This window comes from Coregonus clupeaformis, unplaced genomic scaffold (genome assembly GCF_020615455.1).
Source record: "Coregonus clupeaformis isolate EN_2021a unplaced genomic scaffold, ASM2061545v1 scaf2764, whole genome shotgun sequence".
Lineage (NCBI taxonomy): Eukaryota > Metazoa > Chordata > Actinopteri > Salmoniformes > Salmonidae > Coregonus > Coregonus clupeaformis.
In genome coordinates, this window is record NW_025536218.1 from 1 (window position 1) to 65,568 (window position 65,568).

The 65,568-nt window shown below is 41.7% G+C and overlaps 4 protein-coding genes, 1 long non-coding RNA gene and 1 other non-coding gene across 9 annotated transcripts; 3 read left to right on the plus strand and 3 right to left on the minus strand.

Annotated features, from left to right (window-relative positions):
- Positions 1-11,423: 11,423 nt before the first annotated feature.
- LOC121558539 (ladderlectin-like) lies at positions 11,424-43,812 on the plus strand. 4 transcript variants are annotated; one of them, XM_041871904.2, is made up of 6 exons: positions 11,424-11,501; positions 12,161-12,230; positions 12,383-12,471; positions 12,656-12,805; positions 14,789-14,900; positions 15,016-15,124. In XM_041871904.2, exons 2-6 carry the CDS (start codon positions 12,173-12,175, stop codon positions 15,087-15,089), a joined length of 483 nt encoding a protein of 160 aa, XP_041727838.1. In that variant the 5' UTR covers positions 11,424-11,501; positions 12,161-12,172; the 3' UTR covers positions 15,090-15,124. The 4 variants fall into 4 exon arrangements, with proteins under 4 accessions (XP_041727838.1, XP_041727840.1, XP_045075744.1 ...); XM_041871906.1 differs by lacking the exons at positions 12,161-12,230; positions 12,383-12,471; positions 12,656-12,805; positions 14,789-14,900; positions 15,016-15,124 and adding exons at positions 42,521-42,599; positions 43,191-43,319; positions 43,489-43,577; positions 43,687-43,812 and having other exon boundaries at positions 11,428-11,501; XM_045219809.1 differs by lacking the exons at positions 12,161-12,230; positions 12,383-12,471; positions 12,656-12,805; positions 14,789-14,900; positions 15,016-15,124 and adding exons at positions 42,521-42,599; positions 43,194-43,319; positions 43,489-43,577; positions 43,687-43,812 and having other exon boundaries at positions 11,428-11,501.
- LOC123489122 lies at positions 24,869-34,119 on the minus strand. Its single transcript, XR_006660443.1, has 4 exons — positions 34,100-34,119; positions 33,942-34,030; positions 30,735-30,736; positions 24,869-24,883 (listed from the first exon to the last, which is right to left on the minus strand). It is a non-coding gene; the product is annotated as an uncharacterized LOC123489122 (long non-coding RNA).
- LOC121558552 (saxiphilin-like) lies at positions 32,139-33,551 on the minus strand. The gene is made up of 4 exons (XM_041871928.1): positions 33,495-33,551; positions 32,593-32,724; positions 32,365-32,453; positions 32,139-32,275 (listed from the first exon to the last, which is right to left on the minus strand). Exons 1-4 carry the CDS (start codon positions 33,544-33,546, stop codon positions 32,264-32,266), a joined length of 285 nt encoding a protein of 94 aa, XP_041727862.1. The 5' UTR covers positions 33,547-33,551; the 3' UTR covers positions 32,139-32,263.
- Positions 43,813-53,903: 10,091 nt separating the features above from the next.
- Positions 53,904-55,282, plus strand: LOC121558553 (equistatin-like). The gene is made up of 4 exons (XM_041871929.1): positions 53,904-53,965; positions 54,692-54,823; positions 54,957-55,045; positions 55,146-55,282. The coding sequence occupies exons 1-4, from the start codon at positions 53,914-53,916 to the stop codon at positions 55,155-55,157; spliced, it is 285 nt and encodes a 94-aa protein (XP_041727863.1). The 5' UTR covers positions 53,904-53,913; the 3' UTR covers positions 55,158-55,282.
- Positions 55,283-55,615: 333 nt separating this feature from the next.
- On the plus strand, positions 55,616-55,685 carry trnag-ucc. Its single transcript has one exon. It is a non-coding gene; the product is annotated as a tRNA-Gly (tRNA).
- A 4,538-nt stretch (positions 55,686-60,223) lies between these two features.
- Positions 60,224-63,104, minus strand: LOC123489121 (ladderlectin-like). The gene is made up of 5 exons (XM_045219808.1): positions 63,050-63,104; positions 62,814-62,911; positions 62,481-62,630; positions 60,553-60,664; positions 60,224-60,442 (listed from the first exon to the last, which is right to left on the minus strand). Exons 1-5 carry the CDS (start codon positions 63,102-63,104, stop codon positions 60,372-60,374), a joined length of 486 nt encoding a protein of 161 aa, XP_045075743.1. The 3' UTR covers positions 60,224-60,371.
- Positions 63,105-65,568: the final 2,464 nt, after the last annotated feature.

The following is a 65,568-nucleotide window of genomic DNA, read 5'->3' on the forward strand; positions in this document are numbered from 1 at the left end:
TCCCATTCTTCTGGTATATAAGCAGCTTGTTTTATCTGTGTTTGTTCAGCATTTGTAGTGGCCCCGTTGTTCTGTGTTCTGGTTAACGTAACTGCCTTCTTCTGGTTAACGTAACTGTGTAGCAGTTATTGTAACTTTGTACATGTTTAGGTTGATGTCTACACTGTCTTAGAACATTTCTGCAGTGCAGCATAATATCCTGTTTATCCTAGCTTGTGTATTATATGGTGTAACTAGCCCAGTATTTAGACCTTTTTGAGTAATATAAGTCTAAGGGAATTGAGACAGCTTGTGGAGATGAGGCATGGTCCAATGATGATACCGCTAGCAGAATGTTTTACATCCATAATCCGTTAGGACTGTTCTGATTGGTCGCCATTGGCACCGGCAGCAGGGAAGAAGGTACTATGAAATCCCCCCGTATTTGTTTTGTTGTAGCAGAGGTGACTGACTGACATACTAATAATATTGTAGTTGTGATTTGTAGATCTGTCTCGACTAGCTTTTAAAAGCCGGCTGCAACTTCTCCATTCAGATTCATTTGTAGAAGAAGACTTGTGTCCCTCCGGTTGGACCAAATATGGATCACGCTGCTTCATGTTTGTCAAGACTGCAAGGACCTGGCCTGAAGCAGAGGTATCATGCTTACATCTACTGTTAATTTAAAGGGGAAGTTCAATTGAAATCAACCCTTTGACATTACATTAAAGGTGATTTTTAGTGTTTTTTAATCCGGCAACACATGCTTCATGTAAAATACTGAACTTCCTTTAAGATATTGTTTAGTTGGAATGTTCTAGAAGTTTGGAATATTTATTGGAACCCACAGGACATGGCTTAAGACAGCAACTAATATCTTTAAGAGCATGTTTAAAAGGGAATTAGTTCTGACGGTCAATATTTGAGAGTCCAAAAGACAAATTCTCAGACTGGCCAGCTGACTAACACTTACATTATGAAATGGCTTTGTCCCCGTCTACTGCTTTCTCTAGCGGCACTGTGTGTCCCTTGGTGAAAACGTATGTGCCCAGCACTGTAGAGTACCTTGAGCAAACCTGGCATCTGTACACAGCTCTGAGGAGGAGCAATTTCTACAGACGTTGGTCAAGACTGGCGGCTTCCTCCTACCTGGATTGGAGGATTTGATGCTGATAAGGCAAAGGTGGGACATGTTCCCAGGTGACAGGAAGCCTAGCCGTTATGAGCGTTGGGCCAATGAAGGAAAGGTTGCTGGTTTGAATCCCAGAGCGCACTGTGGAAAAGTATGACGTGCCCTTGAGCAATGCACTTAACCCTAATTGCTCCTGTAAGTCGCTCTAGATGAGAGTATCTGCTAATTGACTAAAATGTAAATGTCGCTGTCATACTTCAGTAGAAGGCTTTTTATACTAATGTAAAACGGTAATAGTTAATTATAAATTGTCTCAAAGTAACCTGTTCCAGACAGTCTGCCTGTTCTTGTATGGTGTTTCTAGCTTCAACAGTTGTAGACAAGTGATGCTCATTGAAATGCGTTGGGATGGTTGTAAATGTGATCAGGAAGTAGGCTCCATGTTTCTCTTTACACAAGCAACCGCTCCAGTCTGAGTTATAAAGTTTTGGTGGTGGCGTTTACTGTTTCAGGAGGTAGAGGAAAGGCTATACATTTTGGATTTATTCTGGAACCTCCCTTTTCCCCCCTCAGGACAGGCTATGGTTCTGGAGCGACGGCTCTGACTTTGATCACCAGAACTGGGCCAAAGGACGGCCCAATAACGCTGGTGCCAGAGAGGGGTGTATTCAGATGAACTTTGGAGGTACAGTAAGCCCAGTGTCATTCACTGATCCAGCCTTGAAATTAAACTTCACTCATAGTATATTTACCAAATGCATCTCCGACAAGCATGCAGACGTTCCTCCTGTTGTGTTTCCTCTTAAGGTGAACGCCGCTGGAACAATGCAATATGTGGAAGGCGCTTTGCTCTCTGTGTGCTCCCTGAGACTCTTGCCACTCGGTCAATCTATAAACTAAAAGCAACAATGCTATTCCATATGTGTCCGCATCCTTAACACTTTACGGTAACGTCAAATTCTTTGATTTGTTGCAGTTAAATGAAGTCTTAGTTACTACATAATGTTGAGGTGTTTTGTTTGGCAGCCAATAAAACATGTGTACACATTATTTTGTTTCATGAGTTATTGAACATGAATGATCCTGCTATAATTGGCTCTGTCTTATGAGAGGTTTATTGAAGGTACAGGCTTTGATCTGGGACTTGAATGTATTACTCAAATTCCAACACTATTACTACTGAAACACAGCATCATTACATTTTAGTAATTGTGGTGACTCTTAGCCAGAGTGACTTACAGTAGTTAATACCTGTTCTTACTGGTCCCCCTGTGGGAAACGAACCCACAACCCTGGTGTTGCAAGTGCCATGCTGATTAACTGAGCCACCAAGAAAACACTGTCATAACCAGGTCACCTGGCATAACGGTCATACATTTACACCAGTTGTGAAATAGCTCAATATTTTTATGTTTTCAGTTTCTAAACACATTTATCCAAATGTTTAACCTGCCAAGAAGATTTGTTTTAAGGTTTGTTTTATGTCTAATGAATTCTTTAGGCATGTTACTTTGAATAACTTGCAGAAAATCCATGGTAACAGTTGCATTGGGGGGGAGAAACCCTCACGCTGCTCTTAAGCTTTACGAATCGGCCTCAAGGGGGAGGAAGACCAGTGGTACCGACTATAACAATGTGCATTTTATAAGTATTCTAATAGTGTGAACAGGACTGGAAAACCACAATGCGGACATGGACCTATCCATAACGTTTTCATAAATCATTAGGTACTGTACAAGGGAAAAACGTCAGTCTGAAGTGGCGGCATGAATTCATGTTCACATTTACAACACAACATGCATGGGCATTTCAAGACCTTTCGGGAATAATGTCTGGAGGCTGAAAATCCTATAACATTCTCTTTTGCTCAGTATTTATATCAACTCCCGAGTCGCCACTTTCTCTATCCCACAATCTAAAAGTTTTGATGTTTTTGGCCATTAATGTACTGCGACTGGATAATGGTCCTGCGACTGGACGTGGTCCTCTGTAGCTCAGCTGGTAGAGCGTGGCGCTTTGTAACGCCAGGGTAGTGGGTTCGATCCCCGGACCACCCATACGTAAAAAATGTATGGCGCACATGACTAAGTCGCTTTGGATAAAAGCCTCTGCTAAATGACTTATTTATAACCCCTGTCGTTACTCCCGATTTGAACTTTAATGTTCAGTAATTCTTTGAAAACAAGAGGTTTTACCTACATAGCACAGCCAACATGGGCATTTAATCATATAGATAACATGGGTGGTGGAGCAGGTAATGTCATTAATTTGGAACCGTTTTCCTGTAATGTGGGTGGCAGAAATATTCCCACTTTCATATTGTTGCACTGTGCGTAACTCCTCCGCATTTATAACTACCGCTCAGATGAGGGAGTAAAAGAGCCTGGCTGGTTTTCCTTGTGGCTGACAGTTTGAATGGACCGTTTTGTCGCATAAATTGCGTCCTCTCCTATATTCAACAAGTGGTGGGTTCTTTAAATTCAGCTGGCAGAGCAGGGTCCGATAAAACATGCCAATGGTTCTTGACAGCATCTCCCCACTTTGCGCGAGTTGAAAGTATATGTGGTGGTGAACATTTAGTGTTCTTCAGCTCCACTGGGTCTTTTTGGTAGCAGTTATCTCGGTTTTCCTCAATTACAAATCAAGAGCTTCACCCGCATATTGTGGAGAGTAGTGTCTTAGAAACCTATTGCGCATCTCCGATGCTTTTTCTAGGTAGTTATGAAATGCACGTTATATTTGGCAGCTTATTTTCCCTCGACTCTCCAACCCCAGTCGATGCATTGAACGGATGTGGGTGGAGCAACGTCTACATGGGGTGCAGGTTGTGAACACACAAAGCTCTGACAAAGGCCTTGAGGCCGATACGTAAAGCTTAAAGAGCAGTGATACTATCAAGAGCAGTGATACTACCAAGAGCAGTGATACTATCAAGAGCAGTGTGCAGGTTTCTTCTTTTTTTAACTACTTGGACTAAGAAAATGCACTTTATTACACTGTCAAGAAGCCTTATGACCGTCATAATCATCTATGCCAGACAGACCTTTCCTGTACAAGCCCTTATATCAGTTAAAGAAGCTGTCATGTCCTGCTCCTGCATTCATCCCAGTTATCAGCAGCAGAGCATTAGGGTAGGTACATGTCTGACATCAATTTGTGTGCAATTACAATTTAACATGGTCAATTTCAGAATGTTATACAACAAACATACTGTTGACAAGTAGGCTATGGTGCAATGGAATGTTTTGTCCTTGTGTGGTGGGTTTTGACTCGTATGTCACAACAGGTGTAAAACGTGTCATGACAGTGTTATAACCATATCATGACAGGTTATGACAAGTTGTCAGCTGTTATGACACAGTTATGACAGTCTCACACAACGTTATGACTATGGGTAAAGTGTTACCCCTCGGGTATTTGAGTACATGGACACTGTTCGACCTAGCAAGCTTGATATGTTGGAGCTCAATGAAGACTTAATGAAACAATACTTCCGATGCCTGTTTGTAATCCAGAAAATGCCCTGCATGAAAGATGTGCGGGTTAGCAAAAGGTCGCTCGGAACAAACCTTACATTCGTAAAGCATATTGCGGGACGTTCCAATACGCAGGTTATAGGACCGACCATCAGCCATTTTGTTTAGGCTACACCTTGTTCAGTCATGGTACCTCCATTAGCTAGCTTTTAGCTAACAACTTGGGGCGCATTCAGCAGGACGCGACGTTTGGAACTTTCAGATAGAAAATGCTATGAGGTACAAACATGCCTTTCTGACATGTTGAATACGGAATAACGGATCTATTCGTTGAATTTCTATCTGCAATGCTGGAGAATGTTTTGCAACTGAACGTAGCATTGGTAACATTATCAGTAGTCAACTGAACGTAGCCATGGTAACATTACCAGTACCGTAAAAGTACCGTAAACCTCATTATAATCTCACAGTGTAAATTCAGTACAAAAAAAGGTTTATGGTAAGATTTGCACTTTGCTTTTGCACTATGGCTGTTAAAAACATAACTTGTATTATCCAGGCTTCTAATATTCATCAATAAAAGAGACATTCCTAGCATCACACCCTGTAAGGCTGCCGGTCCAGTCCAGCCAGCACGGAACGTTGAAATGGAACAGGAATGTCTGTCATTCTAATTCTACAACGTCTCCATTCTACTAATGCTATAATTCTACAGATGGGTGATGGATCAGTAGGCAGGTTTCCATTGACCCAGGTTTATTCCACTAAAGCAATGTCACAACAAAAAATATAGCGCCATCTGTAATGGAAACGGCAGCTATAGGATAAATGTTCTCTAGACGGACAGTTTGTTTATTCGACACTCTAGGTAAATGTTATTTTTTTTAGGTGTGATGTCATTACGTGCTGCTGTTTCTGTCAACACAAGACAGTTCAACAGAATCTCACTGTAGCAGGTCCTTCAACGTCCTTCAAATTGCATGCAGAGACAACAAAAAAAACGATGTTCTCATCTGACTGAGTAAGTACATTTACATTTACGTCATTTAGCAGACGCTCTTATCCAGAGCCACTTACAATTTGGTGCATTCACCTTATAGCCAGTGGGACAACCACTTTACAATTATTATTTTTATTTTTTGGGGGGTAGAAAGTAGCAAACGGTTAGAATTTCCAAAATATTGCACTATCCCTTTAAGGCGGAAGTATCACCGTTTCCAATCCAAGTGCCATTTCTCAATGGTCTGATGACATGAAAATAGAGCTCTTCAGTCATAGTACACGGACATCTTTGTCGAAAAAATTAGTTCTCTGCCAGGAAGCTGACACTTGGCCACAAGTGGATCTTCAAGCAAGACAATAACCCATAGCACTTGACCACATGACAGACGTGCCGCTCTGTTCTGGGCCAACTGCATCTTAACTAGGTCTTTCTTTGCAGCACTTGACCACATGACGACAATAATCAAGATAAGACAAAACTAGAGCCTGCAGGACTTGCTTTGTGGAGTGTGGGCTTCAAAAAGCAGAACATCTCTTTATTACGGACAGATCTCTCCCCATCTTTACAACCACTGAATCTATATGTTTTGAAAATGACAGTTTACAATCTAAGGTAAGACCAAATAATTTAGTCTCCTCAACTTGTTCAACAGCCACACCCTTCATGACCGGATTCAGCTGAGGTCTAGAGCTTAGGGAAAGGTCAATGTCTTAAGGGCTGGAGGGGGAGATATGTAGTAGGACCAGGGTTGTGTTCTTAGGAGAGGGGGGAGGGTAGAAGAGGAGAGGAGGAGATGAGAGGAGAGGAGGAGAGGTTATGGGTCAATGTCTTAAGGCTGAAGTATTGAAGGAGAGATATGCAGTAGGACCAGCAGCACTCCTTTTTGAGGAGATGAGAGGAGAAAAGGGGGGAGAGGGTGAATAGCTAGCATGCCTTTCTTTGTGAAGGTGAAGCCTCTCTCTCACCACACCCAGTCGTAAACATGACTTTCAGTATTTCTGGAAGAACAGGACAATAGAATAGATGGATGGAGTCTAAAGTGAGGTGGGATGAGAAAAGAAGATAGGAGACAAATGTGAGGAGGAGAAGAGGAGAGGGGAGAGAGGAGAGAGGGGAGAAAAGAGGAGAGGGGAGAAAAGAGAGAGAGGAGAGGGGAGAAAAGAGAGGAGAGGAGAGAGAGGGGAGAAGAGAGAGGAGAGGGGAGATAAGAAGGCGAAGAGAGTGGAAAGAAGGGAGAGGGGAGAGAAGAGAGAGAGGAGAGGGGAGATAAGAGAGGAGAGGTGAGAGAGGGGAGAAGAGAGAGGAGAGGGGAGATAAGAAGGCGAAGAGAGTGGAAAGAAGAGAGAGGGGAGAGGGGAGAGAAGAGAGAGAGGAGAGGGGAGAGAAGAGAGAGAGGGGAGAGAAGAGAGAGAGGGGAGGTGAGAAGAGAGGGGGGATAGAGAGGAGAGGGGTGAGAAGAGAGAGACGAGAGGGGAGAGAAGAGGGGAGAGAAGGGAGAGAGGAGAAGGGAGAGAAGAGAGAGTATAAAAGAGGGAGAGGAGGGGGGGAGAAGAGAAAGAGACGAGGGGAGAGAAGAGAGAGACGAGAGGGGAGAGAAGAGAGAGACGAGAGTGGAGAGAAGAGAGAGACGAGAGAAGAGAGAGATGAGAGAAGAGAGAGACGAGAGGGGAGAGAAGAGAGAGACGAGAGAAGAGAGAGATGAGAGAAGAGAGAGACGAGAGGGGAGAGAAGAGAGAGGAGAGGGGAGAGAAGAGAGAGAGTATAAAAGAGACAGTTGAGAGGGGAGAGGAGAGACAGGAGAGGGGGGAGAAGAGAGAAGAGAGAGGGGAGAGAAGAGAGAGACGAGAGGGGAGAGAAGAGAGAGGAGAAAAGAGAGGGGAGAAGAGAGAGGGGGAGGGAGAGAGGGAGAGGGAGAGGGGAGAGAGAGAGGGAGAGGGGAGAGGAGAGAGGAGAGAGAGGGGAAGGGATAAGAGAACGAAGAGAGGGGAAAGAAGAGAGAGGGGATAGAAGCGAGAGGGGAGAGAAGAGAGATAGGAGAGGGGAGAGAAGAGAGAGACGAGATGGGAGAGAAGAGAGAGGGGAGAAAAGAGAGAGGGGAGAAAAGAGAGAGGGGAGAAAAGAGAGAGGAGAGGGGAGAGGGGAGAGAAGAGAGAGACGAGAGGGGAGAGAAGAGAGGAGAGGGGAGATAAGAGAACGAAGAGAGGGGAAAGAAGAGAGAGGGGAGAGAAGGGAGAGAAGAGAGATAGGAGAGGGGAGAGAAGAGAGAGAGGGGAGAGGAGAGAGAGAGAGGAGAGGGAAGTGAAGAGAGAGAGAGGAGGGGAGAGAAGAGAGGGGAGAAAAGAGAGAGGAGAGGGGAGAGAAGAGAGAGAGGAGAGAGAGGGGAGAGGGGAGAGAGGGGAGAGAAGAGAGAGGGGAGAAAAGAGAGGGGAGAAAATAGAGAGGAGAGGGGAGAGAAGAGAGAGAGGAGAGAAGAGAGAGAGAGGAGGGGAGAGAAGTTTCTTTATTTCTGGAAGAACACAAATGATTCCCTAAGCTCTAGACCTCAGCTGAATCTGGTCATGAAGGGTGTGGCTGTTCAACAAGTTGAGGAGACTAAATTATTTGGTCTTACCTTAGATTGTAAACTGTCATTTTCAAAACATATAGATTCAGTCGTTGTAAAGATGGGGAGAGGTCTGTCCGTAATAAAGAGATGTTCTGCTTTTTGTAGCCCACACTCCACAAAGCAAGTCCTGCAGGCTCTAGTTTTGTCTTATCTTGATTATTGTCGTCATGTGGTCAAGTGCTGCAAAGAAAGACCTAGTTAAGATGCAGTTGGCCCAGAACAGAGCGGCACGTCTGTCATGTGGTCAGTTGCTATGGGTTATTGACTTGCTTGAAGATCCACTTGTGGCCAAGTGTCAACTTCCTGGCAGAGAACTAATTTTTTCGACAAAGATGTCCGTGTACTATGACTAAAGAGCTCTATTTTCATGTCATCAGACCATAGCACCGCCTATAGTTTGAGAAATGGCACTTGGATTGGAAACGGTGATACTTCCGCCTTAAAGGGATAGTGCAATATTTTGGAAATTCAAACCGTTTGCTACTTTCTACCCCCCTTTACCCCCCCACCCCCCCCATAAAAAATGTGTAAAGTGGTTGTCCCACTGGCTATGAGGTGAATGCACCAAATTGTAAGTCGCTCTGGATAAGAGCGTCTGCTAAATAATGTAAATATACTTACTCAGTCAGATGAGAACATCGTTTTTTTTGTTGTCTCTGAATGCAATTTGAAGGACGTTGAAGGACCTGCTACAGTGAGATTCTGTTGAACTGTCTTGTGTTGACAGAAACAGCAGCACGTAATGACATCACACCTAAAAAAAAAAAAACATTTACCTAGAGTGTTGAATAAACAAACTGTCCGTCTAGAGAACATTTATCCTTTAGCTGCCGTTTCCATTACAGATGGCGCTATGTTTTTTTGTTGTGACGTTGCTTTAGTGGAATAAACCTGGGTCAATGGAAACCTGCCTACTGATCCATCACCCATCTGTAGAATTATAGCATTAGTAGAATGGAGACGTTGTAGAATTAGGAATGACAGACATTCTGTTCCATTTCAACGTCCCGTGCTGGCTGGACTGGACCGGCAGCCTTACAGGGTGTGATGCTAGGAATGTCTCTTTTATTGATGAATATTAGAAGCCTGGATAATACAAGTTATGTTTTTAGGAGCCAAAGTGCAAAAGCAAAGTGCAAAGTGAATAACTTACCATAAACCTTTTTTTAAGACAATTTTCTAATGAATTTACACTGTGAGATTATAATGAGGTTTACGGTACTCTTTGCACTTGAAAATGCTTCAGCGCTATGAAAACGTTGCCCTTATTATGTAAACAGCTGCACAAACTTTAGCTAACATTAGCCACTGCTAGCTAAAAATGCCAATGACCAAATCACCTTTAACATCAAACCAAATAATTCCTCTCCTCTACACCCCTTCTGTCACATCTCCTCTCCTCTCCTCTCTTCTCCTCCTCCTCTCCACTCTCCTCCCCTCTCTTCTCCTCCTCCTCTCCTCTCTTCTCCTCTTCCTCCCCTCTCTTCTCCTCCTCCTCTCCTCTCTTCTCCTCCTCCTCTCCTCTCCTTGCTCTTTCATTCCAACATCTTAAACAACGGTCTTAAGGGTGCTGTCCGCTAAAAGGAAATGATTTTACTCTGAAAGGCCAAGAGGCTGAGCTTTTTCTCTGATAGAGGCCAAGAGGCCGAAACCTAAGTTTTAATAAAATATATCATATGCATCATAAATAAGTAAGGCATCATTCACATACACCTGCAACTAGATAAATTAAAAACCAATTAAATCCCTAACTTCTCTGTACCGGCATCCACCAAATACTGTGTTCTTCCCCACAATTACAGCACTTGACCTTACATTGCTTCCACATTCACTGTAATCATGCTCCCCTCCACACTTGGCACATCTTCTCTTCCCTTTTACGCTGAGCAACTACATGTCCCATTCTTTGGCATTTAAAACACTGGCAGTTTATATGGATCAAATTCTCCTAACATTGAATTTAAGGAATCCCTATCTGTAACTTTCTCAAACCTCAGAATCACTGATAGGCTTTCACTTCTTTGACCCCCTTTCCTACTGATCAACCTGTTAGCCTCAATCACTCTCCCCCTCCCTTCACATTTTCTTTAATATTATCTGTGGACATAGATATTGGGACCCCAGGGATGACTCCCCTCAATCTAGCAGAAGCACCAGGGACATGGCTTTTAATCTTCTTCCCATTAAGCTTTTCCATTTTCAGAATCTTCTCTTGCTGAGCCTGGCTACCACACAATATTAACAATCTACCATTTCCAATGAACCCAGCTAATTTCACTTCACCTACCTCTTCTCTACGGCATTAGTGGGTCAGAGAGGGTGTAAGTGAGGCTCTGTGGTCTCATCCAACACCATCACCACTTTCCACTCCAACACTTCACTACTCTTGCTTCTACCTTGACCCTCTTTGTGCTTTCTATACTAGACGCTTCACTGCTTTCTGTATCATGACTCTCTTCTTCCTGTGTCTTTCTGTATCATGATTCTCTTCTTCCTGTGTCTTTCTGTATCATGATCTCTCTTCTTCCTGTGTCTTTCTGTATCATGATCTCTCTTCTTCCTGTGTCTTTCTGTATCATGATCTCTCTTCTTCCTGTGTCTTTCTGTATCATGATCTCTCTTCTTCCTGTGTCTTTCTGTATCATTATCTCTCTTCTTCCTGTGTCTTTCTGTATCAACATCTCTCTTCTTCCTGTGTCTTTCCACTACCGACCATTCAGGTCCTTGACCCTCATCCTCCCGCTCCATACCATCAGAACTGACAGCCATATTGTTCTCATTCCATCACAGCTGTTGCTTCACCAACATTTTATCCACTTCCTCCATTTTGTCCACACTACTCGCCGCCATTTCAGACCTCCAACCCTTCGGGGATCCAGAGGGAGGGGTCTGACTGGACGGGTCCTTAAATAGGAGAGGAGGGAGAGGTAGAACTCAACTCACAGGCAGGATTTCAGAAAGTGAGATTTCAACATCTGTTCATCTAATACTGTATGTGTCTGCATCCCAAATATCACTCTATTCCCTATGTAGTGCTCTACTTTTGACCAGAGCCCATAGTGAATATGTGGCCCTGACAAATGTAGGGAACTTGTTTTGAAGGATCGTGCAATTCCACAAACTCCCAATTACCCTCTGACACGCCCTCTCCTGCTAACTCACCACACCTGAACTCACTCTGCCAATCACCAATTCCTCTCCCATTCTTCTGGTATATAAGCAACTCACAGGCAGGACAGAGAGAGACCCAGTGAAGACCTTTGAAGATCTCTGAAGAAGTGAAGCTACAACTGAAGATTTGTGAAGGTGAGATTTTAACATCTGTGCATTTAAAACTGTATCTGTCTGCATCCCAAATAGCACCCTTTTCCTTTTGTAGTGTGCTTCTTTTGACCAGAGCCCATATTACCTTTGTGGCCGTGGGCTATTCCCTATGTAGTGTACTGGGGACCCTGGTCAAAGGTAGTGCACTACATAGGGAATAAGGTAACATTTGGAACGCATACATATTCCTGTATACTAGGTTAATCTATTGTATGTGGTGGAAGATGATACCTGAGTTTTGGCAGAAGACTAATGTTCCTTATCACAGTGTTTCCAAATCTCGGCCCAAAATGTGCAACCCTTGGCGTCCCCAGGAACGAATTTGGAAAATGCTGCCTTAGCAGTACATCTGATAAGTGGAATGGCTGAGGGTACTTGAGGAAAGGTTAGGGAAACATTGAACTGCATTTCAGTCATTTAGCAGACACTCTTATCCAGAGCGACTTACAGTTAGTGAGTGCATACATTTTTCATACTGGCCCCCCGTGGGAATCGAACCCACAACCCTGGCGTTGCAAGTGCCATGTTCTACCAACTGAGCTACAGGAGGCCCTACACTCTGAAGCATTCACTGAATTGGTCTTGACTGATTCTCACTCTCTTTGTCTGTTTGTGTGTGTCTCTCTCTCTCCCTCTCTCAGGAGACTATCACCATGGCCATGTTGACCGTTCTTCTGCTTCTCAGTGCTGCCTTTGCTCTGGGAGACGCAAGTAATAGTCCACTTTACATGATTCATTCTGTATTTGTTTTTTTGTAGCAGAGGTGACTGCTTGACATACTAATAATATTGTAGTTGTGATTTGTAGAGCCGTCTCGACTAGCCTTTAAAGCCGGCTGCAACTTCTCTTTACATTTTCATCAGGAAACCGCTTGTGTCCCCGCGGTTGGACCCAATATGGATCACGCTGCTTCATGTTTGTCAAGACTGCAAGGACCTGGCCTGAAGCAGAGGCATCATGCTTACTATCTACTGTGAAATAAGCAAAATAATGTTCAATTGAAATCAACTATTTTCTTTGACATTACCTTAGAAGTTATATTTTCTATACTGGCAACACATGCCTCATGTAAAATACTGAACTTCCCTTTTAATCATTATGAAATGCGTTTGTCCCTTTTCTACTGCTTTCTCTAGGAGATTTGTATTTCCCTTGAAGCAAACCTGGCGTCTGTGCATAGCTCTGAGGAGGCTCAATTTCTACAGGGGGTGGTGTTTTCCATGACTGGCAGTTTCACTGCTACCTGGCTTGGAGGATTTGATACTATTCCGGGACTGGTGGGAAAGGTACCCAGTTATCATACTTAAGTCAGAGCGATTTAATGCCTTAATAGAAAATGACTCAAGTGACTGTCACCCAGTAACATTCTGCTGTTTTCATGTTATTCAGAACCTTGGTGAATGCAACTATGGTGCTGCCAACAATTTACACTTTTTTTTGCAGACATTTACTTTTACCGCCATATTCAACGGGTGTTGCGCCTTTGTATGTATATTCAACTGTCGCAGCAGTCTATTGAAATGGTTACATGCGTAGTGGAGTCTCTTGTTAAAACATGTAGCTAATTTTAAACAATGAACCATAATCCCAACTCATGATGTTACTACCATGCATGAATCTGCAGGTAGCTAACCAACCAGGTTCACTGCTTGCTAGGTAGCTAACAGTACACTTCAATTTAAATGAAAACGACTTTGTCAAAATCAGTAACGTGTCATATCTGAAAATGTAGCTAGCTACATAATCTAACCGTGATACATTGATTGACACTTCACCCTATCACGGATGCCATGGTTGCCCTTAGTTTAAAGATGTAATCTGGAGCCAGGTGTTTTCTCATCTCCTTAGCTATCATACTCTAATTCCACTCATTTTAAAACTTTGTCCTCCAGAAAGTGGAGAGCAACACTTATGTAGTTGAACTACGCGATATAAAAAAGTCTCATTAGACAGGATTACCTACACATACTGACCAGCTCAAATAGATAGAAGCGTGCTATATGGTGTATATATATGTGGTCCTCTGTAGCTCAGCTGGTAGAGCACGGCGCTTGTAACGCCAAGGTAGTGGGTTCGATCCCCGGGACCACCCATACACAAAAATGTATGCACGCAAGACTGTAAGTCGCTTTGGATAAAAGCGTCTGCTAAATGGCATATTATTATATGGCAGACCAATCCGAACTCCTCTCAGCATCTCCAGCTCACTCCTTATCTCAGCCAATTATGGCTGGCAGGAATGTTGCTGTCTTTTTCTTTGGCTAAACCAACTAGGGTATTTTATTTGCATTTACAGATGGCATTCAAGTTTGTTATTAAGGCACATCTAAGTTTGTGTTCCAGAAGGTATTTCTGCCCAAAACCACTTTGATTTAAAAAAATTGTTTACGTTCAAATAACTCTCCTGTGAAGTAGTGACCAGCGATATGCGCCTAGTTTCCTGAAACGAGTCATGTGAGATCTATGGTTAAGGGTCCAAAAAGTAGCTTATTTGTGACATCACAGGGTAGGATTAAAAGTGACCAAAACAGTTTCTAGCCGGAGTATTTTCTTGCGCCCCATGTCTCCGTATCTGTTTGCAAATCATGGTTTGAACTTTTTATATCTTTGGGTTACGTTTGAGCTTTATACATATTTTTGTAAAAAACTTAGATGCGTTTTCACATGTTGAGCTGGAGATAATGAGAACTATGCAGTGGTGAATTTTAAATTTACTGAAGTAGCAAACGATCATTTAAATAAAGTGTTCCTGGACAACCAGGGGCACACTCCATGTACCATCTATAAATGCAGTATTTGTGTTTAGTGATGGCAGCAGTTTTGGCGTCCATTCGGCTGTGACATTTTTGAATTAGATTTGACCAACATTGCATAACTGTTAGGTCAATCCATTGTTTTGGTAAAAGTGCTCTACTGCAGTAAGTTTGGTTGGGAGTTATTGATTGATGCCACTGCAGTGACCATTAACACATGCTGGGTTATAGTGGGGTAGTATTGCTAGGAAAATCAGTATTCACTAACACACTGGGTCTAGTGTCTAGAACCAAAAACGGTTCTTCGGCTGTCCCCATAGGAGAAACCTTTTGAATAACACTTTTCCACCGAGGGAAAGCCTCTAAGCCGTGTTCTACCTGGATCCATAAAGGGTTCTGCTATGGGGACAGCCACGGAGCCCTTTTGGAAACCCATTTTCTAAGGGCGTAGATGGATCAGTATCCATTAACATAGTGGGAATTCTTTCATTCTGAGACCTCACTACTTCCCCACAGGACAGGCTATGGATCTGGAGTGATGGGTCCAAGTTTGATTACCAAAACTGGAATCAAGAAGAGCCCAATAACAATGGTGGCAGAGAGCAATGTATTGTGATGAACTTTGGAGGTACAGTAAGCTCACTATCACGTTCAACTTTATTCATAGTCCATTTAACAAATCTCACACTATATTCTGTTGTGTTTACATCGGTGTTAATTTCTGTCCCGTGTTTCCTCTGAAGGTGAACAAGGCTGGAACGATCTAGAATGTGGAAACGTATTGCCCTCTGTGTGTGTCGTAGAAACATTTGACTAAGAGATAATCTACTCAAATAAATATCTCTCAAGACACAGGAGCCTGTGAATTCAAGAATTAGACTTTATTGCATAATAAAGCCTGAATTTTTTCTCCATGGAGGAACTGTCCCTCTGGCTAAGAGATCTCTTATATAGACACAATGGAAAAAAACATGCATACAGTCCTAACTTTTTTTTAGTTCTGCACTCTGCACCACCCCTCTTTTTCAACGTCCAGCTGTTACACATTATCCACTCCAAAATGTCATAAATGCTTTTTTCCATATGAAGCCTCTCATTCTATCATTCTATTGGCTGCGTGGCTTAGGCCCCTTCTTAAAACACGAATGTACTGCACACTGTTTAAGAGCCTCTGTGAAAAAACACATGCATTCATTTAAAACATAGCATATACTTAATGTCTATATTTCTTATTTAAGCATGTTTCTGAATTATAAAATATCAAACATGTTTATTACATTTTACCTCTGGCATCTCCCTACATGTGCCATAATGATACATAAAATAATCCTATATATCCCCCCTATGGGACATTCCAATATTGTCCCAAATAATACAAAGAATAATTTTAAAATATATGTAAGCATGTGCATTTACTTATTCTTAGCCTTGCCATATTTAGTTTCACTTCACACGCATATATTTAAACCAATATATCTTCTCATTACTTGACCATCCTGATGAGGACCCATAGCCCAGTCAGGTATTGGATACAAGTCTGGAAGGTTTTCCTCTACATTAACCCCCACATTTTCCTGTTGGGCTTTGTAACCATGGCAGGCCCATCCACCCCCAGGGACAACTCCATACAGACATTCAGGATTCCCAAATAGACAGTCCATTGGTCCTCCTTTAACATTACAAGATTTCCATATTTATTAACATACTGTCCTGGAGCTCCCTGAACTGGGTGTATTTCTTTGGCTGAAATAGTAACAATTGTCTGTACAGTCATTTGTTTTACTGTGGTTTGAATCAAAAGTGATTTTAACAGAGGTAATATACAACAAAACACTACTCCCATTACTACAAGTGATATTCCTATCATTATTGCCATTTTTGTAAACATTGCACCCCATTTTCCCAAAGTTAATTCCATCCAGTCCCAAACATGAACATCATACCCAGCATTATCCTTAACCTCTTTTCGTAGTCCCTTGAGTTTAGTCATTGCTTCAGTGAAAGAACCATCCGGGCAGTATTATTGGGGATAAAAGTACAACATTCATCTCCAAACATAACACAAACTCACCTTTCTCCGCTAATAGCCAGTTTAGAGCCTGCCTATTCTGCCATGCCATTCTACTGGTAGCCTGTACTTGCCTCCTAAAGCTGATAATGCAGAGTCTGTGTAATTAATAAACCTTTGTTGATTATAATAAATATAATTGATCCATTCAAGGTTTTTGTTGGTTGTAATCCAGACAAATATTGATTCAAATCCTGCTTTAATTTCATCTCTTGCCTTATATTCATTTGGAATTCCTCTGGGTTGACCTATTGCATCCAAATATACACTGGGGTCATGTTCATATGATCTTTTTACCCTTTTATTATTATTCTGTGCATCCCTATTTGTTGTTTGGTCTACCTCCCACTCTGATATAACCACCTCCTGAAGCGTTTGTACTCTAGCACATACTCCCTTCCATCCTTTAGCCAAAGTAGCTCTAATCTTTTGTCCTCCACATACCCAAAAGAAATCTGCCACTGCCACCGATTGATCCTCATAAGGAGAAATCAATGGCATTGCCAGTGTTTGCTTCTCACATTCCCCAGGGTCACCCGGCCCTCCATTTGTAGCTATTACCCCAGTACTTGATCCTGCTGCCTGATAAATTGCTCTGTGGGGGGTATCTGCATTCCAGGACGTATCATTATTTAGGTGCCATGTGGTCTCACACTTTCCCTTACATTTTCCCAAATCGTGCTCCCCATCTGTTTTATTGTAGCATTCATAATTTAGATTATAGTCTATACGGTATTTTTCCGGTGCTTCCATTTTCTGGGCTCTATTCTGATATCTAATTTTTACACCACTCTCCCCATCCTGTTTGATTATAGAATCTGTAATGATAGGGATTTCCCAAAAATGATAAACATTCTGCAGGACAGTAGGGCCTTTCTCCTCTTTTAAGATGACAGTAGCTTCGTTGAAGTTAGCACAGTCCTTGTAACTGTGTGGACTTGGTATTATATCAATTCTTTTAATGGAGAAGGAGCACATACTAAACAATTTGTTTTTCATTAATTATTTTAGCTGAATATTGTGCCCATTTGCACCAATCATTTTGCATGGCTCCCTCCCATAGCCTTTCTATTTTTTGTGATGCTATTATTACTTTCGATATTACTGTAGGGGCTGAGGTAGATTGTCTATTTTCCTGACTTCCCCAGTTTGTTAAAGAATCCCATACATTTTGAAAAAACCCATTTGTTCCTATTTTTTCTAATCCTGTCTTTGTTGGTTCAACTGCTATAGTACTTAGTGGTCCTTGGGTAGTGGTCATAGTTACCTTAACTATTTCATGTTCTTCCTCCTGTCCAGATTGGTGTTTGGAAATAGGATCAATATCCATTGTTGTTATACTATTTCCTTCTAACCCTTTAACACTATCTATTTCCAATATGTACTTTGCATTATTTTCTTGAGTCAATTCCTTAAAGGTAATTTCCCAACTAGTGTCTCCTTTGTTAACTTCTATTTGACAGCCATATTCATCCCAGATTGCTTCTCCTCTTGTTTGATGTTTAGCCCACCCACAAAGTGATTTCTCCGGCAGAGGTTTTATCCTACGTATTGAAAAGGATCTTTGAGTTTCTTCAACTGTCAGTACTTGCGCTGGAATAGAAATACTAGTTCGAGCTATCCCCAATGGTACATGCTTTTTTATTCTATTCTTCAATCTAACTTTAGGGGCTGATGGAATCATGAGATGTCTAGCTTGTTTTATATCCATTATTTTTCCATGTCTATTTGCTTTTGGCTCAACTTCTACACAATGTTTTTTTTTTACATTTTATTCTAAACATTACAAATCCCTCAATCTGACACTTCCCCAATCGAGGCCATCCTGTATACGACACTTGTTCTTTGTTTACAACAGCAATTCTTCCTGGCTCAGTAAGACTATCTCTAGAATATTGTATAGTAGTAGGCAGACCCACCACCATCTCTCCTAGGTTAACTGCTATTACCGTTAGAGCAATTCCACAGTTCTTAAATTGTCGGAGATCATGTGAGGGCAGAGAAGTCAATTGTGGGAAAGTCTCTTTCCTTAACAGCAGAGGAGTCTCTTCCCTCAATGGTAGAAAGATCACTTCTTCCTCCTTCTCCTGTTGTCCCTCCACTCCCTGTGTGTCTGCTTGTGTTTGGGGGATCTGCCATGGCAGGCATCCTATCAGCAGTATTCCCCACATCATCAGGCCCCACCTCCCGACTCTCCGGATTTTCAGGTGGAAGTGCCTGTTGTCCTTCAACGTTGGCACTTGGACTCGTGCATGCTTCTTCTTCTTGGACTCCATCTGGTGCCTCGACATCCTCCTCTTCCCCATGGCTCGCCGATGGCAGACTGGTTCTCTTCGGGACCCTGATGCAGTGGTTTAGATGGTACCACGTCGTACTTCCTTCCACCTGTACTGCTGTGGGCGTCGCTCTGATCACCGTATATGGTCCTTTCAACTCCTGGGCTCGTTCCACTTCCTACGAAACACTTGGATGTAGACTTGATCTCCTGGAATCACCGGTCCTGGCTCCTCTGGTCCAGGTTCCGGTTCTCGCCCTTTTTCCTGGAGATAGATCACTTTATGTATAGCAGTTAGTTGTCTTTCATATGCTTTAAGTTCCATCTCTAATTGCTCCAATGAGGGTCCTTTGTAGGGCCCTCTTAGACCTGGCACTGGCATTTCATGCGGGGTTAGATGCGTATTTCTGTTAGTTTACATGCGATAACTCATCAATGCTAGTGGTAGTGCATCCACCCAATTGAGTTTTGCACTAGCACAGATTTTATTCAGTTTAGCCTTGAGGGTGCCATTAATTCTCTCAACCATCCCCTGAGATTGCGGATGATACACACACCCTAATCTTTGCTTAATCCTTAGCTGCTGTAATACTTGCTTCACTGTTTTCTGAATAAACGCTGATCCATTGTCTGAACTGATTTCCGTTGGTATTCGAATCTGGGTATTACTTCTCTGGTTAGAAATTTGATTACTGTTCCTGATCCTAGATCTGCTGAGGGTACCGGCTTACCCATCTACTGAATCTATGATCACTAGCATGTACCTTTTCCCACTTCACCTTTTTTATCATATCTACATAGTCCATGACTAAATGTCGAAATGGTCCTTCAGGAACCGGTATGTGCCCTATAGGTGTTGTTATCCCTTTCTTTACATTGTTTTGTGCACACACCCTTACATCTTGCAAATGCCTCATCTATTGTTGCCTGTAGGTATGGAGACCAGTATCCTTGTTTTTTTAATTTTCCTTACTATTTCCCCTTGCGCAATGGTCAAAACTATGCGCGATCAGTTATCAGTAAGTTGAGCAACACAATGGGTGCTACTATGGTACCTTCATGTGACTCCATAATCCCTTCAAGCATCTTTGGTGGGCCCCCTCTTGTACCACATAGTCTGTTCATAAGGTCCTGCTCTTTACTGCATCCTTATTGTATCATCTGGCTGTGGCATGGATTCAATAATGACCATGCTGTTAACACTGGGACGGTGCATCTAGATGCCTTTCTTGCAGCTTCATCAGCTGCATTGTTTCCTTTAGTTATAAATCCTTTTCCTTTTCTATGCGCCTGACATTTCACTATCGCCAATTTAGTGGGATACATTAACGCCATCATTAATTCCACAATCTGCTCGTGGTGTTGTATGGTTATACCTAGAGTACTTCTCCTGTCTTATCCAGTGTCCTGTGTGAATTTAAGTATGCTCTCTCTAATTCTCTCGTTCTCTCTTTCTTTCTGAGAACCTGAGCCCTGGGACCATACGTCGGGACTATCGGGCATGCTGACACCTTGCTGTCCCCAGTCCGCCTGGCCTTGCTGCTGTTCCAGTTTCAACTGTTCTGCCTCTTTGGGACACGAAACCCCCTACCTGTCCCAGACCTGCTGTTTTCAACTCTTAATGATCGGATATGAATTGCCAACTGAGAGACCTGAGCCTAGGACCATACGTCGGGACTGCCGACCGTGGTGACTCCTTGCTGTCCCCAGTCCGCCTGGCCTTGCTGCTATTCCAGTTTCAACTGTTCTGCCTGCGGTTATGGAACCCCCTACCTGTCCCAGACCTGCTGTTTTTAAACTCTTAATGATCGGCTATGAAAAGCCAACTGAGATTTATTCCTGATTATTATTTGACCATGCTTGTCACTTATGAACATTTTTGAACATCTTGGCATGGTTCTGTTATAATCTCCACCCGGCACAGCCAGAAGAGGATGGCCACCCCTCATAGCCTGGTTCCTCTCAGGTTTCTTCCTAGGTTTGGCCTTTCTAGGGAGTTTTTCCTAGCCACCGTGCTTCTACACCTGCATTACTAGCTGTTTGGGGTTTTAGGCTGGGTTTCTGTACAGCACTTCGAGATATCAGCTGATGTATGAAGGGCTATATAAAATAAAATTGATTGATTGATTGAGTGTACCATCGCTTTGCCTTTCCAACCACCCTTGCTTCCAGACTGCCCCAAATAGATGACACACCCCATGTGCATATGCTGAATCAGTATAGATATTAACAGTTTTTCGTTTGCCTAGGATGCAAGCTGCAGTGAGTGCTTTTAGTTCAGCCAACTGAGCTGAGCATGGCTGTGGACAGTACTCTGCTATCACCTCTTTGAAACTTTCTCCTTGTTTTTTCACTACTGCATAGCCTGCATGATTTCCCACATGATCTTTATAACAGGATCCATCAACAAAATACTCTTCTATGCACTCTTCCCCTAGGCTGGACAACGGGGTTGACTCTAAGTCTGGCCTTAGTTCGAGTAAATGTCAATGAATCTGCTACACAGTCATGTGCTTGCCCCTCAAACTCTAAGGGATTCTTTCAGCTTGGTTTACTGTACTGCATCGTTTAATGGAAACATCTGGATAGGTCAATAGAGTCAAGTATTCCAAAGTTCTAGCATTGGTAAGGACAAACTTCCCTTTGTTCTATTAGTTCCACTATTTTATGGTGTGTATATATTATTACCGGGTATCCCATAGTAATTGTGGACGCTTTGTCATATGCATATTGTAATGCAGCTAGACCTTGATAACAGGGGATATCCCTGGGCAACAGAATCTAGTTTAGAACTATAATACGCAAGGTTGTTTCGTCTTCCACTGCATGTCTCTTGCATAAGTACCGCTGTTGCATACCTATCACATCTATTTGCCCACACAACAAGAATGGTTTTGTGTAATCTGGGGCTGCTAGAGGCGGAGCTGACTGTATTTCCTTCTTTATTGTTTCGAAACGCAGTCGATGCGTCAATGTTCCATTCCCAGGCTTGCGCAAGGTCTAGTTGTCCTGCTTCTTTTCATGATTTCTCGTAGAGGAGCAGTCAACTGCATACTCCTCTATCCAGTCTGAGCTGAATCCAGTCATCCCTAAGAACGTCATCATCTGAGCAACTGTTTGAGGTATTGGTGCCTTGCTGATTCCTTCAATTGTCCTGGTGCTATTGCCTTTGTTCCATGTGCAATTGTTCTTCCTAGATATTCAACTTGGGATTTGCAATACTGAAGTTTCTTTTTTGACACCTTGTGTCCTCCTTCTGCCAGTCGCTTAAAACCTTTATAGAATCAGCATGGCATTGTTCTAAGGAGGTAGCGCAGATCAACAGGTCATCCACGACTGGATCAATGTTCCTTCAAGTATTAGATCTTCCTAGATCTACTCTTAACACCCGATTGAACAAATGAGGAGAATGCTTAAATCCCTGTGGAGTTCGAGTATACGTAAATTGTCTACCTTTGTAGGTAAATGCAAACAAGTGTCTGCATTCTTCTGCCATGGGCACACTAAAAAATGCTCCACATAAGTCAATCACTGTGAAGTACTTTGCTTCTGGGGGAACATTGGTGAGTAGCGTATGAGGGTATGTTTTTCTCCATTTCCTGTTTTAGTTTGTCCTCCAATTCTGTCACCTCCCCTAGCTGTGTTAGCTGTTGGGATGTAACTTCCACTGCCCTGGGGTCCCCAGTCATTATTGTAGTATGGTGTATTTTGATTAAGGCTTTATCTTTCGAGTGATAAATCAGTGGATTTTCTGTTTTGTTCCACTGAATTGTTTTCTGTCGCATCATCATGGTGCCCAAATCCTTAGCCTCCATTCCCCTGTTCACCAGCAAGGTAATGTGTGGGGCGGCTTTAGAAACATTATACCATTTTGCCACAAAGTCTGAGCCATCCATGTCCGTCACCTCCATTGCTGCTCCTTGATTTCCTATAATTATGTACTGAGACATTATAGGTACTGATTTCCCATTTGTATTTAACAACCACAGTTGCTCTAAAAGATCATCACGATAGGGATCATATTGCATGGTGCAGTGAAATTCTGACTTTCCGCTTCTGGTATCTGAGCCTGAATAAACCTACCCCATTTCTTTACTACTCTATCTACTTCTGTCTCAATATCCCCTAACCAATAGACATTTGCTGTATCCTGTTTCATTACCATTTGTAAGTTCAACCCTGCCCTTTCTATAATTACTCCTTCAGAGGAACATCGAATTTGTATACCCATTTTGCACCTAGGCATCTCTTCCCAATAGATTGACAGGGGTGTGTTCTGATACAAGTATAGGGAGGGTTGCGGATTTGTCATCCGCTGTCAGGTGAACTGGAGCTGTCATTGGAATTAACTGCGTTTGTCCCGAGAATCCTATAGTTTTGGCATATTTGCCAGACACATGGGGAGGTGAGAGGCATAATTTGGACTTACACAAGTGTAAGTGGCTCCAGTATCAACCATCATTGGTGTGCCTCTGTTCTCTATTTGAACCTGCAGCATAGGTTCTTGATCAGCTTGTGTAGTTAGTACTGTAAACTGACCCTCCCCGGTAGGATTCTCTGGGCACCCCTAGTACACCCTGATTAGGCCCAGCCCATGGATTCACAGGACCTTGGATTTGTTGCTGATTTTGTTGCCAGCCGTCAGGTTGCTTCCAATTATTTTGGTTTTTGTTCCCCTGTTGTTGCCAGGGTTTTGTGGGGCAGTTTCCGCCTGATATGCCCTTGCTGCTGGCATCCCCAGCAAATTCCAGGTTGCCCTTTGTGGGCCCTGATTTCCCTCCTTTTGGATTATTTTGCTGAAATTTTTGTTGTTTATTGTTATTATTCCATTGCCGGGGTTGTTGTGCATACACATTCACTACTGGTACTGTGGGTTGTACTTGGGCCTGTGGCGCGGGAGGCAGATATGGCCCTCCTGGAGTAACTGCAGCCATCATTCCTGTTTCATTCGCAGGTGCTGCTACTGGGGCCTGGATTTTCTTCTTCCCTCTGTTTGTCAGTTCTTCCAATTGGAGTTGAATCAGTTTCCTCTGAATGTCTCTCCCCTGCTCCATAAGTCTCTGTTCATCCTTTCTGTGTTTTTTCTACTGCATGTATCACATGGTCACATAATTCTTTGTGTGTCTTTTGAGAGTTAGTCCCACCACATCCTCCAGCCTGCTCTTACTGATTGGGGCATGGCCTCTATTATGGAGTTTCGGAATAGTTGTCATTAGTGGGTCCCCTTCTGGATCTCGCCCGCTTCCAGTCTCCATCAAGTTTCATCTGTTCATGTAGATAGGCAGCTGGATTCTCAGTTTCTCCCAGCGCCCCTTTTCAGTGACTTGGGGTCAATTCTCGCCGGGTATTCCAGTCTTAGTGCTTGCCAGACTCGGGCGGTGTGAATCAAAGTCCATCCCATCTCCTTGTGGGTCACTCACTTTCTACTCAGGTCACTGTTCCCCAGTATATCCTCCATCTTTGCCTTTCCAACCACCCCGCCAACAGTGCCTTCAGATCCCCCACAGCCAGCAGTTTCCCCATGGTCTGTTCCTCAAAAATCCTAATCCATTTTCCCGCCCCATCATGCAAATCTGGCAGACGGGCAACCAATCCTTCCAGGTCGTGATCCCCACGGAGCATAGTGAGCCTGTGTACCTTTATCAGAATTGGATATTGTCCCTTATATTTTTCAGGCCTTCTCAATGTTCTCCTATTGCGCAATCTTTCTTCTCTTACGCCTTGATTGCAATCTCCCCATATGTCAGCTGCTGCTCCCTCCTCTCTAGCTCTCTACCGATGCTGTTTTTACCTCACTTTGCTCCCTTTTCTTTTCTTCCTTTTTCTCTCAACATTCGCCTCATCCTGTCCATTTCTCTCTCTATTTGTTCGCTTTGTTGCTTCAATTTCTGCCATTTCTTCATCTGAGAGTTCTCATCATCTCTCTTCGTCATTTTCATTCTTCCCAATGCTTCCCTCAGCTCTCCATAGCAGTCCAATCTATTTGACTTGGATTTCTACCCTTCGCTGATTCCTTCTGTTTCCTTTGAGTTTTTTTCCATCCTTTGGGAGGATGTAAACAAAGGTCTTTCTTCTTCCATTTCTATTTCTCCTTTTATTGATACTACCCGGACACCTGGGGGATATTGTTCACCAACATATGGTGGGGGTCCAAGCAGACCAATCTGCTTTCTTTTTGTTTGTTTTCTCATCATCTTTTCTCAACATGTTTCTGGCTTCTCGATGTTCCTTAGCAATCCTTCTCCTTCCATTTTGAACATGTTGAGTACTTCTTTTTCTCTTTCTTTTTGACGCTTCTCTTCTTTCCTGTGTTTTTTGTTTTGTGGTTCTTTATCAGTGTTTCCATTTCCTCACACACCGAGACATCAAATGTTCCTCCTTCTGGCCACTTGGTGCCCATTTTCCTGGTGCGTTTCCCCATTTTTCAGATTTTTTTCGCTATTTCTTCCTTGCCTAAGGGATACCTGGCACTCAGTGATCTCTACCGCGTTTATTCATATTTATGGCCTATATTTTTTAACTTTCCTTTTTAATCTATTTTAGTATTCCTCCTATTTATTTATTCTTATATTAGTATTTGTTTTTATTGTTAGACTATTTGTGCTTCTTTGATTATTGTTTGGTTAGAACTTATTTATTATTAATGGGCATTTGACAGTCTCCTTTATCATAATAATATTTCCTGATGTCCACTTTTGTGTGGACACCTCATAAATCTTTCTCTTCCTAGTGTTTTTCCTTAGCTTTTAAATCACTCAGCTATATTCTTAATGTAATAATAAAATGACTTATCCTGATGTCCACTTTTCCTTTGTGTGGACAACTTATTAATCCTTCCCTTCCTAGTGTTTTTCCTTAGCTTTAAATCACTCAGCTATATTCTTTATGTAATAATACAATGACTTATCCTGATGTCCACTTTTCTTTTGTGTGGACAACTTATAAATCCTTCCCTTCCTAGTGTTTTTCCTTAGCTTTAAATCACTCAGCTATATTCTTTATGTAATAATAAAATGACCTATCCTAATGTCCACTTTTCTTTTGTGTGGACAACTTATAAATCCTTCCCTTCCTAGTACAGAGATTTTCACACTCACTTGCACTCTCACTCTTTTACTCTTTCACTCTTGGTGTGAGACCGGGTGCGTCCTTCCTACCAGGTTACACTCAAGTAACGGTCCAGGAAAGGTGCGCCAACCTTTCTCCACCCAACACAGAGATTTTCACACTCACTTTCACTCTCACTCTTTCACTCTCGGTGTGAGACCGGGTGCGTCCTTCCTACCAGGTTACACTCAAGCTAACGGTCCAGGAAAGGTGCGCCAACCTTCTCCACCCAACACAGAGATTTTCACACTCACTTTCACTCTCACTCTTTCACTCTTTCACTCTCAGTGTGAGACCGGGTGCGTCATTCCTACCAGGTTACACTCAAGTAACGGTCCAGGAAAGGTGCGCCAACCTTTCTCCACCCAACACAGAGATTTTCACACTCACTTTCACTCTCACTCTTTCACTCTTTCACTCTCGGTGTGAGACCGGGTGCGTCCTTCCTACCAGGTCACACTCAAGTAACGGTCCAGGAAAGGTGCGCCAACCTTTCTCCACCCAACACAGAGATTTTCAAACGACCTCAAACACAGCTTCTCTCCTCAACACAGAACATGAGCTGTTATCTGCAGGATTTTTTATTATTCTCATTCATATAGATGAGCAGCCACTTGTGCCCAAATGAATCAGACAGTTGAATGACTCACTGCCACCAAAGTAAACCACTCACTCACATAAGATGAGCAGACCTACTCTTAGTTAACACTTTATCAAAATGTTTAAGCCCTTGTGACTATTTAACCCGCTCACCCACTCAGGATGACCGGTGTTACTCCAATTTATGGTGTCACCTATGCCGGAGACCTAACTTTTTACCTGATTGACCCTACCTAATTTTGGCATCACCACAACACAGGATGATGCCCTTACCTGCCCGTTCAGTCCTCTGGAATTTTTAGCTCTCCAAAGCGTTATCCACAGGATTTATATATATTTAGCCCCCCTAGGTATTACACTTCCTCAACACACCTGGACTTCTACTACGCTTTCCTAAGCGACCTGTCAATTCTGCCCTATTTTTTCTGTTACACTTTCTCAACACAGAGAAAGGAGCGGTATTACACAGGATTTCTGCCTTCCTAAGCAGCCTATAAACGATATCGCTAACGTTCATAGCGGTATTCGAAGGACCAACATGTTATTGTCTGATCACTCAACCAGATGGACAGCCGCCCGTGTCGAAATGATCCAGACAGAGCGATCAGCAAAATGAATCAAATGAATCGACCGAATCGAACAGACGCATCAGATGAGCAACCGAGTGACCCCAACGATTGAACGCACGAAGTTGAGCAGTCGAATCAAACAGATCAATCAGACTGTCCAACTTAGCAACCCGAATGAGACAGATTAATCATCCAACCTGACCACAATCTATCAAATCTCAATGGATTAAACAGAATTTGTAGCAGGATGAACAATTGAATCAGATGTTTTGAAAAGAAAACGGTTCAGATGAACAACCGAAAGTGTCATTGACAAGTAGGACGCGTCAAACCGTCAGGTTTAGTCAAACAGAGTGCATTCATACTGACCAAAATGATCAACTCAACCGAGACAGATAACCCACCCCACTCAACCACAATGACTGACCTACCCCAACCCAGGCAAACCTATTTATACTTATTTTCTACTTATTGCAACCCTCGAGGCTTTTTTATCATTTAGCATGTATTTTAAATTCAAAAGCTCCCAGTGTCTAATTTTCTGGTTCTTATATTTGGAGAGACCTACTAGGTTTTTTCTGCAGATGTTGCCGAAGCCCCAGATCGAACCACACAAACGTTATACTATATGAGTAAGAACTTGGCTTACCTCTTAAAAAGCGGCGCTTTGTTTGTATGGTCCGTCCAAGCCGCTTTCACAACCGCAGATGTACACCGTCTCTGATCCCTATTTTTAAACTTCTGGACAAGCTCGCCAATTATGTCGTAGAAACATTTGACTAAGAGAGAATCTACTCAAATAAATATCTCTCAAGACACAGGAGCCTGTGAATTCAAGAATTAGACTTTATTGCATAATAAAGCCTGAGTTTTTTTCTCCATGGAGGAACTGTCTCCCTCTGGCTAAGAGATCTCTTATGTAGACACATATGGAAAAAACATGCATACAGTCCTAACTTTTTTTTAGTTCTGCACTCTGCACCACCCCTCTTTTTCAACGTCCAGCTGTTACACATAATCCACTCCAAAATGTCATAAATGCTTTTTTCCATATGAAACCTCTCATTCTATCATTCTATTGGCTGCGTGGCTTAGGCCCCTTCTTAAAACACTAATGTACTGCACACTGTTTAAGAGCCTCTGTGAAAAAACACATGCATTCATTTAAAACATAGCATATACTTAATGTCTATATTTCTTATTTAAGCATGTTTCTGAATTATACAATATCAAACATGTTTATTACATTTTACCTTTGGCGTCTCCCTACATGTGCCATAATGATACATAAAATAATCCTATAGCCAGTATTTAGACCTTTTTGAATAATTTAAGTGTAAGGGAATTGAGACAGCTTGTGAGATGAGGCATGGTCCAATGATGGTACCGGCTAGCAGAATGTGTCTTACGTCTATAATCCGGTAGACTGTTCTGATTGGTCGCCATTTACACCGCGGAGCAGTGAACAAGAAACTATGAAATCTGGAATTTACATTTCACCCCCTCCCCCAAATCAGTCTAAAACGGATGTCATGTTGTGATCAGTTTGTGTGCACGTCTGTCGCCCTAGCTAATCTGCTCGCAAAATGGGCACCGTACTGCCCCAGACTGGAAGTGGAGGAAACATGTATGAAGCCAGAGGTTGTGGTTGAACTAGATTTAATGATTTATTGATCACTGGTTAGATCAGTTTGCGTCGCTATCAGAACCATGTAGCGGACTATGGATGTAGCTTCAGAGGTGGGACATATGCTGCTAGGAGGTAATTCATTGAACCATTCGTCATCTCGCAAACTGTTGCTATGGAATGCCCTTAAACCTTGCTTCATTAGTTACTTAAAAGGTATAATGTTGGGCTGGCGTAGCTACTTGAGATACTGCTGTTATTAGTTATGGCACTGGTCAATCATGTATGTTAATGTGGTGTATTCCCTCCATGAACACAACAGCTATCGGGGCCTTACCTGCCGGCCGTTTGTACTGTGCCTTTATTTTTAGTTGGATAATTATAAAACAAAACAGTATTGAAGTTTGTCTTCAACCATAGTTCCTGCATTCTGACAAATGCGTCGTAGTGACAATAACATAGCTGCAGGGAATTCCTCAATTTGTGAACTAGGCCTAAATTACTTCTGTATGAGTGGAGAGAAATACCCCCCCCCCAGAAATTATCCTCACTGCATAGGGAATAGGGTGCCATTTTGGAAAGCAGACATATTCCTGTGGTGATCTACTGTATGGGGATGACAATATCTGGTATTCCTTAGCCCTTCATTAGTTGAATCTGCTCTGATTAGGTAGTACTGGAATAAATCTGATAAGTGGAATGGCATAGCAAAAATCCAGAAAATCACATTGTATGATTTTTAAGTAATTTAATTAGCATTTTATTGCATGACATAAGTATTTGATACATCAGAAAAGCAGAACTTAATATTTGGTACAGAAACCTTTGTTTGCAATTACAGAGATCATACGTTTCCTGTAGGTCTTGACCAGGTTTGCACACACTGCAGCAGGGATTTTGGCCCACTCCTCCATACAGACCTTCTCCAGATCCTTCAGGTTTCGGGGGCTGTCCAGCTGGTGATAACAATGACAGACCTCTACATGCTTTGTAAGTAGGAAAACCTGTAAAATCGGCAGTGTATCAAATACTTGTTCTCCCCCACTGTCAGTTCTTTATTACTTTCCAACCCCACCATCCCTCCCTAATTGGAGTAAACTAGTGAACAACAATGCTTAGGCTTCTACTTCATGCTTATACATACTATATACATTTTATGGACACAGTCAATAATTATATTTTGTTTGTTTTTACTCCTGAACTTCCTCAGATCATTTTCATGATGTCCAACTGGTATGCTGCATGTAAGACATAACTCCACCATTCCTACCGATAATATCATTTATGAAGATTATTCCTTTTTTAAATATTTTCTCAAAAAATAACTTTTTTTTATCTGTTAGTATATTTGAGTTTAACCACAATATTTGTTCTGTCATTTCTGGAGGATTAAATAGAAATTGTAACCAACTTTCTATGGCTTGTTTTAGAAATAGTGATATTTGGGAGATGATTTCCTTTTCAAATACCTTAAAGTGAGGGGTTGTAATCTGAATAAAGGGAAAAAGTCCCTTCCTGAACATTGGGTGAGACAATCTTACTAGTTCGGATTTAAGTATCATTTTTGTATGACTGAAGCTTTTAGTGATAGGTCTAATGCTTTAATATTTAATAATTTCTGTCCTCAGAATTCATATTCATTATATAAATAGGCCCATTTAATTTTGCCTGGCTTGCCGTTCCAAATAAAATGGAATATTTTTTTCTCATATAATTTAAAAAACTGTTCGCTAGGCGTAGGCAAGACCATAAGCAAATAGGTAAACTGGGATAATACTAAAGAGTTAATAGACAGGTATTTACCTTTCCATGGTAACAAGATCTTATCTATTTTTGCTAACTTTCTATTAAAATGTATTGCAGTGAGATCATTTATTTCCTTTGGGATATGTATTCCGAGTATATCCACATCACCATCAGACCATGTTATTGGTAAACTACATGGTAATGTAAAATTTTAATTTTTTAGTGATCCAATACGTAATATTGTACATTTGTCATAATTTGGTTGTAATCCAGAGAGGTTAGAAAATGTATCTAGATCCTCTATGAGGCTGTGGAGGGATTCAAGTTGTGGATTTAAAAGAAAACATGAATCATCAGCGTACAATGACACCTTTGTTTTTAAGCCCTGGATTTCTAATCCCTTGATATTATTGTTGGATCTCGATGGCAATAATAAATATATATGCAGATAGTGGACAACCTTGTTTCACTCCTCTTGACAGTTTAAAACGTTCGGAGAAATAGCCATTATTTACTATTTTACACCTAGGGTTACTATACATGATTTTAACCCAATTCATAAGAGATTCTCCAAAATTCAAATGCTCCAGGAATTTATATTTACATTTTAGTCATTTAGCAGACGCTCTTATCCAGAGCGACTTACAGTTAGTGCATACATTATTTTTTTATACCCCCCGTGGGAATCGAACCCACAACCCTGGCGTTGCAAACACCATGCTCTACCAACTGAGCTACATCCCTGCCGGCCATTCCCTCAACTACCCTGGACAACGCTGGGCCAATTGTGCGCCACCCCATGGGTCTCCCGGTCGCTGCCGGTTACGACAGAGCCTGGATTCGAACCAGGATCTCTAGTGACACAGCTAGCACTGCGATGCAGTGCCTTAGACCACTGCGCCACTCGGGAGACACAAATATATATAAACCCCAGTTGTACTTTATCAAATGCCTTTTCGAAGTCTGCTAAAATCATAACTTGGTGTCAGTGATTCAACCTCGTGAAATATAAGATTATTTCACAGAAAATTTTCCTTGAGTTTTGGAGTTTAGAGTGAGGAAAAGTAGCTAACACCGCACTGCTCTCTTGTGTGTCATGAGCAGAGCAGCCCAAGTGGCGAAGTTGATATGGAAACTCAGAGCCATGCAGAACGCATGCAGAGTGAGCTATGCACAGGGACCGAGTGACAGACGGCGCGGCGCAGTTAATGGACTTACTAATGGAGGAAGTTATTTGGGGTTTCAGCAAAAGCAATCGGGCCTGGGTAGAGTAGGACCTGAACATCGACGGCATGTGTAGGGCTTAAAATTCATTCACGTGCAGGGCTCTAATGTGGGGTCCTCTCTGAAAAACTGTACTAATCTTATCAATCAAGTTAGGAACTTAAACAAAATAAGACGTTTCATTTTAGCAGATGCTCTTTTCTAGAGCGACTTACAGTTAGTGAGTGCATACATTTTCATACTGGCTCCCGTGGAATCGAACCCACAACCCTGGCATTGGAAACGCCATGCTCTACAACTGAGCTACGACATCGTAGTACGTTTTCTAGTGTAAGAAGGTACTTAGTGTCACATTTTACTAGTGCAAGAATTGTGTCAAAGCACAAAAAATACTATAATCTGGGCCATAGGGCTCTGGTCAAAAGTAGTGTACTATGTAGGGAATAGAACCATTTGGCTTCCATCCTATCTTGTAAGGCTTCTTGTAAGATGGTACTTATTTGTACCGTCGTAGCGAAAATATGTTGTCTTATAAAGTTAATGTAAAGGGTTCATTTAAAAGACTGATATTCCTTCCTCCATTTCCCAGAAATGGACCGGTTCATATAAATTGTACAGCATATCAAACCAACAATAAATAAAGCCAATCATTAAAAGTTTAAATTCTCTCAGGATTTCTTCATTTATTTATTTGTATGGAATGGGAAGCAGTTCCTGTAGGACAGTAAAGAAACTGTCAAAGTATTTTTACCGTCTTCATTCCAACGCCTTTCATCTACGAGCAAATCTACAATTACAGACAAAAACATTAAAAACATGCAGAACCACCAGCAAATAATTAACATTCAGTGAATGAGAGAGAATGTGTGTGTTTACCAGGGTGGCACATTTGATGGGAGCAGTGCCTGGTAGAGTCTCAGTACCCCTGATCTTCAGTCCATTACAGGTCACACACCAACAGGAACCTACCAGAAATGGACATGTTAAAAACCTGTTGCGTATACAATATTGACATAATTACAAATGTTACTGTAACACAAAATGAATTGTCACCTTTAAATGACTTGGATAATTTAGTGTGTTTGTGTCTGAGAGAGTGGTAACCTGTAGATCCCCAACATTGTTTAGGGGTGTATTGTCCCTTGCGGTCACAAGTTGGGATGTAGGCTCCAGGCGGGCTGTTTATCATGGCATCTCTAGCACGCTCACAGGGGGTCTTGGGTCGCATCAGACCATCTGGATACACAGGTAACATACATTGTAATGTGGACATTACGTAACATTGCTGGACAATGTATGGACATAATATACATTGCTGGACATGCATTCTGAAAGCTTGGGTTGAGTCTGGAAGCTTGGGGTGCGTCCCAAATTGCACCCTATTCCCCAATGGCTCCTGGTCAAAAGCAGCTTACTATACGGAATAGATGTAACCTAGGTTTCCCTCCAAAAAGAGATACAAGTCTCAAGGGACTTCCTGGCTAAATATTGAAATTCTGCTACTTGTTTAAAGTCCCAGTGCAGTCAAAATTCAGTTTTGCATCATATTGTACAACAGCTGATGAAACAGACTGTAAAAGTGGGGTAAATTATATCAGTGTTATTTCCTGATAGTTGGTTGACAATCCAATCATGCATCCATCCAGTTGAAGGACCAAACCTTTCATATCACAATACCTCAACACTCCAGCATCTAGACACCAATATACATCTCTGGAACTAGAGGAGTGGCATTTGGCCAGTAACCGAAAGGTTGCTAGTTCGAATCCCTGAGCTGACAAGTTGAAATATCTGTCTATGTGCCCTTGAGCAAGGCACATAACCCTAATTGCTCCAGGGTTGCCATTGATAATGGCTGACCATAGCTGTGAACCCACTCTCAGGGAGAGTGGGATATGCCAAAACATACTAATACACATGTGCGAAACAAGACAGATAAGCTCCCAGCAATGTTTAATTTCTTTATAAATGTTTGTAAGTCTGAGTGTGAAGTATGTCTCTCTTACCTCCCAAAGCAAAAGCCGTGCTGACAAGCAGAATGATGGTCAATATCGCCATGGTGATAGGAGAGAGAGAGAGAGAGAGAGAGAGAGAGAGAGAGAGAGAGAGAGAGAGAGAGAGAGAGAGAGAGAGAGAGAGAGAGAGAGAGAGAGAGAGAGAGAGAGAGGAGAGAGAGAGAGAGAGAGAGAGAGAGAGAGAGAGAGAGAGAGAGAGAGAGAGAGAGAGAGAGAGAGAGAGAGAGAGAGAGAGAGAGAGAGAGAGAGAGAGAGAGAGATTACCTTATTCCCTATGTAGTGCACTACCTTTGACCAGGTTCCCCAGTACACTACATAGGGAATAGCCCACGACCACAAAGGTAATATGGGCCCTGGTCAAAAGAAGCACACTACAAAAGGGTGCTATTTGGGATGCAGACAGATACAGTTTTAAATGCACAGATGTTAAAATCTCACCTTCACAAATCTTCAGTTGTAGCTTCACTTCTTCAGAGATCTTCAAAGGTCTTCACTGGGTCTCTCTCTCTCTCTCTCTCTCTCTCTCTCTCTGTCCTGCCTGTGAGTTGAGTTCTACCTCTCCCTCCTCTCCCTTTTAAGGACCAGTCCAGTCAGACCCCTCCCTCTCTCTCTTTCTGTCCAGCCCAACACCTGCTGGACCTGTCCGATAGCTACCTGTTTGACAGGGTTGGGTTCAATTCAAAGTGAAGGTAGTCATTTATATTTAAAATAAAAAAATTGAACAACTTGTTTAACAAATTCATGTGTTGCATGTTGGGTCACAATATGGTTATGGAGATTGTCTTGAGCACTGGTTTCTAACTGAATGTTTTACTTAATTCTACCTAATTGGTGCTGATGAAGACTTAGTCTAAAGTGCATTATAGTGGCTTGGAAACACGATGACATTTCAGAAGTCAAGTAATGAGTAGGAAAACGTTTCATCATCATTGTGATGTCACCAGATAGACTTTAGATTCAGTATAACTTTAGCTAGCTAGCGCTGGAATTTTAAACTTTCATTTGAATTAACTGTCTTCAATTTGAATTAACTGCCAACCCTGCTGTCTGTCTGTTAGTTCATTCTGAACTGTATTCACCCCAAACCACTGCATCAGAGATGGGCCACTTCACCCCTTAGGGGCCTACCAAGGCCATGTCCCAAATGGCTCCCTATCCCCTATGATATAGTGCACTACTTTTGAACAGGGCCCATATGACTCTGGTCAAAAGTAGTGCACTATAAAGAGAGGAGGGTGTGATTTTGAACGCTAACCATGTAATTGAGCGCATACATTACACTGTCTTCTGTTGCTGTTTGTAACCTCATTTTACAATCAATTTATAGAATCTACTTGGTTTTTTTCCCAGCGTGTCGTGGTCTTTGCATTTACAAGACAATAATTTCCAGCACCCTTAAGACCGTTGAAAATGCAAAAATAGGACAGGAGAGGAGAGGAGAGGAGAGGAGAGGAGAGGAGAGGAGAGGAGAGGAGAGGAGAGGAGAGGAGAGGAGAGGAGAGGGAGAGGAGAGGAGAGGAGAGGAGAGGAGAGGAGAGGAGAGGAGAGGAGAGGAGAGGAGGAGAGAAGAGTGTGATTTAGCCTTCTTTTTTTCATCAGACAGCATGTCCCACCACTCCCAATGATTCTTAGCTAGCGGTGGCTAATGTTAGCGGAGGTTTGTAGTAGGTTTTTACATAAACGTAGTGCAAAGGTATTGTGCAAAGTGCCAAAAATACCATAAACCTCATAATCTCACAGTGTGATTTAGTTTGAAAATTTATAAGGAGGTAATTACTTAACTAGACTTTAGTAAACTGAGCAACACATAAACAGTCACCTCTAAAGGCGTTATACTGTTTGTCTAATTTAGCTCTGCCATTTCCTGGTTCCATTTCCATGGGTTTTTACGATTCTAAAATATCCTCCTGATTTCAGTTGATGTGACAAAACAAGCAATGTAGAGTGTAGAGAATCGTTGTACCATCTAAACCTCTGTAAAATATATTTTCGATAACCAAAAAATGTTCAGGTGTTTGAAGCTTAAGGTCAAAATAAACCATATTGCACATAGAGCAGGTCAACTACTTATCAGACTCACTTTCCATGGGAATGACAGATCTATAACTTGACTATCTATCTGAAATGAGACCAGTTGTACAGCAAACTACATAATGGACCTATAAAGAAAACGTCATATAACTTGTATTATCCAGGATTCTATTAAGCATCAATAAAAGAGACATTCCTAACATCACACCCTGTAAGGCTGCTGGTCCAGTCCAGCCAGCGCGGAACGTTGAAATGGAACAGGAATGTCTGTCATTCTAATTCTACAACGTCTCCATTCTATTCATTCTATTACAGGTGGGGTGAAAGGTCAATGTCTTAAGGCTGAAGGGCTGGAGGGGAGATATGTAGTAGGACCAGGGTTGTGTTGTTAGGAGAGGGGGGAAGAGGAGAGGGAAGGAGGAGATGAGAGAAGAGGAGGAGAGGTGATGGGTCAATGTCTTAAGGCTGAAGTATTGGAGGAGAGATATGCAGTAGGACCAGCAGCATTCCTTTGTGAGGAGATGAGGGGATGAGAGGAAGAGAGAAGGGGGGAGAGGGTGAATTACTAGCATGCCTTTCTTTGTGAAGGTGAAGCCTCTCTCTCTCACCACACCCAGACGTAAACATGACTTTCAGTATTTCTGGAACAACAGGACAATAGAATAGATGGATGGAGTCTAAAGTGAGGTGGGATGAGAAAAGAGAGAGGAGAGACGAGAGGGGGGAGAAGAGGGAGAGGGGAGAGAGGAGAGGGGGAGAGGGAGAGAGGAGAGGGGGAGAGGGGGGGGGGGAGAGAGAGGAGGAGGGGGAGGGGGAGAGAGGGGGGGAGAAGAGAGAGAGAGGAGAGAGGTGAGAGGGGAGAGAAGAGAGAGTGGAGAGGAGAGAGAGAGGAGGTGAGAAGAGAGGGAGAGAGGGGAGAGAAGAGAGAGACGAGAGGGGAGAGAAGAGGGGAGAGAAGGGAGAGAGGAGAAGAGAGAGTATAAAAGAGGGAGAGGAGAGGGGGGAGAGAGAGAGAGGGGAGAGAAGAGAGAGACAAGAGGGGAGAGAAGAGAGAGAGACGAGAGGGGAGAGAAGAGAGAGACGAGAGGGGAGAGAAGAGAGGGGAGAGAAGAGAGAGAGTATAAAAGAGAGAGGGGAGAGGGGAGAGAAGAGAGAGGAGAGGAGAGAAGAGAGGATGGGGACAGTGGAGACAAGAGAGAGAGGAGAGAAGAGAGAGGGGAGAAAAGAGAGAGGAGAGGGGTGAGAAGAGAGAGAGGAGAGAGAGAGGTGAGAGATGGGAGTGGGGGAGAAGAGAGAGGGGAGAGGGGAGAAGAGAGAGAGGAGATGGAAGTGAAGAGATAGAGAGTGGAGGGAAGAGAAGAGAGGGGAGAGAAGAGAGAGGGGAGAAAAGAGAGAGGGGAGAAATGAGAGAGGAGAGGGGAGAAAAGAGAGAGAGGAGAGGGGAGAAGAGAGAGAGGAGTGGAGAGAGAGGGGAGAGGGGAGGAGAGGGGAGATAAGAGAGCGAAGAGAGGGGAAAGAAGAGAGAGGGGAGAGAACGGAGAGGGGAGAGAAGAGAGAGAGGAGAGGGGAGAGAAGAGAGAGGAGAGGGGAGAGAAGAGAGAGAGGAGAGGGGAGAGAAGAGAGAGAGGGGAGAGGAGAGAGAGGGGAGGTGAGAAGAGAGGGGAGATAGAGACGAGAGGGGAGAGAAGAGGGGTGAGAAGAGAGAGAGGAGAGAGAGGAGAGAGAGGGGAGAGGGGAGAAGAGAGAGAGGAGAGGAAAGTGAAGAGAGAGAGAAGAGGGAAGAGAAGAGAGAGGGGAGAAAAGAGAGAGGGGTGAAAAGAGAGAGGATAGGGGAGAAAAGAGAGAGAGGAGAGGGGAGAGAAGAGAATAGAGAGAGGAGAGGGGAGAGGGGAGAAGAGAGAGAGGAGAGGAGAGGAGAAGAGAGGAGAGGAGAGGAGAGGAGAGGAGAGGAGAGGGAGAGGAGAGGAGAGGAGAGGAGAGGAGAGGAGAGGGGAAAGAAGAGAGAGGGGAGAGAAGAGAGAGGGGAGAGAAGAGAGAGAGGAGAGGGGAGGAAGAGAGAGAGGGATGAGAGGGAGAGAGAGAGGGAAAGAGAGGAGGAGAGGGAGAGAAGAGAGAGAGGAGAGGGGAGAGAAGAGAGAGGGGAGAGGGGAGAAGAGAGAGGAGAGGGAAGTGAAGAGAGAGAGAGAGCGGAGGGAAGAGAAGAGAGAGGGGAGAGAAGAGCGAGGGGAGAAAATAAGAGAGAGAGGGGAGGGGAAAGAAGGGAGAGGGGAGAGAAGGGAGAGGGGAGAGAAGAGAGAGAGGAGAGGGGAGAGAAGTGGAGGAGGAGAAGAGAGCAGATGAAGAGAAGAGAGGGGAGGAGGAGGAGAAGTGAGGAGGAGGCGAGAGGAGAGGAGGAGGAGAAGAGAGAAGAGAAAAGAAGAGAGGAGGAGGAGAGAGGAGAGGAGGAGGAGAAGAGAGGAGGATGAGAAGAGAGGAGGAGGAGAGAGGAGAGGAGGAGAGGAGACGAGACGATACGAGAAGAGAAGAGAGGAGAAGACGAGACGAGACGAGAGGAGAAGAGGAGGAGAGGAGAGGAGAAGAGGAGGAGAGGAGAGGAGGATATGTGACAGGAGGGGGAGAGAGGAGAGGAATTATTTGGTTTGACGTTAAAGGTGATTTGGCCTTTGGCATTTTTAGCTAGCAGTGGCTGATGTTAGCTAAAGTTTGTGCAGCTGTTTACATAATAAGGGCAACGTTTTCATAGCGCTGAAGCATTTATGTGCAAAAAGTACCGTAAACCTCATTATAATTTCACAGTGTAAATTCATTACAAAAAAAGGTAAGATTTGCACTTTGCACTTTGCTTTTGCACTATGGCTGTTAAAAACATTACTTGTATTATCCAGGCTCTCTCCTCTTTTCCTCTCCTCCTCTCCTCCTCTTCACCTTGTCCTCTCCTCTCCTCTTCTCTCCTCCTCCTCTCCACTATTCTCCTCCTCCTCTCCTCTTCTCTCCTCTCTTCCTCTCCTCTCCTCTCCTCTCCTCTTCTCTCCTCCTCCTCTCCACTATTCTCCTCTCCTCTCCTCTCCTCTCTCTCCTCTCTTCCCTCTCCTCTCCCCTCTCCTCTTCTCTCCTCCTCCTCTCCACTACTCCTCCTCTCCTCTCCCTCTCCTCTCCACTATTCTCCTCTCCTCTCCTCTCCTCTCCTCTCCTCTCCTCTCCTCTCCTCTCCTCTCCACTATTCTCCTCTCCTCTCCTCTCCTCTCCTCTCCACTATTCTCCTCCTCCTCTCCTCTCCTTGCTCTTTCATTCCAAACACAGTTTTAAGGGTGCAGTCCGCCAAAAGGAAATTATTTTACTCTGACAAAGGCCAAGAGGCTGAGCTTTTCTCTGATGGAGGCCAATAGGCCGACATGAAAAGCTTTAATAAAATATATCATACGCATCATAAATAAGGCATTATTCACATACACCTGCAACTAGATAAATCCGATGTGCTAGTGCTTTTTGGAATATTCAAATCACTACCTGAATCTTCAACTCTAATTGAACCCAGCCCTAACAGACAGTTAGCTCTCACACAGGTCCAGTAGGAAATGGACCGGGAGGGTTAAAGGATGACAGAGAGAGAAAAAGAGAGGGCGGAGTCTTCTTCTTCTATGACATCATGACGGTCCTCAAACAAACGTCTCAAGTGCATGTCGCCACCTACTGTGCTGGAATGTACCATCAATCATGATCCGGCCAATGTTGTACTACCATGAAAATAAAATGTAAAACCAAATAAATACCAAACTTCTCTGTACCTGGCATCCACCAAATACTGTGTTCTCCCCCACAATTACAGCACTTAACCTTCACATTGCTTCCACATTCACTGTAATCATGCTCCCCTCCACACTTGGCACATCTTCTCTTTCCTTTACGCTGAGCAACTACATGTCCCATTCTTTGGCATTTAAAACACTGCAGTTTATATGGATCAAATTCTCTAACATTGAAACTAAAGAATCCTTTCTGTACCTTTCCTGGCCAAGACTTTCTCAAACCTCACAATCACTGATAGGCTTTCACTTCTTTGACCCACTTTCCTACTGATCAACCTGTTAGCCTCAATCACTCTGCCTCCCTTCACATTTTCTTTAATATCTGTGGACATAGATATTGGGACCCCAGGGATGACTCCCCTCAATCTAGCAGAAGCACCAGGGACATGGCTTTTAATCTTCTTCCCATTAAGCTTTTCCATTTTCAGAATATTCTCTTGCTGAGCCTGGCTACCACACAATATTAACAATCTACCATTTCCAATGAACCCAGCTAATTTCCCTTCACCTACCTCTTTCTCTACGGCATTAGTGGGTCAGAGAGGGTGTAAGTGAGGCTCTGTGGTCTTATCCAACACCATCACCACTTTCCACTCCAACACTTCACTACTCTTGCTTCCTACCTTGACCCTCTTTGTGCTTTCTATACTAGACGCTTCACTGCTTTCTGTATCATGATCTCTCTTCTTCCTGTGTCTTTCTGTATCATGATCTTTCTTCCTGTGTCTTTCTGTATCATGATCTCTCTTCTTCCTGTGTCTTTCTGTATCATGATCTCTCTTCTTCCTGTGTCTTTCTGTATCATGATGTCCCTTCTTTCTGTGTCTTCCTGTATCATGATGTCTCTTCTTCCTGTGTCTTCCTGTATCATGATCTCTCTTCTTCTTGTGTCTTTCTGTATCATGATCTCTCTTCTTCTTGTGTCTTTCTGTATCATGATCTCTCTTCTTCCTGTGTCTTTCTGTATCTTGATCGCTCTTCTTCCTGTGTCTTTCCACCACCAACCATTCAGGTCCTTGACCCTCATCCTCCTGCTCCATACCATCAGAACTGACAGCCATATTGTTCTCATTCCATCACAGCTGTTGCTTCACCAACATTTTATCCACTTCCTCCATTTTGTCCTCACTACTTGCCGCCATTTCAGACCTCCAACCCTTCTGGGTTCCAGAGGGAGGGGTCTGACTGGACGGGTCCTTAAATAGGAGAGGAGGGAGAGGTAGAACTCAACTCACAGGCAGGATTTCAGAAAGTGAGATTTCAACATCTGTTCATCTGATACTGTATGTGTCTGCATCCCAAATATCACTCTATTCCCTATGTAGTGCGCTACTTTTGACCAGAGCCCATAGTGAATATGTGGCCCTGGACAAATGTAGGGAACTAGTTTTGAAGGATCGTGCCAATTCCACAAACTCCCAATTACCCTCTGGACAAGCCCCTCTCCTGCTAACTCACCACACCTGAACTCATTCTGCTAATCACCAATTCCTCTCCCATTCTTCTGGTATATAAGCAGCTTGTTTTATCTGTGGTTGTTCAGCATTTGTAGTGGCCCAGTTCCTTTATTGTTCCTGGCTAAAGTAAGTGCTGTCTATAGTGTGATTCTAACTTTTGTACATTTTTAGGTTGATGTCTACACTGTCTTAGAACATTTCCTGCAGTGCAGCATAATATCCTGTTTATCCTAGCTTGTGTATTATATGGTGTAACTAGCCCAGTATTTACACCTTTTTGATTAATTTAAGTGTAAGGGAATTGAGACAGCTTGTGAGATGAGGCATGGTCCAATGATGGTACCGGCTAGCAGAATGTGTCTTATGTCTATAATCCGGTAGACTGTTCTGATTGGTTGCCATTTGCACCGCGGAGCAGTGAACAAGGAACTATGAAATCTGGAATTTACATTTCACCCCCCTCCCCCAAATCAAAATCTAAAATGTTTGTGTGCACGTCTGTCTGTCTAGCTAATCTGCCTCGCAAAATGGGCACCGTACTGCCCCAGACTGGAAGTGGAGGAAACATGTATGAAGCCAGAGGTTGTGGTTGAACTAGATTTAATGACTTATTGATCACTGGTTAGATCACAGTTTGCGTCGCTATCAGAACCATCTAGCGGACTATGGATGTAGCTTCAGAGGTGGGACATATGCTGCTAGCAGGTACCTCATTGAACCATCCGTCATCTCGCAAACTGTTGCTATGGAATGCCCTTAAACCTTGCTTCATTAGTTAATAAAAAGGTATAATGTTGGGCTGGCGTAGAATACTTGAGATACTGCTGTTATTAGTTATGGTACTGGTCAATCATGTATGTTAATGTGGTGTATCCCCTCCAGGAACACAACAGCTATCAAGGCCTTACCTGCCGGCCGTTTGTACGTTTTAACCATAGTTCCTGCATTCTGACAGATGCGTCGTAGTGACAATAACATAGCTGCAGGGAATTCCTCAATTTGTGAACTAGGCCTTAATTACTTCTGTATGAGTGGAGAGAAATACCCCCCCAGAAATTATCCTCACTGTATAGGGAATAGGGTGCCATTTTGGAAAGCAGACATATTCCTGTGGTAATCTACTGTATGGGGATGACGATACCTGGTATTCCTTAGCCCTTCATTAGTTGAATCTGCTCTGATTAGGTAGTACCAAAATCCATCTGATAAGTGGAATGGCTGAGGGTACTTGTGGAAAGGTTAGGGGAACACTGCACTCCGAGTTTGGAAAATGCTGCCTTAATAGTTGCATAGGTTATGTACCTAACACAGGGTTTCCTTAACCTCTCCTCTGGTACCTCCAGCCATACAGTAGGTTATGTACCTAACACAGGGTTTCCTTAACCTCTCCTCTGGTACCTCCAGCCATACAGTAGGTTATGTACCTAACACAGGGTTTCCTTAACCTCTCCTCTGGTACCTCCAGGCATACAGTAGGTTATGTACCTAACACAGGGTTTCCTTAACCTCTCCTCTGGTACCCCCAGCCATTCCACTGATTTGAAGTATTACAGTACAATCACAGCTGATTCTAATGGTCAACTAATCTCTCTCTCTCTCCTCTCTCTCTGTCTCTCTGTCTCTCTGTCTCTCTGTCTCTCTGTCTCTCTGTCTCTCTGTCTCTCTGTCTCTCTGTCTCTCTGTCTCTCTGTCTCTCTGTCTCTCTGTCTCTCTGTCTCTGAAGACTATCACCATGGCGATATTGACCATCATTCTGCTTGTCAGCATGGCTTTGGCTCTGGGAGATGCCTTTATTCCGATAGGTAAGAGTGACATACCTCACACTTACTCACCAACATTTTTATTTCAAAACCATAAACATTAGTGGGTGTTTATCTGTCCTATTTCACGCAAGTACAAGTGTTTATTAATACGTAGGTGTGAATTGAAAAAAAAATTTCTTTGCATATCCCATTCTCCCTGGGACACAAGCCATTATCAAACCGTGACACTGGAGAAATTAAGGTTGTGCCTTGCTCAAGGGCAAATAGACAGATATTTAAACTTGTCAGCTGAGGGATTCAAACTAGCAACCTTTCGGTTACCTTCCAAACCTCTAGTTCCAGAGATGTATATTGGTGTCTAGATGCCGGAGTGTTGAGGTATTCTGATATGAAAGGTTTGGTCCTTCAACTGGATGGATGCATGATTGGATTGTCAACCAACTATCAGGAAATAACACTGATATAATTTACCCCACTTTTACAGTCTTAGTTTCATCAGCTGTTGTACAATATGATACAAAACACAGGCAAAACTGAATTTTGACTGCACTGGGCTTTTAAACAAGTAGCGGAATTGTATATGTCCATACATTCTCCAACTATGTTATGTCCACATTACAATGTATGCAGGTGGTATGCGACCCAAGACCCGCTGTGAGCATTTAAGAGATTCCAAGAAAAACAGCCCGCCTGGAACCTACATCCCAACTTGTGACGACGATGGACAATACACCCCTGAGCAATGTTCAGGATCTACAGGTTACCACACTCATACACAAACACACACACACACACACACATGCACAAACACACACACTAAATTATCCAATTTAGTTGAATTTGACAATTGAATTTGTATTACACTAACATTTGTTATTATGTCAATATTGTATATGCAACATGTTTTTAACATGTCCATTTCTGGTAGGTTCCTGTTGGTGTGTGACCTGTAATGGACAGAAGATCAGGGGTACTGAGTTTCCAATAGGCTCTGCTATTATCAAATGTGACACCCTGGTAAACACACACACACACACACACACACACATTCTCACTCATTCACTAAATGTTTAATTCTTTGCAGCTGGTTCTGAATGTTGTTAATGTTTGTTTTGTCTAATTGTAGATTTGCTGGTAGATGAAAGGCGTTGGAATGAAGACGGTAAAAATACTTTGACAGTTTTCTTTACTGTCCTACAGGAACTGCTTCACATTCCATACAAAAAAATAAATGAAGAAATCCTGAGAATTTATTTTCTGATTGACTTTATTTATTGTTGGTTTGATATGCTGTACAATTTATATGAACCGGTCCATTTCTGGGAAATGGAGGAAGGAGTATCAGTCTTTTAAATGAACCCTTTACATTAACTTTATAAGACAACATATTTTGCTACAACAAGAACCATCTTACACCAGAAACCTTACAAGATAGGATGGAAGCCAAATGGTTCTATTCCCTACATAGTACACTACTTTTGACCAGAGCCCTATGGCCAGATCATGGTATTTTTTGTGCTTTGCACAATTCTTGCACAAGAAAAATGTGACACTAAGTACCTTCTTACACTAGAAAACGTACACGATGTTGTGTAGCTTAGTTGGTAGAGCATGGCATTTCCAACGCCAGGGTTGTGGGTTCGATTCCCACGGGGAGCCAGTATGAAAATGTATGCACTCACTAACTGTAAGTCGCTCTAGAAAAGAGCATCTGCTAAAATGAAACGTCTTATTTTGTTTAAGTTCCTAACTTGATTGATAAGATTAGTACCGTTTTTCAGAGAGGACCCCACATTAGAGCCCTGCACGTGAATGAATTTTTAGCCCTACCCATGCCGTCGATGTTCAGGTCCTACTCTACCCAGGCCTGATTGCTTTTGCTGAAACCCCAAATAACTTCCTCCATTAGTAAGTCCATTAACTGCGCCGCTCCGTCTGTCACTCGGTCCCTGTGCATAGCTCATTCTGCATGCGTTCTCATGGCTCTGAGTTTCCATATCAACTTCGCCACTTGGGCTGCTCTGCTCATGACACACGAGAGCAGTGAGGTGTTAGCTACTTTTCCTCACTCTAAACTCAATTAACATTTTCTGTGAAACAACCTTATATTTCACGAGGTTGAATCACTGACACCAAGTTATGATTTTAGCAGACTTTGAAAAGGCATTTGATAAAGTACAACTGGGGTTTATATATAAATTCCTGGAGCATTTCAATTTTGGAGAATCTCTTATGAATTGGGTTAAAATCATGTATAGTAACCCTAGGTGTAAAATAGTAATATATATCTTTCTCTGAACGTTTTAAACTGTCAAGAGGAGTGAAACAAGGTTGTCCACTATCGGCATATATATTTATTATTGCCATCGAGATGTTAGCTATTAAAATCAGATCCAACAATAACATCAAGGGATTAGAAATCCAGGGCTTAAAAACAAAGGTGTCATTGTACGCTGATGATTCATGTTTTCTTTTAAATCCACAACTTGAATCCCTCCACAGCCTTATAGAGGATCTAGATACATTTCTAACGTCTCTGGATTACAACCAAATTATGATAAGTGTACTATATTACGTATTGGATCACACATTTTTTTTTTTTACATTACCATGTAGTTTACCAATAAAATGGTCTGATGGTGATGTGGATATCCTCGGAATACATATCCCAAAGGAAATAAATGATCTCACTGCAATACATTTTAATAGAAAGTTAGCAAAAATAGATAAGATCTTGTTACCATGGAAAGGTAAATACCTGTCTATTAACTCTTTAGTATTATCCCAGTTTACCTATTTGCTTATGGTCTTGCCTACGCCGAGCGAACAGTTTAAATTATATGAGAAAAAAATATTCCATTTTATTTGGAACGGCAAGCCAGACAAAATTAAATGGGTCTATTTATATAATGAATATGAATTAGGAGGACAGAAATGATTAAATATTAAAGCATTAGACCTATCACTAAAAGCTTCAGTCATACAAATATTATACTTAAATCTGAACTAGTAAGATTGTCTCACCCAATGTTCAGGAAGGGACTTTTTCCCTTTATTCAGATTACAACCCCTCACTTTAAGGTATTTGAAAAGGAAATCATCTCCCAAATATCATTATTTCTAAAACAAGCCATAGAAAGTTGGTTACAATTTTTATTTAATCCTCCAGAAATGACAGAACAAATATTGCAACAAATATTGTGGTTAAACTCAAATATACTAACAGATAAAAAAAAAAAAAAAATTTTTGAGAGAATGTTTAAAAAAGGTATAATCTTCGTAAATGATATTATCGGTAGGAATGGTGGAGTTATGTCACACATGCAGCTAACAAAAAACATATGGGAAGTCTGCTCTACCCAAAAGTACAACCAAATAATTGCAGTATTACCGCAAAATTGGAAGAGGAAAGTGGAAGGGGGAGAAAGTAAGGAACTTGTCTGACTGCATCAAAGAACATCATTGGTTAAAGAAAATTGTGATAAATAAAAAACTTTACCAGTTTAATTTAAGGTCCAAAAGATTGACAGCCATCCCATATAGATTGCAAAATAGTTGGGAAGAGATTTTTGACGTACCGATTCCATGGCATAGTGTTTATGAACTGATACGCAAAACGACGCCGGATTCAAAACGTATAATTTTTTCAATTTAAATTATTATATAAAATTCTTGTCAATCAATAATATAATAATACTTTTAGCAAAAATGTTTATTTTCAAATCACAAACTGTAGAAACAATGAGAATAGAAAGGTTCAAAAACATCACAAAAGTTGGTGTTAAGAGATAGATGGGAGGTGTTGAATGGAGCTGAAGGATGGGACTAATAACAACAACTAATAACAAGATAACTAATAATGTAAGACATGCTGTGTCCATAATAAGTATATAGGTTATAGGTTGAGAGCTTTTGTGAAAGAGCACAGTTAGAAAGATATGGCATATAGAAGCATACCAGTTGGACATCATGAAAATGATCCGAGGAAGTTCAGGAGTAAAAACAAACAAAATATAATTATTGACTGTGTCCATAAAATTTATATAGCATGTATAAACTGGAATTAGAAGCCTAAGCATTGTTGTTTACTCCAATTAGGGAGGGATGGTGGGGTTGGAAAGTAATAAAGAACGTACAGTGGGGAGAACAAGTATTTGATACACTGCCGATTTTACAGGTTTTCCTACTTACAAAGCATGTAAGGTCTGTCATTTTTATCACCAGCGACAGCCCCGAAACCTGAAGGATCTGGAGAAGGTCTGTATGGAGGAGTGGGCCAAAATCCCTGCTGCAGTGTGTGCAAACCTGGTCAAGACCTACAGGAAACGTATGATCTCTGTAATTGCAAACAAAGGTTTCTGTACCAAATATTAAGTTCTGCTTTTCTGATGTATCAAATACTTATGTCATGCAATAAAATGCTAATTTAATTACTTTAAAATCATACAATGTGATTTTCTGGATTTTTGTTTTAGATTCCGTCTCTCACAGTTGAAGTGTACCTATGATAAAAATTACAGACCTCTACATGCTTTGTAAGTAGGAAAACCTGCAAAATCGGCAGTGTATCAAATACTTGTTCTCCCCACTGTATATATATATTTTTAAAGGATATGAAAAAGTATTTGCCCCCTTTCTAATTTTGTCTACTTTTGCATATTTGTGATACTTAATGTTATCAGATCTTCAACCAAAACCTAATATTAGATAAAGGGAACAATAGTGAACAAATAACAACAATTACATATTTATTTCATTTATTTCATAAACAAATTTATGCAACACCCAATTCCCCTGTGTGAAAAAGTAATTCCCCCCTTACACTCAATAACTGGTTGTGCCACCTTTAGCTGCAATGACTCCAACCAAATGCCTCCTGTAGTTGTTGATCAGTCTCTCACGTCGCTGTGGAGGAATTTTGGCCCACTCTTCCATGCAGAACTGCTTTAACTCAGTGACGTGTGGGTTTTCAAGCATTAACTGCTCGTTTCACGTCCTGCCACAACATCTCAATTGGGATTAGGTCTGGACTTTGACTAGGCCATTCCAAAACTTCCAATGTGTTGCTTTTTAGCAATTTTCATGTAGACTTGATTGTGTGTTTTGGATCATTGTCTTGCTGCATGACCCAGCTGCGCTTCAGCTTCAGCTCACAGACGGATGGTCTGACATTCTCCTGTAGAATTCTCTGATACAGAGCAGAATTCATGGCTCCTTCTATTAAGGCAAGTCGTCCAGGTCCTGAGGCAGCAAAGCATCCCCAAACCATCACACCACCACCACCATGCTTGACCTTTGGTATGATGTTCTTACTGTGGAATGCAGTGTTTGGTTTTTGCCTCTTTTTTCACATCTACTGGTAAAGTGTGTGTATACAGGCTATAGGAATGAACCATATCTAACCAATAACATCTACTGGTAAAGTGTGTATACAGGCTATAGGAATGAACCATCTCTAACCAATAACATCTACTGGTAAAGTGTGTATACAGGCTATAGGAATGAACCATCTCTAACCAATAACATCTACTGGTAAAGTGTGTATACAGGCTATAGGAATGAACCATCTCTAACCAATAACATCTCCTGGTAAAGTGTGTATACAGGCTATAGGAATGAACCATCTCTAAACAATAACATCTACTGGTAAAGTGTGTATACAGGCTATAGGAATGAACCATCTCTAAACAATAACATTTATTTATTTTTTATTTCACCTTTATTTAACCAGGTAAGCCAGTTGAGAACAAGTTCTCATTTACAACTGCGACCTGGCCAAGATAAAGCAAAGCAGTGTGATAAAAACAAAAACACAGAGTTACATATGGGCTAAAACAAAACAAAGTCAAAAATACAACAGAAAATATATATACAGTGTGTGCAAATGTAGCAGGTTAAGGCAATAAATAGGCTATAGTGCAAAATAATTACAATTAGTATTAACACTGGAATGCTAGATGTGCAAGAGATGATGTGCAAATAGAGATACTGGGGTGCAAAAGAGCAAAATAAATAACAATATAGGGACCACCACCACCACCATGCTTGACCTTTGGTATGATGTTCTTACTGTGGAATGCAGTGTTTGGTTTTTGCCTCTTTTTTCACATCTACTGGTAAAGTGTGTATACAGGCTATAGGAATGAACCATCTCTAAACAATAACATCTACTGGTAAAGTGTGTATACAGGCTATAGGAATGAACCATCTCTAACCAATAACATCTACTGGTAAAGTGTGTATACAGGCTATAGGAATGAACCATCTCTAACCAATAACATCTCCTGGTAAAGTGTGTATACAGGCTATAGGAATGAACCATCTCTAAACAATAACATCTACTGGTAAAGTGTGTATACAGGCTATAGGAATGAACCATCTCTAAACAATAACATCTACTGGTAAAGTGTGTATACAGGCTATAGGAATGAACCATCTCTAAACAATAACATCTACTGCATAACTCTCATGTATTCAGTGCAATACAGGCACTTATAAACGACATACACATGGAGTATCTGAAATATACAAACTGCAGCAGTACTCTACAGCTACAGATGTAATAAGGTATTTAGGCCAAAGGCAATTGCTAAAATGTAGCATTGTTTTGTTTGATAAAATCAATTTTTATATTAAAATGTAGGAACTGGGTTCTACAGTTTGAACCCCTGCTGTCTCTGGCTCCACACCCACCCCGCCCGGCCATCTAGATGTGTGAAAGTTAGTTTATAAGCTAATGATCCATCATGTATGACAATCCTGGAAGTGTGTAAACTTACATTTTGTATTACCATATCATTTTTGTATGTTCTCTGTAGTTATGTACTTGAAAATGTATCAATCGACCAATTTGGCACATTTGGGCAGACTTGAAACACAATAGTCCAGTACTCAACGTGACCAAGACAAAGGAGATGATTGTGGACTACAGGAAAAAAAAGAGGACTGAGCACGCCCCCATTCTCATCGACGGGGCTGTAGTGGAACAGGTTGAGAGCTTCAAGTTCCTTGGTGTCCACATCACCAACGAACTATCATGGTCCAAACACACCAAGACAGTCGTGAAGAGGGCACGACAAAGCCTATTCCCCCTCAGGAGACTAAAAAGATTTGGCATGGGTCCTCAGATCCTCAAAAAATTCTACAGCTGCACCATCGAGAGCATCCTGACTGGTTGCATCACCGCCTGGTATGGCAACTGCTTGGCCTCTGACCGCAAGGCACTACAGAGGGTAGTGCGTACGGCCCAGTACATCACTGGGGCAAAGCTCCCTGCCATCCAGGACCTCTATACCAGGCGGTGTCAGAGGAAGGCCGTCAAAATTGTCAAAGACTCCAGCCACCCTAGTCATAGACTGTTCTACATTTTATTTTATTTTTTACATTTTTAGTCATTTAGCAGACGCTCTTATCCAGAGCGACTTACAGTTAGTGAATACATATATATATGTTTTATACTGGCCCCCCATGGGAATCGAACCTATCAACTGAGCTACATCCCTGCCGGCCATTCCCTCCCCTACCCTGGACGACGCTGGGCCAATTGTGCGCCGCCCATGAGTCTCCCGGTCGCGGCCGGCTGCGACAGAGCCTGGATTCGAACCAGGATCTCTAGTGACACAGTTTGCACTGCGATGCAGTGCCTTAGACCACTGCGCCACTCAGGAGACTTAGTTCTCTCTGCTACCGCACGGCAAGCGGTACCGGAGTGCCAAGTCTAGGTCCAAAAGACTTCTCAACAGCTTCTACCCCCAAGCCATAAGACTCCTGAACAGCTAATCATGGCTACCGGACTATTTGCACTGCCCCCCACCCCATCCTTTTACGCTGCTGCTACTCTGTTAAGTATTTATGCATAGTCACTTTAACTCTACCCACATGTACATATTACCTCAACTACCTCAACTAGCCGGTGCCCCCCGCACATTGACTCTGCAACGGTACCCCCTGTATATATAACCTCCCTACTGTCACTTTATTTTACTGTATATATAGCCTCCCTACTGTCACTTTATTTTACTTCTGCTCTTTTTTTCTCAACACTTTTTTTGTTGTTGTTTTATTCTTACTTTTTTTGTTTAAAATAAATGCACTGTTGGTTAAGGGCTGTAAGTAAGCATTTCACTGCAATGTCTGCACCTGTTGTATTCGGCGCATGTGACCAATAAAATTTGATTTGATTTGATTTGCAACGCTTCACTGGCTCAATCTGAAACGTTGCACACACACTGCTGCCATCTAGCGGCCAACATCTAAATTACGCCTAAACTGCAATATTATATTGTGGCCTTTCTCTTACATTTCGAAGATGGAAAACACATGTTTTTTTGTTTGTATTATCTTTTACCAGATCTAATGTGTTATATTCTTCTACATTAATTTCACATTTCCACAAAGTGTTTCCTTTCAAATGGTATCAAAGATATGCATATCCTTGCTCCAGGTCCTGAGCTAGAGGCAGTTAGATTTGGTTATGTTATTTTAGGCGAAAATTGAAAAAAAGGGTCCCATCCTTAAGAGGTTAACTCTACCCACATGTACATGTTACCTCCATTACCTCGACCAACCTGTACCCCGGCACATTGACTCTACCGGTACCCCCCCCTGTATATAGCCTCCCTACTGTTATTTTATTTTAAAATTTGGTGCCCACCACAACCCTAGGAAGGAATATCAATATTTTAAATTAACCCTTTAAATTAACTCTTTAAGACAACAAGTATCATCTTACACAACAAACCTTACAAGATAGGGTACATGCCAAATGGTACTCTTTTCACTATTCCCTATATAGTGCACTACTTTTGACCAGACACCTATGGACAGATTATTATGATATTTATGGTATTTTCTGTGCTTTGCACAATTCTTGCACTAGTAAAATGTGACACTAACTATCTTCTTACACTAGAAATCTTCTTCCACAACATTAGACTAGATGAGGTCAGAGGTCACTACAGCAGCCTGAATGTAGAAGATGGACGTGATAGTAGACTGGTCAGGTTATCAAGGGGGCCTGCTTTAGACTCCAATACTGTGTCCCAAATGAATCCCTTTTCCAGTGCACTACTTTTGACTTTAGTGCATTTATATACAATGCTATTTGGAGAAAAAGAAACTAGCAAAAATGAACCTACCCTGACCCTCAATGTTCAGGTCCTACACTACCCATACCCTCAATGTTCAGGTCCTACTCTACCCAGACCGTCAATGTTCAGGTCCTACTCTACCCAGACCCTCAATGTTCAGGTCCTACTCTACCCAGACCCTCAATGTTCAGGTTCTACACTACCCAGACCCTCAATGTTCAGGTCCTACACTACCCATACCCTCAATGTTCAGGTCCTACACTACCCAGGCCCTCAATGTTCAGGTCGTACACTACCCATACCCTCAATGTTCAGGTCCTACACTACCCATACCCTCAATGTTCAGGTCCTACACTACCCATAACCTCAATGTTCAGGTCCTACACTACCCAGACCCTCAATGTTCAGGTCCTACACTACCCATACCCTCAATGTTCAGGTCCTACACTACCCAGACCCGATTGCTTTGACCCAAAGTTTGGGAACCACTGTAGTAACCTCTCTCTGTTTTGGTTCCTCTCTCTCTCTCTCTCAGCTTCACCACTGAGTGCCACCTCACTGTCTCAATAGCCTACTCTCTGTAAAGCAACGTTATTATGAGAAGTTAGTAGCCTATTCTCTTGCTCCTGTTGAGGTAACATTAGCTTCTTACGTCATCCTTCTAGCTGGCTAAGTAATTCTACCCGTAGTAAACTAAAATCCACTCCATGGTGAAGGAAGTTCATGATGAACTCCATTACCGACTTTTTGCTTTTTTCTGTTTGTCAAATATGGCAACGTAGTGCAAAAGCGCATGTGTCAATTGAATCTCCGATGACGTGGGCCTAGGTCTCGAAAACACTCATTGTCCAATCAAATCACACAATCTACAGAGGGTGTGTCGACCAACAACATTTCACAGATCATTTCAGGTTCAAATAAACACTAAATCTGGCATATAACGTTGTTGACTTGGCACATTTTCTGTCCAGAGATACTGAGCAATAACGAGACAGAGAGAAATCATTTTATAACCTAGGTTTCATTTATAAACCTCATCGGAGATTAAATTGACACAGTTGCCATCTTCGTGACACTGAAATGAGCAAAAAGTCGGTGGTTGTATTTGATTAATGTTTATTGAAAAAGTATGGATGTCACACCTGCTCCAGCGCTTGATGTCGTCGGTCTACTAACCACCCTGTCCTGGCAACCATCATTACACACACCTGGACCTCATCATCACCTTGATTACTCTCCCTTCATATAGCCCTCAGTATCCTCAGTCAACAGGCAGTGTTGGTTTTGTTCAGCTACATGATTTATATGATTAAACTCACCGTCTGCGTCCTGACTCCCGGTGTTACAATGGATTTCAGCAAACAAAGGCAAGTAACTAGAGAGGACAAACATGGATACAAGGTAGGCGTTTCATGATGAAACAGTTTTGAAGTAATGACCTTGGGTGAATCGACGTAGTCGGACCTAGATTCCACAAAGCCTGGTCTCTGCTCCACTCCGTAGGTGGAGTTCACTAGAAACTTCCTTCACCGTGGAGTTTAGTCTGCTATACTAACCAGAGCCCTTCAACGTTACGGCAATAGAAGTCTCTTCCAGCAGCTAGCCACCTGACTGACACATCTATAAGTGACTACCAGTTGTCCACTCGTTCTTTGAGTCTTTTTCATGTTCTTTGGGTTATGTCTGTAGACACGGCAGGAGTCACGGGACGGTTTCAAAATTGCCTATTGTCCGGCATCTCACAGACACTGTCAGCAGCGTCTAGTTTTGCTTACCTCTCTAGTGAGCCAACTCCGAGTTGGGGTAGTTCGTTTCCACGAGAGGGCAGAGTTAGAGTGGTGAATGGTGGTTCGAGAGAGTGGTGAGTATGGTGCTAAAAGTCACATCCGTGCAACAAATCTGGGGGACTTAAATTCTTGATCAACGATGGGAGCAATATTTAGATGTTGACCCATAATAGATTTTCTTTATTTTGGTCCGGACCTCTGTGTCCTCAGATGTAGTTATGGCCATGAACCCATTAATCTACTCCATTGTCCTGTTCTTCCAGAAATACAGAAGCTCATCTCCTCTCCTAGCAACACAACCTCCCCTTCAGCCTTAAGACATTGACCTTTCACCCCACCTTCAATAGAATGAAGACCCTAACACAGGGTTTCCTTAACCTCTCCTCTGGTACCTAAATTCCACTAATTTGAAGTATTACTGTACAATCACAGCTGATTCTAATGGTTAACTAATCTCTCTCTCAGGAGAATATCACCATGGCGACATTGACCATCATTCTGCTTGTCAGCACGGCTTTTGCGTTGGGAGGTAAGCGAGGCATACCTCAGACTTACTCACCACGACATTTTATAAATTGTTTAAACATTGCTGGGAGCTTATCTGTCTTGTTGTTGCATATCCCACTCTCCCTGAGAGTCAGGTCACAGCTATGGTCAGCCATTATCAACGGCAACCCTGGAGCAATTAGGGTTAAGTGCCATGCTCAAGGGCACATAGACAGATATTTCAACTTGTCAGCTCAGTGATTTGAACTAGCAACCTTTCGGTTACTGGCCAAATGCCACTCCTCTAGTTCCAGAGATGTATATTGGTGTTGAGGTGTTCTGATATGAAAGGTTTGGTCCTTCAACTGGATGGATGCATGATTGGATTGTCAACCAACTATTAGGAAATAACACTGATATAATTTACCCCACTTTTACAGTCTTAGTTTCATCAGCTGTTGTACAATATGATGCAAAACTGAATTTTGACTGCACTGGGACTTTAAACAAGTAGCAGAATTTCAATATTTAGCCAGGAAGTCCCTTGAGACTGGTATCTGTTTTTGGAGGGAAACCTAGGTTACATCTATTCCATATAGTAAGCTGCTTTTGACCAGGCCCCATAGGGTGCAATTTGGGACGCACCCCAAGCTTCCAGACTCAACCCAAGCTTTCAGAATGCATGTACAGAAATGTATATTATGTCCATACATTGTCCAGCAATGTTATGTAATGTCCACATTACAATGTGTGTTACCTGTGTATCCAGATTGTACGATACGACCCAAGACCCCCTGTGAGCGTGCTAGAGATGCCATGAAAAACAGGCCGCCTACAGCCTACATCCCAACTTGTGACTGCAAGGGACAATACACCCCTGAGCAATGTTGGGGATCTACAGGTTACCACTCTCTCACACACACTAAATTATCCAAGTCATTTAAAGGTGACAATTCATTTTGTGTTACAGTAACGTTTGTAATTATGTCAATATTGTATACGCAACAGGTTTTTAACATGTCCATTTCTGGTAGGTTCCTGTTGGTGTGTGACCTGTAATGGACAGAAGATCAAGGGTACTGAGACTCCACCAGGCACTGCTCCCATCAAATGTGCCACCCTGGTAAACACACACATTCTCTCTCATTCACTAAATGTTAATTATTTGCTGGTGGTTCTGCATGTTTTTAATGTTTATGTTGTTTTTTTGTCTGTAATTGTAGATTTGCTCGTAGATGAAAGGTGTTGGAATGAAGACGGTAAAAATACTTTGACAGTTTCTTTACTGTCCTACAGGAACTGCTTCCCATTCCATACAAATAAATAAATGAAGAAATCCTGAGAGAATTTAAACTTTTAATGATTGACTTTATTTATTGTTGGTTTGATATGCTGTACAATTTATATGAACCGGTCCATTTCTGGGAAATGGAGGAAGGAATATCAGTCTTTTAAATGAACCCTTTACATTAACTTTAGAAGACAACATATTTTTGGTACAACAAGTACCATCTTACACAAGAAGCCTTACAAGATAGGATGGAAGCCAAATGGTTCTATTCCCTACATAGTACACTACTTTTGACCAGAGCCCTATGGCCAGATTATGGTATTTTTTGTGCTTTGCACAATTCTTGCACTAGTAAAATGTGACACTAAGTACCTTCTTACACTAGAAAACGTACACGATGTCGTGTAGCTCAGTTGGTAGAGCATGGCGTTTCCAACGCCAGGGTTGTGGGTTCGATTCCCACGGGGAGCCAGTATGAAAATGTATGCACTCACTAACTGTAAGTCGCTCTAGAAAAGAGCATCTGCTAAAATGAAACATCTTATTTTGTTTAAGTTCCTAACTTGATTGATAAGATTAGTACAGTTTTTCAGAGAGGACCCCACATTAGAGCCCTGCACGTGAATGAATTTTTAGCCCTACCCATGCCGGTCCTACACTACCCAGGCCCGATTGCTTTTGCTGAAACCCCAAATAACTTCCTCCATTAGTAAGTCCATTAACTGCGCCGCGCCGTCTGTCACTCGGTCCCTGTGCATAGCTCACTCTGCATGCGTTCTGCATGGCTCTGAGTTTCCATATCAACTTCGCCACTTGGGCTGCTCTGCTCATGACACACAAGAGAGCAGTGAGGTGTTAGCTACTTTTCCTCACTCTAAACTCCAAAACTCAAGGAACATTTTCTGTGAAATAATCTTATATTTCACGAGGTTGAATCACTGACACCAAGTTATGATTTTAGCAAACTTTGAAAAGGCATTTGATAAAGTACAACTGGGGTTTATATATAAATTCCTGGAGCATTTCAATTTTGGAGAATCTCTTATGAATTGGGTTAAAATCATGTATAGTAACCCTAGGTGTAAAATAGTAAATTATAGCTATTTCTCCAAAAGTTTTAAACTGTCAAGAGGAGTGAAACAAGGTTGTCCACTATCGGCATATATATTTATTATTGCCATCGAGATGTTAGCTATTAAAATCAGATCCAACAATAACATCAATGGATTAGAAATCCAGGGCTTAAAAACAAAGGTGTCATTGTACGCTGATGATTCATGTTTTCTTTTAAATCCACAACTTGAATCCCTCCACAGCCTTATAGAGGATATAGATACATTTTCTAACGTCTCTGGATTACAACCAAATTATGATAAGTGTACTATATTACGTATTGGATCACAAAATTATTTTTTTACATTACCATGTAGTTTACCAATAAAATGGTCTGATGGTGATGTGGATATACTCGGAATACATATCCCAAAGGAAATAAATGATCTCACTGCAATACATTTTAATAGAAAGTTAGCAAAAATAGATAAGATCTTGTTACCATGGAAAGGTAAATACCTGTCTAACTCTTTAGTATTATCCCAGTTTACCTATTTGCTTATGGTCTTGCCTACGCCGAGCGAACAGTTTAAATTATATGAGAAAAAAATATTCCATTTTATTTGGAACGGCAAGCCAGACAAAATTAAATGGGCCTATTTATATAATGAATATGAATTCGGAGGACAAATTATTAAATATTAAAGCATTAGACCTATCACTAAAAGCTTCAGTCATACAAAAATTATACTTAAATCCGAACTAGTAAGATTGTCTCACCCAATGTTCAGGAAGGGACTTTTTCCCTTTATTCAGATTACAACCCCTCACTTTAAGGTATTTGAAAAGGAAATCATCTCCCAAATATCATTATTTCTAAAACAAGCCATAGAAAGTTGGTTACAATTTCTATTTAATCCTCCAGAAATGACAGAACAAATATTGCAACAAATATTGTGGTTAAACTCAAATATACTAACAGATAAAAAAAAAAAAAATCTTTTTTGAGAGAATGTTTAAAAAAGGTATAATCTTCGTAAATGATATTATCGGTAGGAATGGTGGAGTTATGTCACACATGCAGCTAACAAAAACATATGGGAATGTCTGCTCTACCCAAAAGTACAACCAAATAATTGCAGTATTACCGCAAAATTGGAAGAGGAAAGTGGAAGGGGGAGAAAGTAAGGAACTTGTCTGACTGCATCAAAGAACATAATTGGTTAAAGAAAATTGTGATAAATAAAAAACTTTACCAGTTTAATTTAAGGTCCAAAAGATTGACAGCCATCCCATATAGATTGCAAAATAGTTGGGAAGAGATTTTTGACGTACCGATTCCATGGCATAGTGTTTATGAACTGATATGCAAAACGACGCCGGATTCAAAACGTATAATTTTTTCAATTTAAATTATTATATAAAATTCTTGTCAATCAATAATATAATAATACTTTTAGCAAAAATGTTTATTTTCAAATCACAAACTGTAGAAACAATGAGAATAGAAAGGTTCAAAAACATCACAAAAGTTGGTGTTAAGAGATAGATGGGAGGTGTTGAATGGAGCTGAAGGATGGGACTAATAACAACAACTAATAACAACAAGATAACTAATAATGTAAGACATGCTGTGTCCATAATAAGTATATAGGTTATAGGTTGAGAGCTTTTGTGAAAGAGCACAGTTAGAAAGATATGGCATATAGAAGCATACCAGTTGGACATCATGAAAATGATCCGAGGAAGTTCAGGAGTAAAAACAAACAAAATATAATTATTGACTGTGTCCATAAAATGTATATAGTATGTATAAGCTGGAAGTAGAAGCCTAAGCATTGTTGTTCACTAGTTTACTCCAATTAGGGAGGGATGGTGGGGTTGGAAAGTAATAAAGAACGTACAGTGGGGAGAACAAGTATTTGATACACTGCCAATTTTGCAGGTTTTCCTACTTACAAAGCATGTAGAGGTCTGCCATTTTTATCACCAGCGACAGCCCCGAAACCTGAAGGATCTGGAGAAGGTCTGTATGGAGGAGTGGGCCAAAATCCCTGCTGCAGTGTGTGCAAACCTGGTCAAGACCTACAGGAAACGTATGATCTCTGTAATTGCAAACAAAGGTTTCTGTACCAAATATTAAGTTCTGCTTTTCTGATGTATCAAATACTTATGTCATGCAATAAAATGCTAATTAAATTACTTTAAAATCATACAATGTGATTTTCTGGATTTTTGTTTTAGATTCCGTCTCTCACAGTTGAAGTGTACCTATGATAAAAATTACAGACCTCTACATGCTTTGTAAGTAGGAAAACCTGCAAAATCGGCAGTGTATCAAATACTTGTTCTCCCCACTGTATATATATTTTTAAAGGATATGAAAAAGTATTTGCCCCCTTTCTAATTTTGTCTACTTTTGCATATTTGTGATACTTAATGTTATCAGATCTTCAACCAAAACCTAATATTAGATAAAGGGAACAATAGTGAACAAATAACAACAATTACATATTTACATTGTGTTGCTTTTTAGCAATTTTCATGTAGACTTGATTGTGTGTTTTGGATCATTGTCTTGCTGCATGACCCAGCTGCGCTTCAGCTTCAGCTCACAGACGGATGGTCTGACATTCTCCTGTAGAATTCATGGTTCCTTCTATTAAGGCAAGTCGTCCAGGTCCTGAGGCAGCAAAGCATCCCCAACCATCACACCACCACCACCATGCTTGACCTTTGGTATGATGTTCTTACTGTGGAATGCAGTGTTTGGTTTTCGCCTCTTTTTTCACATCTACTGGTAAAGTATGTATACAGGCTATAGGAATGAACCATATCTAACCAATAACATCTACTGGTAAAGTGTGTATACAGGCTATAGGAATGAACCATCTCTAAACAATAACATCTACTGGTAAAGTGTGTATACAGGCTATAGGAATGAACCATCTCTAAACAATAACATCTACTGGTAAAGTGTGTATACAGGCTATAGGAATGAACCATCTCTAAACAATAACATATACTGGTAAAGTGTGTATACAGGCTATAGGAATGAACCATCTCTAAACAATAACATCTACTGGTAAAGTGTGTATACAGGCTATAGGAATGAACCATCTCTAAACAATAACATCTACTGGTAAAGTGTGTATACAGGCTATAGGAATGAACCATCTCTAAACAATAACATCTACTGGTAAAGTGTGTATACAGGCTATAGGAATGAACCATCTCTAAACAATAACATCTCCTGGTAAAGTGTGTATACAGGCTATAGGAATGAACCATCTCTAAACAATAACATCTACTGGTAAAGTGTGTATACAGGCTATAGGAATGAACCATCTCTAAACAATAACATCTACTGCATAACTCTCATGTATTCAGTGCAATACAGGCACTTATAAACGACATACACATGGAGTATCTGAAATATACAAACTGCAGCAGTACTCTACAGCTACAGATGTAACAAGGTATTTAGGCCAAAGGCAATTGCTTGGAGTCAATCACCATAATGCAGTATGAAACCTAACAAACCCCACAACTCACTAAAATGAACACTGGTAACTTGGTCGGCAGCCAAACTTGCGTCTTAGTCGGGATTGGGTTGGCGGATCGCAGCCAACTTAAGCTGCAGACACCGCCACCTAGGATTTTAGACTAATGGAGTTGACCAAATAGCCTGACATTAGGGAATCAGTTTCAGAAAGCTTTTTAAAGTCAGAAACTAAAGAGTTTTCAGTTAAAAATGTCCCAGTTATACTTTTTGGGAGCGTATGGAATTGGGATACCTTGCTCCAGACCGCGGCGACATTCAAATTAATAATATTTAAAAGAATTCCAAAAGCAAATATTTTCCCTACATGTAATATAAAATGAAAAGCTTATCTATGGAGCGTGCCTCCTTGTTAACATTCATGTTTAATAACCCATGAGACAAAGTAACGTGTACACCAGTTTTATTGACAAGCCACAAAATAATTACTCAACATTTATGACCAACAAATAATCTCCAAAGTATTAGATTTAATCATAAAAAGTGCAGTTAGGATGCTGACAATAGTGTAACATTTTTGGTTTCATCTGATGTGTTGCTGATTTAACTGGTTCTCCGGGAGCACACAGAGGGCAATACGTTTCCACATTCTAGATCGTTCCAGCAGTGTTCACCTTCAGAGGAAACACGGGACAGAAATTAACACCGATGTAAACAGAATATAGTGTGAGATTTGTTAAATGGACTATGAATAAAGTTGAACGTGATAGTGGGCTTACTGTACCTCCAAAGTTCATCACAATACATGGCTCTCTGCCACCATTGTTGTTGGGCTCTCCTTGATTCCAGTTCTGGTAATCAAAGTTAGCTCCATCACTCCAGAACCATAGCCTGTCCTGTGGGGAAGTAGTGAGGTCTCAGAATGAAAGAAATCCCACTGTGTTAATGATACTGATCCATCTACGCTCTTAGAAAATGGGTTTCCAAAAGGGCTCCGTGGCTGTCCCCATAGCAGAACCCTTTATGGATCCAGGTAGAACCCTTGGAAAGGGTGAAACTTTCCCTCTGTGGAAAAGTGTTATTCAAAAGGGTTCTCCTATGGGGACAGCCGAAGAACCGTTTTTGGTTCTAGACACTAGACCCAGTGTGTTAGTGAATACTGATCTTTCTTACAATACTACCCCACTATAACCCAGCATGTGTTAATGGACACTGCAGTGGCAACAATCAATAACTCCCAAACAAACGTACTGCAGTAGAGCACTTTTTACCAGAAAATGTGGATTGACCTAACAGTTGTGCAATGTTGGTCAAAGATAATTCAGAACGTGTCACAGCTGTATGGACGCCAAAGCTGCTGCCATCATGCTGGCAGAGTCACTAAACACAAATACTGCATTTATAGATGGTACATGGAGTGTGCCCCTGGCAGTCCAGGAACTCTTATTTAAATGATCTTTTGCTACTTCAGTAAATTTTAAATTCAACGTAGTTCTCATTATCTGCTGCTCAACATGTGAAAACGCATCTACGTTTTTTAGAAAAATATATAAAGCTCAAAATGTTACCCGATGACATCAAAAGTTCAAACAATGATTTGCGGAGACATCAGGCGCAAGAAAATACTCTGGCTAGAAACTGTTGGTCACTTTTAATCCTACCCTGTGATGTTTTTTAACGACACTTCTTAACCATAGATCCCATAGTTCTCACATTACTCGTTTCAGGAAACTAGGCGTATGTCGTTGGTCATTACTTCACAGGAGAGCAATTTGAAAGTAAACTATTTTTTAAATCAAAGTGGATTTTGGCAGAAATACCTTCTGGAACCCGAACTTAGATGTGCCTTAATAACAAACTTTAAGGCCATTTGTAAATGCAAATTAAAAGAGCCTAGTTGGTTTAGCCACAGAAAAAGACAGCAACATGCCTGCTAGCCATAATTGGCTGAGATAAGGAGTGAGCTAGAGATGCCGAGAGGAGTTCAGATTGGTCTGCCATATAGCACGCTTCGGTCTATTTGAGCTGGTCAGTATGTGTAGGTAATCCTGTCTAATGAGACTATTTATATCACGTAGTTCAACTACATAAGTGTTGCTCTCCACATTCTGGAGGACAAAGTTTTAAAATCAGTGGAATTAGAGTATGATAGCTAAGGAGATGAGAAAACACCCATCTCCAGATTACATCTTCAAACTAAGGGCAACCATGGCATCCGTGACAGGGTGAAGCGTCAAGCAATGTATACGGTTAAGATATGTAGCTAGCTACATTTTCAGATATGACACGTTACTAATTTTGACAAAGTCGTTTTCATTTTAAGTTGACGTGTACTGTTAGCTACCTAGCTAGCAGTGAACCTGGTTGGTTAGCTACCTGCAGATTCATGCATGGTAGTAACATCATGAGTTGGGATTATGGTTCAATGTTTAAATTAGCTACATGTTTTAAGAGACTCCACTACGCATGTAACCATTTCAATAGACTGTCACTGCGACAGCTGAATAACATACAAAGGCGCAACACCCGTTGAATATGGCCGGTAAAAGTAAATGTCTGCAAAAAAAGTGTAAATTGTTGGCAGCACCATAGTTGCATTCACCAAGGTTCTGAATAACATGAAAACAGCAGAATGTTACTGGGTGACAGTCACTTGAGTCATTTTCTATTAAGGCATTAAATCGCTCTGACTTAAGTATGATAACTGGGTACCTTTCCCACCAGTCCCGGAATAGTATCAAATCCTCCAAGCCAGGTAGCAGTGAAACTTCCAGTCTTGGAAGACACCACCATCTGTAGAAATTGATTCTCCTCAGAGCTATGTACAGACGCCAGGTTTGCGCCAAGGGACATACAATGCCACTAGAGAAAGCAGTAGAAAGGGACAAATGCATTTCATAATGATTAAAAGGGAAGTTCAGTATTTTACATGAGGCATGTGTTGCCAGTATAGAAAATATAACTTCTAAGGTAATGTCAAAGAAAATAGTTGATTTCAAGTACACTTTATTTTCCTTATTTCACAGTAGATGGTAAGCATGATACCTCTGCTTCAGGCCAGTTCCTTGCAGTCTTGACAAACATGAAGCAGCGTGATCCATAGTCAGTCCAACCGGAGGGACACAAGCGGATTCCTGATGAAACTGTAAAGATTAGTTGCAGCCGGCTTTAAAGGCTAGTCGAGACGGCTCTACAAATCACAACTACAATATTATTAGTATGTCAATCAGTCACCTCTGCTACAACAAATACAGAATGAATCATGTAAAGTGGACTCTTACTTGCGTCTCCCAGAGCAAAGGCAGCACTGAGAAGCAGAATGGTCAACGTGGCCATGGTGAGTCTCCTGAGAGAGAAGCCATGAAGACAAATTCAGTGAGTCCTTCAGAGTGTAGGGGAGTGCAGTGTTCCCCTAACCTCACCAAGTACCCCAGCCATTCCACGTATCAGATGTATTCCAGTACTACCTAATCAGAGCAGATTCAACTGATGAAGGGCTAAGGAATACCAGGTATCTTCCTCCACATACAGTAGATCACCACAGGAATATGTCTGCTTTCCAAAATGGCACCCTATTCCCTATGCAGTGAGGAGAATTTCTGGGGGGTTGGGGGGTATTTCTCTCCACTCATACAGAAGTAATTTAGGCCTAGTTCACAAATTGAGGAATTCCCTGCAGCTATGTTATTGTCACTACGACGCATCTGTCAGAATGCAGGAACTATGGTTGAAGACAAACTTCAATACTGTTTTGTTTTATAATTATCCAACTAAAAATAAAGGCACAGTACAAACGGCCGGCAGGTAAGGCCTTGATAGCTGTTGTGTTCCTGGAGGGAATACACCACATTAACATACATGATTGACCAGTGCCATAACTAATAACAGCAGTATCTCAAGTTGGCTACGCCAGCCCAACATTATACCTTTTTATTAACTAATGAAGCAAGGTTTAAGGGCATTTCATAGCAACAGTTTGCGAGATGACGAATGGTTCAATGAGGTACCTCCTAGCAGCATTTGTCCCACCTCTGAAGCTACATCCATAGTCCGCTAGATGGTTCTGATTGCGACGCAAACTGATCTAACCAGTGATCAATAAGTCATTAAATCTAGTTCAACCACAACCTCTGGCTTCATACATGTTTCCTCCACTTCCAGTCTGGGGCAGTACAGAGCCCATTTTGCGAGGCAGATTAGCTAGACAGACAGACGTGCACACAAACTGATCACAACATGACATCCATTTTAGACTGATTTGGGGGAGGGGGTGAAATGTAAATTCCAGATTTCATAGTTTCTTGTTCACTGCTCGGTGCAAATGGAGAAGATTGTAGCCGGTACCATCATTGGACCATGCCTCATCTCACAAGCTGTCTCAATTCCCTTACACTTATATTATTCAAAAGGTGTAAATACTTGGCTAGCTACACCATATAACAATACACAAGCTAGGATAAACAGGATATTATGCTGCACTGCAGGAAATGTTCTAAGACAGTGTAGACATCAACCTAAAAATATACAAAAGTTAGAATCACACAATAGAAGACAATTACTTTAGCCAGGACACAACAATAAAGAAACTGGGCTACCACAAATGCTGAACAACCACAGATAAAACAAGCTGCTTATATACCAGAAGAATGGGAGAGGAATGGTGATTGTCAGAGGAGTTCAGGTGTGGTGAGTTAGCAGGAGAGGGCGTGTCCGAGGGTAATTGGGGAGTTTGTGGAATTGGTACGATCCTTCAAAACAAGTTCACTACATTTGTCCAGGGCCACATATCACTGGGGCCGGTCAAAAGTAGAGCACTACATAGGGAATAAAGTGATATTTGGGATGCAGACACATACAGTATTAGATGAACAGATGTTGAAATCTCACTTTCTGAAATCCTACCGTTCTACCTCTCCCTCCTCTCCTATTTAAGGACCCGTCCAGTCAGACCCCTCCCTCTGGAACCCAGAAGGGTTGGAGGTCAGAAATGGCGGCGAGTAGTGAGGACAAAATGGCGGAAGTGGATAAAATGTTGGTGAAGCAACAGCTGTGATGGAATGAGAACAATATGGCTGTCAGTTCTGATGTGGTGTAAAAAATTAGATATCAAAATAGAGCCCAGAAAAATGGAAGCACCGGAAAAATACCGTATAGACTATAATCTAAATTATGAATGCTACAATAAAACAGATGGGGAGCACGATTTGGGAAAATGTAAGGGAAAGTGTGAGACCACATGGCACCTAAATAATGATACGTCCTGGAATGCAGATACCCCCCACAGAGCAATTTATCAGGCAGCAGGATCAAGTACTGGGGTAATAGCTACAAATGGAGGGTCGGGTGACCCTGGGGAATGTGAGAAGCAAACACTGGCAATGCCATTGATTTCTCCTTATGAGGATCAATCGGTGGCAGTGGCAGATTTCTTTTGGGTATGTGGAAGACAAAGGATTAGAGCTACTTTGGCTAAAGGATGGAAGGGAGTATGTGCTAGAGTACAAATGCTTCAGGAGGTGGTTATATCAGAGTGGGAGGTGGACCAAACAACAAATAGGGATGCACAGAATAATAATAAAAGGGTAAAAAGATCATATGAACATGACCCCAGTGTATATTTGGATGCAATAGGTCAACCCAGAGGAATTCCAAATGAATATAAGGCAAGAGATGAAATTAAAGCAGGATTTGAATCAATATTTGTCTGGATTACAACCAACAAAAACCTTGAATGGATCAATTATATTTATTATAATCAACAAAAGGTTTATTAATTACACAGACTCTGCATTATCAGCTC

What these genes read in the sequence shown, in the direction of transcription:
- LOC121558539 (XM_041871904.2), top strand. Translation starts at nt 12,173, where the DNA reads ATGGCCATGTTGACCGTTCTTCTGCTTCTCAGTGCTGCCTTTGCTCTG. An exon ending in GGACCTGGCCTGAAGCAGAG is followed by an intron (nt 12,472 to 12,655) that starts GCATCATGCTTA and finishes TGCTTTCTCTAG; the next exon opens with GAGATTTGTATTTCCCTTGA. An exon ending in TTCCGGGACTGGTGGGAAAG is followed by an intron (nt 12,806 to 14,788) that starts GTACCCAGTTAT and finishes ACTTCCCCACAG; the next exon opens with GACAGGCTATGGATCTGGAG.
- LOC121558552 (XM_041871928.1), bottom strand. Translation starts at nt 33,546, where the DNA reads ATGGCGATATTGACCATCATTCTGCTTGTCAGCACGGCTTTTGCTTTG. An exon ending in CACGGCTTTTGCTTTGGGAG is followed by an intron (nt 32,725 to 33,494) that starts GTAAGAGAGACA and finishes CTGTGTATCCAG; the next exon opens with ATGGTCTGATGCGACCCAAG. An exon ending in ACAATGTTGGGGATCTACAG is followed by an intron (nt 32,454 to 32,592) that starts GTTACCACTCTC and finishes CATTTCTGGTAG; the next exon opens with GTTCCTGTTGGTGTGTGACC.
- LOC121558553 (XM_041871929.1), top strand. Translation starts at nt 53,914, where the DNA reads ATGGCGACATTGACCATCATTCTGCTTGTCAGCACGGCTTTTGCGTTG. An exon ending in CACGGCTTTTGCGTTGGGAG is followed by an intron (nt 53,966 to 54,691) that starts GTAAGCGAGGCA and finishes CTGTGTATCCAG; the next exon opens with ATTGTACGATACGACCCAAG. An exon ending in GCAATGTTGGGGATCTACAG is followed by an intron (nt 54,824 to 54,956) that starts GTTACCACTCTC and finishes CATTTCTGGTAG; the next exon opens with GTTCCTGTTGGTGTGTGACC.
- LOC123489121 (XM_045219808.1), bottom strand. Translation starts at nt 63,104, where the DNA reads ATGGCCACGTTGACCATTCTGCTTCTCAGTGCTGCCTTTGCTCTGGGA. An exon ending in CTTTGCTCTGGGAGACGCAA is followed by an intron (nt 62,912 to 63,049) that starts GTAAGAGTCCAC and finishes TAATCTTTACAG; the next exon opens with TTTCATCAGGAATCCGCTTG. An exon ending in GGAACTGGCCTGAAGCAGAG is followed by an intron (nt 62,631 to 62,813) that starts GTATCATGCTTA and finishes TGCTTTCTCTAG; the next exon opens with TGGCATTGTATGTCCCTTGG.